The sequence below is a fragment of the Pyxicephalus adspersus genome, chromosome Z (assembly GCF_032062135.1).
Source record: "Pyxicephalus adspersus chromosome Z, UCB_Pads_2.0, whole genome shotgun sequence".
NCBI lineage: Eukaryota > Metazoa > Chordata > Amphibia > Anura > Pyxicephalidae > Pyxicephalus > Pyxicephalus adspersus.
In genome coordinates, this window is record NC_092871.1 from 22,672,857 (window position 1) to 22,744,945 (window position 72,089).

At 38.4% G+C, this 72,089-nt stretch overlaps 3 protein-coding genes across 7 annotated transcripts in view; 2 read left to right on the forward strand and 1 right to left on the reverse strand.

Annotated features, from left to right (window-relative positions):
• LOC140343990 (vomeronasal type-2 receptor 26-like) overlaps positions 1-16,837 on the forward strand; it is a 26,526-nt gene extending 9,689 nt beyond the window's left edge. Inside the window, exons 2-4 of the mRNA XM_072430897.1 lie at positions 11,742-11,966; positions 12,513-12,636; positions 15,918-16,837. Of these exons, the coding sequence (XP_072286998.1) occupies positions 11,742-11,966; positions 12,513-12,636; positions 15,918-16,837 (1,269 nt within the window). The remainder of the gene's footprint in view (positions 1-11,741; positions 11,967-12,512; positions 12,637-15,917) is intronic.
• Positions 16,838-20,159: 3,322 nt separating this feature from the next.
• On the reverse strand, positions 20,160-42,847 carry LOC140344039 (uncharacterized). 4 transcript variants are annotated; one of them, XR_011923463.1, is made up of 10 exons: positions 42,540-42,845; positions 32,671-33,055; positions 32,255-32,350; positions 31,728-31,850; positions 31,142-31,268; positions 28,873-28,983; positions 28,255-28,365; positions 26,747-27,427; positions 25,502-25,602; positions 20,160-21,828 (listed from the first exon to the last, which is right to left on the reverse strand). XR_011923463.1 is itself a non-coding variant. In XM_072430950.1 (10 exons), exons 2-9 carry the CDS (start codon positions 33,046-33,048, stop codon positions 25,511-25,513), a joined length of 1,164 nt encoding a protein of 387 aa, XP_072287051.1. In that variant the 5' UTR covers positions 33,049-33,055; positions 42,540-42,847; the 3' UTR covers positions 20,160-21,828; positions 25,502-25,510. The 4 variants fall into 4 exon arrangements, 2 of the variants coding, with proteins under 2 accessions (XP_072287051.1, XP_072287050.1); XM_072430950.1 differs by having other exon boundaries at positions 27,302-27,427; positions 42,540-42,847; XR_011923461.1 differs by having other exon boundaries at positions 24,519-27,427; positions 42,540-42,844.
• Positions 42,848-64,593: 21,746 nt separating this feature from the next.
• The window catches only part of LOC140344055 (probable G-protein coupled receptor 34), a 10,008-nt gene continuing 2,512 nt past the window's right edge, over positions 64,594-72,089 (forward strand). Inside the window, exons 1-3 of one of the 2 annotated variants that reach the window (XM_072430968.1) lie at positions 64,910-65,001; positions 66,984-67,056; positions 71,952-72,089. The exon at positions 71,952-72,089 is cut by the window's right edge and continues 2,512 nt beyond it. In XM_072430968.1, coding sequence (XP_072287069.1) covers positions 71,959-72,089 — 131 coding nt within the window. In that variant the 5' untranslated portion in view covers positions 64,910-65,001; positions 66,984-67,056; positions 71,952-71,958. Of the gene's footprint in view, positions 65,002-66,983; positions 67,057-71,951 lie in introns of both variants that reach the window. The other variant, XM_072430969.1, reaches the window with a different exon arrangement.

The following is a 72,089-nucleotide window of genomic DNA, read 5'->3' on the forward strand; positions in this document are numbered from 1 at the left end:
TTGGAAACTGTCTTGAATGTTTTCCACTTGTTATTAATTTTTTCTCAGTGTAGAATGAAGGACTTCAAATTGTTTGGAAATGGCTTTATAACCCTTCCTAGAATAATGGGCATCAATAATTGCTTTTGTCTTTATATGGCATTGTGTTACCACACACCTAAATGCTCTAGACCAGGGGTCTGCAACCTGCGGCTCTTCAGCCTCCTTGTTGTGGCTCCCTTCGGCTGCCGCGGGGAGATCTCTGATGGGGGATCCCCTTCCTCCCAAGACACTGCGGAGGAGGGGGATTCCCTATCCGGTGTTCTAATAAAAAAAATCTACCAGTGAAATAAATCTACCTCGGGGCGTGTACAAATGGGTGTGTACAATGACATCCCCCTCCTTGGAACCCCAATTCCTCTGGAATGGGGAGATGTACAAAACCAAAAATGTAGGTGCAAGTGGGGGACACCTGTGACTAACACCCCCTAAAATTTAATTGTTAGGCTATCATCAGAACATAAAGAACTCTGCTCATCAAAAAAATCTACCGTTACACATTGCTGGAGGCACCTGAACCTCAATTTCTCTGGAACAGGAAGGGGGTACAGGTGAACAAAATTGGAGGTGCAAGTGGGGGACACCTGTGGCTAACACCTCATAAAAATTTATAAAAACTCTGCCTATCAAAAAAATCTACCCTGTTACACATTGCTGGAAGCATCTAGCATCTGAACCCCAATTTCTCTGGAACGGGGGGGAGGCGGTACAGGTGACCAAAATAGAGTTGCAAGTGGGGGACACTTATGGCTAACACCACCTACAATTGAATCGCTAAGGCATCGTCAGAAAATAAAGAACTCTGCCCATCAAAATAATCTACCCTGTTACGTTAGATGCCTCCAGCTTCTAATGTAACAGGATGATACGTTAGAAGCTGGAGGCTTCTAGGGGCATAGTTCAGTGTTTAATTTATTTCAAAGTAGGCCTACACATGCACACTTGTTGTAACAGGTAAAATTAAAAAAATATTAAAACTTTTAAAAGTTTATAAACTGTGTTATGTTTTGCGGCTCCAGACTATTTTTCTTTAGTGGAAGAGGAGGCAAAATGGCTCTTTTGATAGTAAAGGTTGCTGACCCCTGCTCTAGACCAACAGACTGCTAAAATTTCTGTTTCTACAGAGGTGGTCACAGGTACTAATGGACAATTAATCAAGTGCATTTGATTAGTTTTGCCTGGCTGCTACTTACCCTTGTAATTACTACGGGAGTGGTAAAATGTCTATCTAGTATTAGTTACAGTACATTTAACTGAATCTTTCCTTCTAATGTTGAAGTTGTTTTACAGCTTTCCAAGCTGCTTCATCTGTTTTACCTGTGTAGAAAAATACCCCAGCATTTCTATCAACAGAGCATAAACCCCTTAAATCAATTACCAATCAAGACAGATGGTGTTGAAGGCCCCCACCCCTTTTCAGAGATGGTTGTTCTAATCTGACATAAATGGCCTGTTTTATGGCTCCTGCAAACCAATTGTCTTCCCAGTCAAAAATGTGCACCTCATGACCCTGAAAAGAATATTCATTTTTTAAAGAAGTAGGAAAACTGTTGAATCTTGTTCTGTAGCGATACCCCTCTTTTGTAGGCCATTCCTTTGTTGAGAGGTTGTCTCCCCAATGTACAGGTCTTTGCATTTCTAACTATACTGCACTGCATATACCAGGTTTCTTAATATTCGTTTGAGTGATTATTTTGGAGGTACAAGCTTTTGTCTTAGTGGACTTAAAAGAAGGAGGGTAAAGCTACGTACACACTTCCAACGGTTCTCGCCGGATAATCGCCTCAGGGCCTATTTCAGACGAGAATCCGAACTGTGTTCATCGTCAGAACGACCGTCCTGGAGGATACATGGACGATGAACGACGAACAATCGTAATGCAAATGAAAGGGGGGGAGCACGCAACTGGGTGCTGCTCCGTCGTTCTCCCCGTCCCCTCTCCACAGAGCAGAACGGTGCTGTATGCACAGCACTCGTTCATGTATCGTGCAATAATAGTAGTTGAAAAAGATTTTGAAAGATCCTTTCCAACTACTATAATTGCAAGCGTGTATGCGGCTTAAATGCTAGAGGACAAGATTCAACAGTAGGGGGTCTATTGGGCAAAGAGTCTATCAGCCAGACAGGGGGTGTTGTTAGGGATCGCTCGATCTGCAAAGGTAAATATTAAGAAAAAACAAGAATAAAGATTTTTTTTTCTCTGTTGTGTGGTGCCATTATTTCTAACAAAGTGTTACCTCTCTGTTGGGAATGGGTAAGGAGTACAGTATTCCCCTGTTAAAACCACCCACGATATACGAAAATCTGCGATACACGAATGCCACCCCCAATTGCTTTTTGTTTATTGTTCAAGCTGTAAATTTCCCCCACACTCTTCAAAAACACGCAGAAAACATTTGCAAGCATATAGCGAGATGTGCAGGCGTGGGTTCTTGCCTTGTTTCTTTGTTGGCAACCCGGACTTTAGAGCAGTGGTCGCCAACCTTTTCAGACCCAGGGACCACTAAGTTACCAGCTCCGGACCAAGCATGCGTGGGGAGCCGGGTGTCAATCAAAGAGGAAGAAACTTCTCCCATAGTGACTTCATGATACCAGAACCTGTCCACTCTGCCATTGCAAGTCCGAGCCTGTGATGGGAGAGTGGATAGGTTGTGTTCAGAGACACAACCTGCTCACTTCCCTGCGCCTCCGATCCATACAGTGGATATGGTAGGCGGTTCTGCCGCTGCTCCCTTCCAGCGTGGGGCTTTTTCCTGACTCCGCTAGGGGGGAGGTGCACCGGCCAGAGCCGCGGACCACCAAAATTGGTTGGTTGGCAACCCCTGCTTTAGAGGAATGGGGAGGGGCGCTCACTTGCTGTTTTTTTTCCTATCCATTAAGGTCTCAAGCCTAATAAAAAAGGATGTCATTTTGTATGTGTACGGTCCCCCTTTTTTTAAAAATGTAGCCCCCTTTTTCTTGACACAACCAATCCCCCACCTACCCCCATTGGTGGCCAGAGCCATCATTGGGGGGGGGGGGGCGCCTCATCCCCATGATGTGACCGCAGTGTTGTGGGGTCTGCAAGTTTGTAACTTATTGGAATCTGGTAGCTCCTATTAAACGGAAGCCACCAGGTATCCATCCTGTAACACTGGGGAATGAGTACAAGGGAGCAGTGTAAAAAATCCCTGGAAATAACAACACTACATACAGAAAAGAAACTTTTTTGATAATTTTTCTAATTTACTTTCAGGGTCTAGTGATGCCTAAATACGCAATCCTATAATAATCCTTTCCAGAGCTGACTGTTTTCACTGGGGGACAATAACTCTGCTCAGGTGGTAAGAGTTCAGAGCTGTTATTAGGCAGTAGCTGGCCTAGTAGTTTGGCTTGCCTCACACACCTCTTTTCACAGTTTTTTGGTCCACACCTTACCCCCCCTAGCTAGTATCTGTCTCCTTTACTGATATCGCCCTTTCCAGTATCAGTTGCACTCACATGCACCCCTCTCCCCAGTATCCAGCCCTACACATGCTCTTCCCTCCACAGTATCTGGTCTCTTCACACACACCTTCTTCAATAATATTTGAACCCCTTGGTCAGAAGCCCAATTCTATACCTGCCTCCTCTGTACTCCACCCCCACAATTTCTTTCCCTTTTATCCTGAACTAAACACCCCTCTCACCCAGCAAATTATTACCTAGCCACCACACACCTCCCTCTAACTTTACCAGGCTTCTGCTAATATTTGGATGAATATTTGGAAGGTCCAGGCATCGGGATCAACGTGTGGACAGTAATAGTATAATGTTAATAAGACAGTGCAGGAAAGTTTTTTACTCCAGGAACAGCAATACCAACAATGAAAAATTCAGCTGTCCTTGCACTCCATTCAAAATGAAAGGACGTGTTAACTAGAGTTGTCCTTAACACAGATTTAGAAATAAGACTAAATATACTTACTGTGCCTTAGGACAATATTTTCAATCCCTTGTATGTGCCATAAAAAAGTCTTATCCCTGTAGAGTTTACATCACCAAGCAGCTATCTAATAGGCTGGCACCACAGGTTTCTCTTATATTTAAAATCACCAGCCACAAAAGAATATTATTGACTTCTTAGACATTGAATAATCGAAGGCCACAGTAGAAATCAACGAACTGACGGTTTTTAAACTCGAAAACTAACACTGGCAGAGATTATTGTAGAGTTCACAATTTTTTTTTCATATAAGGAAAAAACAACAGCCAGAGAATCAATTAAACATAAACAGAAGAAAGGACTTCAGAAAACTGGTCTTTGCAGGCGTGTTTTCCTATCACAAGTGCAGATAACATGTCTACACTGTTTTTTTTTACTTGCATTGTTTAGAATCATTTTACAGTGTATGTTCAGACATCAGAAATTCAACCCATGGCCAAAAAAATTTTTTTCTTGGAAAATTTAGTAAGAGCCACTTTCATTTTGCTGATGGTTTGCGATGGAGTTTGCCATACTTCATCGGCTGCATGCAGACTTGGAAGTTCATTACTGCTAAGACCAATTGGTATGAAGGGAGACCTGATTTTGGGAGGAATCTTTGATATACATATACTTACGCAGCCTCATCCACCTAATTTTACTAAATCACTTAAGCAACAAAAGTGTCTTCTAAGGTGAGTAAAATGCAAAGTATTCAGATTTTCTAAATTTGCATATGCAAAATAATTGCTCATATTATTGTTCTCTTAATAATTTAATAGAAAAAATAACAAATAATATAAAATGAAAAATGTAAACGTTTCATAGACATCTGTAGAATAACATTTTGACAGACATTTTTTTTTATTTAATTGAAGTGCTTCACTCGTATAAAGGATATTGCATGGTTCAATAAAGAACAAGTGACAGTCTGATTTTTTCTAAGCATCATATCTAATATCTAATCTAAGATCTAATATTTTGTAAGCATTAATGGTACAGGTTCTCCATAAATCAACATGTATGACAACAGCTTATTTTTGCTTCCCTGTAATAAAAAAAAAATACCATCACCATTTTCAAATTCTTAATTGCTCACCGATTTCCAAAGTTTGCTAGGAAATTTTTCTTTTCAGATAAAACAATTCTTTAATCACAAAAGGATCTGTTTATAAAGCAGTGAATCTGACATTAGTTGAAACATTCCCGGGTGGTTACTTTTTCCCAGGTCCATGTTTTTCAATGCTTGTAAATGATTGTCTGTCAGATAATATTTTCATTAAGGTCAGTGTCACTGCTTTATAAATAGACCATAAAAATTTGAAAATTGCATTTGCATTTTTTGTGCATCCAATGTTTGGCAGAACAGGTAATCCGTACTTGATTTTAGACTTCTCCTAAAACTCTGGTAGCACTACAACATAGGATCCATATAACAGCCAGGCTGCTAGCATATTCAGAAGGTTACCAAAGAGAAGTCAGAAACACGTTCCCATATAATGATACTGAAATGTACAGACAAATAAACCATATATATCTCGTCTGAAGCCATTAACATATGAAATGTCATATAGCTTGTTAACCCCCAAAGATAAATACCAGATATCCATTTCTTTCGCACCAAAGAGCTTCGCCAACCCCCACCACTGCCTGGTAAATCCGATCAAAAACCCTTTAGTCAGCAGGGAGTATGAATTTTACCAACTGCACAGCTTTAAGTCCAGGTAGATATAGATAGCAAATATCTATATAGTAAGTTAAAAAAAAAAATATCTGTTTTCGCCAAGGCTCTATTATACACCCTGTACATGTTTCTTCCAATCTAAAATAAAATCAAAAGGTAATTTATTGTATTCAGCCAGCCATAATTCCTGTATTTCAAATAATGGACTGTATAAGAGCAGGATCTCAAGCTGTGAGATCTTGCCTTTAGGGCAGGTTCACTTTGGCTTCACTTTGGCTCCCTGCAGACCAGCCATTTTCAACCAGCGTATTGTAGGGACCTTGGGTTATTTCGGAGGTTAAAAGGGATTCCATCAACTGTGGCTAACCATCTCCCTTTCTGATATTGCCCGCATAATTTTTGGTATAAGGCCACTTTGTTTTAGCAGTCTATAAGGGTAGTATTATGACCACCACTATAGGTGACATTGCTCACAAGGACCATCAATATAAGGGGTATTTCTTAATAGGCCTTAGGGGCTTGGCAAGCCATGGAGACAAGCGCATGCATGCTGTAGGAGCTCCAGTCTGCAGGGGGAATTTCTAGAAGCACAGCTGTCATCCACTGATACCTGGATCAAATGCCTGCATCCCTTAAGCCCTTTAACCCCACTGAGACATCTTCAGCCATGGATCTTCACTCCTACTTTAGGAGCTTCCACTGACCATATGGCTTCAAGCAAGATAGGGAACATTCTGCATCTCAGGGTTCTGCTGCCCACTTTCATGTGCCTCCAGGAAGGATACTAGGTGCTAATTCAAGATCAGACACATCCATCTCTGCTGAAATCTTTAATTTTCTGGAAAGGCACAGAAGTCAAACCCTACTACTGCAGGCAGCTCTATATCCAGCTCTATTGTCCAATCTTCTCCAGAATCAGAGCTTAAAGAGCTTTTAGAGACTCCTTAAGGCCTAGTAAAATACCAATAGATCCGTACTTTCAAAAAAGAAGGAAATTAAGTAAACAGGTAGACAGTGGAGTAGCAGTTGATAAAGTGCACTTGGACATTGCTAAAGCAAATATGCAAGTTAGGGTGTATAGGTTTAGAAAATTCAATCTGTAAATGGATAGAGACCATGTCCAGAGAATAGTTATTATTGATATTCTAAATGGTCTAAGGTTATTAGTGGTGTACCCCAAGGTTCAGTGTTGGGAACTTTACTGTTTAACATCTTTGTATATGATATAGGGTTTGGGAATAAAAGTACCATTTCCGTTTTTGCAGATGACACCAAACTATGTAATGGAATTAAGTCCATACAGAATGTCTATAATCTCAAAGCAGACCTGGATGTACTGTTTGATTGGGCAGCCGAGTGGCAAATTACATTTATTATAGATAAATGTTAAGTTATGCACTTGGGGGCTAACAACATGCATGCTCCATACTGTCTAGGGGGAATACAATTGGAAAATTGAAAAAGATCTGGGGGTTCTGGAAGATTATGCAATTAATAATAATACAATGCCAAGTTGCAATATCTAAAGCTTTTAAAGTACTTTCTTGTATTAAAAGAGAAAAAGACAGCAGAGGTGGAGACATAATCCAAGTCCACCTCTTTGCAAATGGAGAAAAAGAAATTTAACTTCCAGACAAGGAAGGGATTCTTCACTGTAGGGTCGGTGATAATGTGGAATCGGCTCCCTCAGGAAGTAGTTTTAGTAACTACTATAGATTGCTTTAAGAAAAAGCTAGGTGCACAGAATATAACTGGGAATTGAAGCTTTAAAGTAAAGATAACAGAGACTGTTGATGCAGGGAACATCTGAATGCCTCATGGAATCCGGAAGGAATTTTTTCCCCTTTTGGTGCAAATAAAACCAGGGATGTTTTAACCTTCCTCAGGATCAATTATGTGTATAGGGTTTTAATCTTGGATATGTATATTTCCCTAGTGGTTGAACTTGATGGACTTTTTTTCAGCCTAACTCACTATGTAACTCCTTAAAGCTTTGCCCACCAAGGGAGATTTAGAACGCTGGGTGACCAAGATTGAGTCCACTCTACACAAAGAGGTAGATGCGATGAAACAACAGATCCTGACTACTAATAAAGAATACTTACCCTTAACCGTCGCTAATAAATTTATTTTAACATGAATTCCTTAAGACCTGAATTTATTTTAAGGGTTCCCCTGGAGTTAAAAGGTTAAGAAATGTTGTTAACAACCCTAAAATACAAGCAGTTATGAAAAACAAATACACCATTTAAAAGTAAAAATTTTATGTACCTAAAAAAATTTTTTTTCAATGATTTTAGTATGCTCAATGAAGATTTCTACAATGTTTTAGCCCTTGTGTTTGCAGTGGATGAGATAAACAAAAACCCCAAAATATTGCCAAACATTACACTGGGATATTATATGTTTGATTCATATGTAGAAGGTTTAAGGATTATTCAAAGTGCATTTAAACTTTTGTCAAGGAGTCCTGAACGTTTTCTCAACTACAACTGTGCTAAATATACCATTCTAGCTGGTGTCATTGAAGGTCTGACCCCTATGTTTTCTGTGCAGCTTGCAAATATTTTACAGATATACAGATATCCCCAGGTAGGTTTATGTTACTTTAATTACACCAAATACATATTTAGGTTCCATACTGGCCTTGTGGAATGTTTAACTTGGGAACCTTCAGAATGCATCCTGTTTATTTGTTGATTGATTCCACATCTCACAATAAAAAGGCATGGAATAGAAGTGTGTGTTGTCCATTTCAATGGTATGTGTATGCTCAAATCCATGCACAGAAAATTGATTTTCATAAGATTTTACTGTTGTAAGGCTATGCTACTGCCTGTTACATTTTATCTTTAGCTATTCATCTATCCATGCTGCCATATTTTAAAAAATTCTGGTAAGACGTCATGGTGATTTCTAATCATTTGGCATAATTTTGTTTCATCTTCCAGATCATTGATGAATAATTGAATACACCAATCTCTGGGAATACACCACTGCTAACATTATCATTTGCAGTTACCTTTTGCCTTCTTTTTAATAATTTATTTTCTATTACCAATATTAATTTCACTAATCTTTACAACCATAATGTCTTTATTGTACAACACAGTTATAAACAGCTTATAAATGCTTTTTCCGAACCTAAATTTAAATATATCTATAGAATCTCCTGCTTCCTGATTTAAACTCACTTCCTCAAATCTAATCATGGTATATACAGTCATGGGGAAAAAATTTGGCAATCTTGCATTTATGTCAGAAAATGCACTACTTCTACCAGAACCAATTTGCAATTACTTGGTGGCTCATCCTTTGGAAGAAATAACTGATGTTATTTGCTTTCTGTATCAATCGAGTCCTTTACATCTCTCTACTGGAAATCTGGAGCACTCTTCCTTTGCCAGCTGCTCCAGGTCTCTCAAATTTGAAGGTTTCCTTCTCCCAACTTCTGTTTTTACATTCCTCCACAGGTGCTCTATGGCAGCAGTCACCAATTCGCAAGAAAATTTTTTGTGGACCGCAGCTCTGGCCAGTGCACCCCCCAGTGGGGTCAGGAGAAGGACCCCGGCTGGGGGGATGCACTGGCCAGAGATGAGTACCATGTCCCCCGTATGGATCGCAGGCTGAAGCTGGTGGGTGGGTTGTGTCTCTGGACAGGCTTAGACCTGTGATGGGAGAGTGGGCTGGTTCTGACATCATGACGTCATTATGGGGGAAGTTTCTTAGCCTTTGAGCGACACATGGCTCCCTGCGAATGCGTGGTCCGGAGTCCATAAATTTAGGGGTTTGTGAGGTCCAAAAGGTTGGTGACCACTGCTCTTTGGGACTTAGATCTGGACTCACGGCTGACCCTTATTCATCAAGTTCAGCTAATAATCTGTTTGCCAATATATACTATGAGGGTAGCACGGTGGACTTTGCAGCGCTAGGTCCCAGGTTCAAATCTCGGTCAGGACATTATCTGCATGGAGTTTGCACGGTCTCCCCGTGTCTGTGTGGGTTGCCTCCGGGTACTCTGGTTTCCTCCCACATTCCAAAAACATGCAGGTTAATTGGCTTCCCCTCAAAATTGATCTTAGACTACATTAATGACATATGACTATGGTAAAGACATTAGATTGTGAGTTCCTTTGAAGGACAGTTAGTGACACGACTATGGACTTTGTATAGCACTGCGTAATATGATGGCGCTATATAAATACTGTGTAATAATAATACTATAAATTTGCATACAAAAAATATCGTGCTCACTGGTCTGTCTATCGTATCTGATGATAAATGTTTGCTCTAAACCTTGTTGCCATTACAAGTTCTGATTTCAGTATGTACCTATTTTAACAGATAAGCTTTACTTCCCAAGATCTCATCCAAATGGACACCAATTACTTCCCTTATTTTTACCGCACTATACCAAATGAATACATTCTATATAATGGAATAATGGAATTTCTTCTATATTTTAACTGGAGGTGGATTGGTATTATTTCACCATCAGATTCCAGCAGTATAAACTCTGTTCAGTATATTAAAAACAGATTTTCAATGTATGGCATTTGTACCGAGTTTATACTGAAGGTTCCATTTATCAATGACTACAATTCTTTAACAGTGAATAAAATTAAACATACGATAACAAAATCTACTGCTAATGTTATACTTGTATATGGGACTAAAAACAATGTTTTTTACTTTCATGTGAATACTAACATATTTAACACATCAGGAAAGGTGTGGATCAGTACTGCAGACACAAGTTTTTATATACTCTACAATAAATACAAGGCTGTCAGTAATGGATCGCTGCATTTTATTGCGAGAAAAAAAGAAATTCCAGACTTTTTAAGCTTCATAAAAAATGTAGACCCAAACCGATTTCCTACTGGAAAGACTTATGTCACATGGTGGGATGAGCTGTGTGCCAATCGCTGTCCTTTTACCATGAAAAACCGGAATTGTCATGGTGTTGAACAAGCGAGACACCTCCTAAACTCACATTGCAATTTAAAATTTCAGGCAATGAGTTATAATGTTTATAATTCTGTCTATGCTCTTGCCTATGCTTTACACAATTTGGTTTTAATGAACGAAAGTATCAGAAAAAACCTACAGGACAAATATGAAAAAAAATCTTTCCTAAATATTTCACCACATAAGGTAAGAAAAGGCAAAATATATTGCCAACCGAGTAAAGGAACACATACCCTGTTACCCAATCAAATTGTCAAGTAGCCAGATCAAAAAATTGGCCTTACACTGTTGATTCTGTTTGCAATCTGCTGAACATATTTAACTTTTCCAAATGCCCAATCACGCAGGTCATTATTGAAGAAAGTAGACAGGTGATGTCCCTTCTGCAATAATCTGTGTTACCTGCCGGATTGCTTAAGATTTCTGGCGAAAAAGCTAAGCTGCGCATGCGTAGTTTCCACTTTGGCTGCTAGGGAAACCCGGCAATCCTGGCTTCTCTCACGTATGTCGGTGATGTGCAGGAGTTATGTGATCCCAGTCTGGCCAATCAAGATGGCAAAAGATCGTCTCTGGGAGAACGAAGAAAAGAAATATTGTGGCGCCCCACGATGGAATGCGGACAGGTGGCTCCCCAGCTTTAAGTTCCACTTGAAAGAAGATTTTAATCATAAAACACTATTATTTATTCATAAAACCAACTATCGCTCTCCTGAGAAGATTTGATTTACTTTCTGACTTATGTGATGCCAAATACCTGGACAGAAAGTATACAGAAATTAATCCCAGCCAAGGCATAGGAGGCAATAAAAAGAGGATACTGAAAAGATTCAGATTCTTCATATTTCTGAAATATATGGTTTTATTGCTTTCCTATTTATATTTTCTCTAAATATGTGTTGTTTGATTCCACTGAAAAAGTTATATTTTTAATGAAATATAAAAGTGTTGGCTAAAAAATGGCTTTAAGCCATTGAACATCAGCCTCCCAATCTAATGGCCTTACTACCCTCGGATACTCACATACAACATACGTAGTAGGCAAAAGTTATTACTCAATCACTATTTAGATTATATATATATTTATGCGTTTTTATTCTTCCACAGCTACACTATTTTCTAAAAAAAGTTGACTTTATCAATAAGCTTGGGGACAGAATATACTTTAAAAACAATGAAATGTCCCCTGAATATGACATTTATAATCTTCTTTATTTGCCAAATGGAACTTTAAAGGCAAACCTTGTCGGGAATTTATCTCAGTCTGACCCTGAGAGAATAGGACTTACAATTGATGCAGATACAATCACCTGGGACCGCAGTTTCTCTGGGGTGAGTGGGTTTCAATAAATGATATCCTTAATTACATTTATGTAAAGCACGCATATGACTTTTATGAAACTTGAATTTTTTTTTATAGTGCTATGCATAATCATCTTTCATCAATATCTAAATGGCCTGGCTGAACTCAGCAGCCCCACTAACTTTCTTTTTTTTTTTTTTTAATTTGTATTACCATACTATAACTACAGTATTAAACAAACGAACAATGCTACCTTCAGTCTACAGAGGCATTTGTAGACCAATTTTTTCATTATATATTAAAATTAATATTATATTATTAGTTATTATACACGGTGTCCTATGCCTATCTGTTACATTAGGTGTCAAACGCAGTGTCTCTCGCTCCATACACTTTTACTGAAGAGTAAAAGTTTATTATACTTTTGATTGTTCCATGGTCAGTACAAAATTATTCCCATTATTTTTGTTAGTTTTTTTTTTTTTTTTTTATTTATTTTGTAATGCCTTGAGGAATCGCCATCATGCCAATTGCTAAATCAGTTTTCTAAATATATTTCACATTTTATTCAACAGATCCCAAAATCCACATGTGCAAATGACTGTCCACCCGGATTTTGGAAGTTTCGTAGGGAAGGCCAAGCTGTTTGTTGCTTTGATTGCATTCCTTGCCCAGAAGGAAAGGTCTCCCCATGGACCAGTAAGTTAAATAAAGCTTATCTAAACCCAAGAAGGGAAATATATATATAGCAGCTCATTGTTACTTACATGTTATGTCTGCATTAGTTTTCTTCTGTTCAGGCATTTCACCTGGTGATCCTACAAGTAACATACTTCATGTCCAAGGGTTACAATGCTTTCTCATTATACTGCATCCATGCAGAGGCATACCTAGCTTTCCCAAAACTTGGCTCTACCCCTTATACTTCTGTACATTTAAAATATCTTCAGCAATAATCAATAAATTAGGCAAACAAATAAAGGATCAATCAAACAGACAATGCATCACAACAATACATGGGCATAATACCAATAATACCTATGCTTAAAAAAACAAAAAAAAAAAAAACGGAAAAGGTTTATTTGGCTGCACATAAAGTATGATATAGTGAAACTTTTTGATAATGGTGTCATGCTTTAAATAAAATGTGAAGTTTAACCTCCTGAGCGGTTCATTTCTGCCTGGATTTATATGTCTAAAAATGGTACATTCTCTTTCATGAAAACTTATTTTACATTGTAGGCCTGTAACTCATCAAAATATGTCCAAACAAGAGTCTAGTAGACATCCTAAGTAAAATGAAGTTTGAAACACAAAAACATGCTAAAATAATAAATTAAATGTAATAATAAACTTTAAATAAAAAACACAAAAATCTGTTAAAACAAGGGTGCATAAATAAATCAAAAATACTGTAAATCAAAAATCTGTAATATAACAGTATATTTGCAGGCCAGACCCCACCATATTAATATATTATAAACATCTCGGGTGTGGTATATATTTAAACAAGGGACAGGACAGAGTCCAACGTCTCGTCCCAAACCAGGCAGTAGAACCGGGTTTCTTTTTTGATATTTTTTCCCGGCGTCATCCTGCTTGGAGCAACACCCCACGCACATTCTTGTTGGCGCTTGCTTTCTTGTGGTTGGTGGTACATGCTCCATAAAGTGACGACCAGTCAGGCCTTCCGGGTTCACCACTGTAGTAGCACACTGTCCAACTCGATCCTCATTCATTTGTGGTGTTTGGTATTTCAAACATATGGCTTCACAAACTTTCCAAATTAACTTAGGGTGAGGTACAGGCTGTCGTTCTGTTGTTTGAAGAGAATGTAGGCATTCCACATTGTTCATTTTGCCTTTCTGCCAGGCAACTATTTCCCCAGTCTTGAGCTTCTGTTTGGTGAACATGGATGGCATTTTGTGCCGGTTAGCCCTAACTGATGGATGAGAAACTCAAATAGTTCAGGGGAGCTGTAAAAATGGTCTGTAGTGACACAAAAGCCTTGGTTGAGCAATGGCTCAATAAGTGACAGGATAGATGATGTTGCCACTCCATAGCTGCTGAATCTGGAGCTAAATTTTGTGCTTTTCCCAGGGTATATCACAGAGTTCCAAATATAGCCCGTTGCTAAATCGCACAGCATAAACGATTTAACACAGAACCGTGCTCTTCTGGATGCTATGTATTGCAGCTGAGACTCCCCTCGTAGGCCATTAGACTTTCATCTATACTTATGTCTCTTTGTGGCACATAGCTGTTTCTGAAATTGTTTAGGATCTCCTGATAGACCTCCCAAATTTTTTTGAGCTTAGGTGCAGGATGAGTGGTCTCATCAAAAGTGTCATTATTTGAAAAATATAAATATTTCATTATGAAGCCAAATCTATATTCTGACTAATATCAATCGAGCACCAAGTGCAAACATCACTGATTGAATATTCGCTGTCACATTCGGTGTCTGATGAAAGGCCTTCAGGCGAATCACTGTCGCTTGACTCCACTAGCAATTCCAGGTCGCTGTCTTCAAGTTGTTCAAAAACAGTCTGAGTTAACAGATGCCTTTTCGAAGCCATTGCAGAGGCCAGGGCTGGCAGCAGGCAGAAACATTGTCAAAATCCAGGCAGAGGTCAGGGCAGGCAGAAAAGTGGTCAAAAGGCCAGGCAAAGATCAGTAAAGGTAATGGCAGACAGGCAGGCCACTGTAACAATCACTGTAGCAATCTAAAAATATAATGATTACTTTCTATTGGATTCAATACAATTATTTTGTATTGAATCCAATACAAAATAATTTAAAATTCCCACCACTCCCCTGCGGAACGGCCACACGCACCGACGTCATGTGGAAGGATTGAAAAGGCAGGATGATGGAGGAGGCTGGCAGGACCAGATAACACTTTATTTTTCTTTTATCTACCCCGAGTGTGGCTTGGGGTTACCGCTATCAGCTGTTTTTTTTCCCCTGAGCCCCACTCAGAAGGTTAATAAAAGGAAACTAATCCAGGTCTGAGCATGTGATGGGAAAGTGGACCAGTTGTGTCCAGAGAAAAAAACTTGCCCACTGCCCTGAGCCTGAGATCCATACAGGGGACTTGGTCTGAGGCTCTGACCGCTGTGCCCCTCAGGAGCGGATCACCAGTTGGCAACCACTGCTCTAAACTAGTTTCTCAAGCATTTTAACATGGGGGAACCTCTTGAGATAACTTTCAGGTCCTGAGGGAACTCCTGCTATATTTTCTATATACACTACCAGCTTATGTCAGTAATACCTACATTGATGGCCAGTGGGAAGAATGTCACCCTCACAGATAGCCAAAAAACTCACTGGTAGCAGTTAAACTGACTTGGGAGTCACAAATTGCTCTGGAGAAACTCTAGGGTTCCACGGAAATCCTGGTCTAAACAGTGATGACTTGACAAGATATAAGCAAAAAAAATACATGGAAATAGGCAATAAAATAGAAAAATGTTTTGAAAAGAGGGCAATAAATGGTTAAACCGTACAAGAAGGAAAAAGAAAGGGGAATCATTACAATGTGCGAATAACAAACTTTAAAGTAATATACAAATAGTAGCCTCTTAGTGCAAGGTCTAAATACATCCATGAGAACAAAATCAGCAAATAAATATGAATTCTTTGTGATGTTTGAAAACTGAAATGTAGCTAAGCATATAAAGTAATAACCTTTCCAGATTTAGATCCAGAGTCAATGGTATTATCCGTTTATCATAAATAATGTTTAAACAGGTAATCTGGAGTTATTTCAATATAACTGAAATGTTTGTTTAGAAAAAAAAAATCAGTACATTTCAGCAATATGTGCACAAATATTCATTCAAAATCATCTTTATAAAATACAATGCATGTTGACCATACAGAAATCGAAGAAAATGAGATCATGTGAAAGGGCTTAAATGCTTCCTCTGTTGCACTGAATTTCCAAAATGAATAAATTTGTATTTTTTTTCCTTTAGATTCAGAGTTATGCATGTTCTGCCCAAAAGAGGAATGGTCGAATGAAAATAAAACACAATGCATCCCAAAAACAATAAGCTTTCTTTCCTACCAAGATCCACTAGGCATCGCATTGACAGCAATCGCCAGCGGTTTTTCAGCAACATCCATCACTATTCTAGGAATATTTCTAAAATATCGAGAAACACCAATTGCCAAGGCCAATAATCGGACTCTGTCTTACATTCTCCTCACTTCTATCACATTTTCTTTCCTTGGAAGTTTGTTCTTCATTGGACAACCCCACAAATGGACGTGTTTCCTGAGACAGCCCATTTTTGGAATCAGTTTTGCCATTGCTGTCTCCTCTATTCTAGCAAAGTCTTTAACTACCGTAGTGGCATTTAATGTCCATCATCCAGGCAGATTCATTCGATCATATGTTCGAGTTAAGACTCCTATTTTGATTGTTCTTATTTGTCCTTGTGTCCAGGTTCTCATCTGTTTCTTCTGGCTAGTCTGCTCCGCTCCTTACCCAAACTACTTGAACTCGGGAACAAAAGAGATTATTTTCCATTGCAATGAAGGTTCTGTTCTCTTCTTTTATTTAGTTTTAGTGTATATGTGTGTTTTAGCTGGCTTAAGCTTTATCTTGGCTTTCTTATCCCGTTCCCTGCCTGATACATTTAACGAAGCCAAGTACATCACCTTCAGCATGCTTATGTTCTTTATTGTCTGGATATCATTCATCTTGTGCTATCTGAGCTCCAAAGGCAAAGAGGTGGAAACGCTAGAGATATTTGCAATTCTAACTTCAAATGCTGCACTACTGATTTGCATTTTTGCTCCAAAATTAAACATAATCATATTGCAGCCACACAAGAACAACAGGAAAATCTTACACCCTATAGCACTCAAAAAATATGGCCAACAGAAGTAGTTTATGAAATCACCAGCTCCTATTAAAGATGAGATAGAATATGTTGTTCAGACAGACAATTCAGAAAAAAAAATAAGGTCCAAGAAGAGTTTACATAAGTACTTGAAGATAAACTGATTCAAATATAAATTTAGGTACTTTTTATCTGAAAATATAGGAACATGCTTTGACTTGAGTACAAACTAGCTGTGGTTTAGAACAGTAATCAATAGAAATGCCAATAAAATTATTGTAAACAAATAGATCCATAATGGGGTATTTTAAAACATATATTCAAAAGGGAGGACATAAAATCATATGGCTTAATCTGTATGGCTTAATCCCCCCCCCCCCCCATTTTTACAGGTTAAAGTATTTTGTACTTTGAGATGGTTAGGATTGGTCACATAAGCTTAAATGATCTTTTGTATTATTTTTGGCACCCTCAGGCATCCCATTCAAAAATCATTACCATCAAGATGAAGTCCCCCTCATGTTGTGCCATACCAGCCTCCATTGTTCTGGAAGGACAATAGGATATTGTAACGTGTGCAAACATGAATGGAACTTACAACTTTTCAGCCAAAAATTATATTGGTGAGGTCAGGTACTGATGCTGGATGGAAAGGCATTTCCTGGAATGAAAATTTCTATTTATCCCAAATTCTTTTAAGAGTTTTAGTTGGTGGTTTTTAAAGGTTATTTATGTTCATCGAAACAAAACTTGTCAAACCGTGTCCTTATGGATATAGTTTTCTGTAAAGGGGTACAGATGTGCTGGAGTCGGAAAAGGCATTGCTCTAAACACAACTGCATTTAAAATACTATTCACTGAAAGCCCCCTGAGCTCAAAATCTAAAGGGGGCAACCACATACTTTTGACCACATAGTAGTTATGGTCTACAAGCATGCACCCCTACACTTGCACCTATTATACCCCAATGCAGATCTGAAAAGTGCAACAAACAGTGCATTCACATAAAAGCAGGTATGATTTTAGGCCATTTTAAGGGCATCTGGCTCGTTAAACACTTAAAGGGGCACCAGCTAGAAAGACGGGTTAGCACAACTCTTCAGTTCAGTTCCTATTGACTAAAAATGTATACAAGAAAGGGAATAGGGAGATCTACAGTGCAACAGAGATCATTGGCAAAGTGGGAACAAATATTTTTCTACATATCTTCGGTCTAAGAGAGGAGATTAAAAGATTTCTTTTTTGTAAAATAAAAGCAACTGAACCGGATTTCTATAGGCTATTCCTTTACACACAAAACAGTGTGGTCCGAGTTTGTGTGCTGCTCTACGCAGTGAATAAGCAAAATTTTTTTTTCTACTTACACTTGTATTTCCTTTCTTTCAGATCTTGTCTGGCTCTGCTGTTTCTCATCGTAAGGGCCTAAACAACCCTGATATATTTTGTTATATCTGTGGCAGTTTCACCATTCCCAGTCAAAGGGCGAACATCAGCACATTTGTACAGAAAGCCTATTTGGCATATTTCAAAGTTAAACTTGGTGATCAAGATAAGTCCTGGGCCCCTCATAAGGTGTGCAAACAGTATGTTGAGGGTGTGGACTAAGGGAACACATGATATGATGCCATTGGGTATGGCTATGGTTTGGCAAGAGCCAGATCATTTCAGTGACTGTTACTTTTGTATAGGATATAACAAGAAAAAAAACGTAACAGAGTATCTTAGTCTAACATCGGCTATAAGACCAGTGGCTCATTCAGATGAAATCCCAGTGCTATTTTTCCTTACACTACCCTCTCTTGAAGAACATAATTATGGTGATGAACTAGGTGACAACAATGATGAAGAGTTTGAAATCGAAGAGGACTCAGTTCATAGGGAATTTGATCAGCATGAGTTGAGTGATTTGGGACTATCGAAGAAGGCTTCAGAAATCCAAGCATTAAGACTGCGTGAGAAAAACTTACTTAAAAAAGGAACAAAGGTAATGTACTTTCGAACCAGAGAAATTGCATTTCTGCAGTATTTAAGAACGGACGGTGGCTTTGTGTATTTCCATAACATACCTGGTTTACTGGAGGAATTGGGAATTCTAATCTATAACTCAACTGAATGGCCACTATTCATCAATAGTTCAAAGCACAGCTTAAAGTGTGTCCTCCTTCACAATGGTAATATATTTGGGTCAGTCCCAATTGGCCATTCAATTTCTCTTTGGGAAGAATATGAGGACTTAAAGAGAGTCATTGAGTTGTTGCAATATCACCAACACAATTGGGTCATCTGTGTTGACCTTAAAATGGTATGCTTCCTTCTTGGTCAGCAACGCAGATACACCAAGTATCCCTGTTATCTGTGCATGTTGGATAGCTGAGCTTGTGAGAGGCATTGGGTGGAATGGAATTGGGCTCCAAGATCTGCCCTAAAACCAGGTGATCCAAACATTCTACATGAACCACTTGTTGATAAAAATATTATTATATTCCCGCCTCTGTATATGAAACTGGGTCTGATGAAGCAGTTCCTTAAAGCTTTGCCAACTGGAGGAGACTGTTTTAAGTACCTAATTTTGCATTTCCTAGCCTGCCATTTGAAAAAATAAAGGCCGGGGTGTTTAATGGTCCACAGATTCGGCAGCTCATCAAAGATTAACATTTCATCAGGAAAATGTAAGAGGTCAAAAAGAATGCTTGGTTATCATTCAAAGCCATTGTCAAGAACCTTCTTGAAACACACAAGCAAATAATTACACAGAAATTGTCCAGAAACTCTTGGAGAGCTACAAAATGCTTGGTTGCAATAGGAGCATCAAGGTGCATTTTCTGCATATCCATCTTTCTAACTTCCCGGAAAACCTTGGTGCAGTCAGTGATTAGTAAGGTGAACAAATACACCAAAATTTAAAAGGTCATAGAAGGACGGTATCAGAGTAGATGGGATGTACATATGATGGCTGACTATTGTTGGAGCATCCGGCGGGATTGTCCTAACACTGGACACTCCAGGAAAAGCTATAAGCGTAAATTTTTATCTTAACCGCTTACCCGAGTAACAATAAATCCTTTGTATGAACAAAAGAATTTTAAAATAACAGTACATTAAGGTTATTATTTTATTTTTTCATTGTATGTAAAACTTGTATGTTTTTTGTCAAAAATGGAGGGTACCCTGTATCGTAAAAACTGGATGCGATATCAAAAAACTAGGGACATTTCTGGATTCACCGCCTAAAAAATTGTAAAAAACAAATGTAAGTTCTAACTCAACAAAATATGCGTTCCCCAGTTGAAATATACATTCAATTTAACATGGTTTTTGGCACAAGCATAACTGAAAAGAACCAACATACACAGGAAAGCCAGACACTAGTTTATATATGTAACACTGTATTTAATTTGCATTGTTTATATGCAATACATAAAAATGTAACACAAATATGAAAAAATACATCATGTTTGTATGCCGTAGTTAACAATTTTGACCTTATCTGCATCACTCATTACAGAGATTTGCAGTGATATAAAGATAACAGCACCAAACAACCATTCAATGAATTGGTCAGCAGACTTAATGTGCCCAACTTGGGCAGACCAAGTGAAATACACTAACAGCCCAAAATAAATTACATACAAAATCATATGAAAGTACCTTGGCAAAGCCAAATGAGTCAAACGTTTAACATAAATACTGTTATTTTTTAGTAACATTATTTGCTTTCACACAGACTTGAATAATGTTTTGCGTCCACTTTGGAGGCCATTATTCTTTTCGGAGGCAAACTACAGACAAATCAATGTTTTACCTACGTGATTCGCAGACAATGTTACATAACTGAACAACTGGTTCAGTTTTTAAAAAAAAAAAGAATAAACAGCTAAAACACAATCATAATAAAACAAAATACCTAATTTTCATATCTTTTTGACCTTACTCCCCACTCCCCATTGCAACAGGCAATTATTTCATAGTGCACTGTACGGGTCATCCCAGAGCTAGGTTACTAATGGAATTGTATTTTCTTTTAACACAGGGCTTTTCATCTAAAATCAGGTTTCTGTGGTTCAAGCACTCAAGTTTCTTCTTCCTTTGTTCCAGTAGTCAGAAAATAAACTTTAACATTGAACATCCTAGATATGAAAGTACCTGTTTTCCTAAACTTTAACCAATTGGTTTCAATAGGTCAGCATGGACTAAACATATTCATGCAGTCTGGGGAAGGTCCTTTGACCTGGAAGAGGAATTCTGCTAGATTTGGGATTGGTTAGTCCACAGCACACATTATTTGTGGTCAGGGAGTTTATTATATTTTTATAGTTCATTAGAAAGTAGAGTTGGGTTTTAATGTTAGATGCCCACTAGCATCTAGTAGGTGTTCAAGTCATATGTCACTACTCTAAAGGTATGCATGGACTATTCATGTAAATTCTGTTACAACCAACAGCATTGTAGAAGTGATTTGGGTCACGTTTTGAAACTGGTGGTCCTCCTAGCTCAGTTTAGGAAAATTCCAATGAGTTTTTTTAAGATGAGGAAGCAAGCACCATGTGGACCAGGGCTTTGTAACTGGGATAAGTGAAAAATATTTTCAATTTTACATTATTATCGATATTTGAAAATGCAGACAAAGAATAAAATATAACAAAACATTTTGTGTGCGTTTAGGTAACAAACATACAGATTCATGGAGACAAAACAAATTGTTTCCTAGATCAGTGTTTTTCAACCTTTTTTTGAGCCACAGCACATTTTTTACCATGAAAAAATGGTTACAAAATGACACTCTGTAGTTATCTTGTCTCGAAGAATAAACAAAGTAATTAAGCTACCTACTGCCACCCACTGACATGGAAAAGAATTATATGACTCCGCCAGTCACTACAGCACAGGCACTCGACAATGGTAATTGGATAATTTCCCACGGTACACATGAAGATCTCTCACGGCACACTGGTGAGCCGTGGCACAGTGGTTGAAAATCACTGTCCTAGATGATGGGTTTGAGATGCACAATCATACGTTTCTAGAAAACTATTCTGATCTGAAAAAAAAAAAAAAAAAAAATAAAAAAAAAAAAAAAAAAAACCCTACAACAAAGCAAAATTATCATCTTAAGAAATTACAAATATACAAATAGTGTTACGCATTTTGATTCAGTCATCTTTATAGAAGGAATGATTTAAGTGGAACTTAGAGCATGTGGAAGGTTAGAAGTCAAATACTTTATGGCTTCCATCCCTGACCAAGGAGGAAACAAGAATACCTGGTCCTTCAGATCAGGGAAAAAGTGCTTACCGCACAATTTTTTAGTCAACTTGAATGAAAACCCCAAGAAACTGGCCAGATTACCTAATGTCAGGTTAATGTCAATATGGAAGGGGGGGGGGGGTGTTAGGTTTACTCTATTCAGTGTTCAAGCCATAAATTTTTTCAAGCCAGGTGGTAAGAAATTGTAGGTGGCAGCCCCTATACTGTGACCCAACTCTTCAGTACCCACCCAAAAACAGCCAGGTGGTTTGCCATTGCAACTAAACCGCATGGATTTTTATTCTCACTACCCCTGCACTTGCAAAACATGGCTATTTTGAACATTCTCTTCAGACCAGCCAATCTAATCTGATACAGGTCTTATTCCTGGTTTAAGCAATCTTGTCCAGAGCCGCACATTCTTAATGAAAGTCTGTAAGTAATCATGACACCCTCAAGCAGTTCTTTGAAATAAATGTCCCTCTATAGGAATGATTGGGGCCATGGCACACACATACATAGAATGTAAAGGAACTTTCAAGGATATTTTTTGAATACAAGTTGTGCAGCACCAGTCAGGGCCACAGGCAGGTATCAGACAAAGTAGGCCACAGTCAGAGTGATAGGGCCATGATCTACTGGAAAACTTGTACCAAAAAGGGAGGATGAGATTGGCCCAACAAATGGCATTATTAGTGTGGGGTGGTTTATAAACCACCTCTGAAGCACCTATGCCTGCACCTTACAAAAGCAGTCATTCTGACTTAATACAGAGTTAGGTTTGCAGATTTCAAAGGCCATTGAACACTTCATGTTCCAGTTAAAGAAGCCCAAGACAGCCCCAGAAACTCATAATGCCAGGTGAGCTGATTTGAACTAGGAGACTAGCCTTATTGTTCCTAAAAAGCTAGAAGTCCCCAAGCTGCAAAAACTTTGCCATGCACCTGGACTATGTGGAGTATATTTGGCCTGTAAACACTTAGAAACATGATATGGACACAATGAAGAATATATGAAAAAAACTCTAAAGTAATAATATACATTATTGTGAATACAAAAACACAAAAAATGACAATAAATATGATAAGTCAAAGAACAGTAAACTCATTTGCATTGATGGGCAAGCCTACCAAACATGTAACAACGTTTTTAGCAGAAACTGGCAATTTAATCACTTGATGGCCACAGCATTGGGAAAACATTGAGAGGTAAAGCTCGGCTCTACACTCCTTACTACCAATTTCCAGTTAAAAGGTTAACTGTAGCTTTAAAAAAAAGGTAAGTTGCCATTTAAATTGCAAAAGAAACCTCTGTGAATAAATGGAGTACAGATTTTCCAGGGCAAGGCTCAAGCACAATATTGGAAGCCCATCTGTTCCATTGTCTATGTACTAATGATGTAGCAAATCTGGCCACTTGTCTACATCCTAAGGATAGTAGAAGGGCCAGTCACAGAAGCAGTAAAACAAGCAGACACGCAATAACGTGCTTGTGCCAAACATGGAAAGAATGCTTTACCGGATTCACAAACATTGTTTTTGCATTTTGCAAAACAGACCGTGGCCATCTGATCAACCATAAGGATAGTTGGTTTGAATGCTACGATAAAATTTTTAAATGTTATGCAGAACAATCTGGGGACATGCCTCATATGCTATGATGAAGAATGCAGCCCAAGCTGCAAATATCATTATCAAAAGATTTTGGTAGATAAGGAATTCAGAGACTAATGAGATTTCCCCAAACATTATGCAGAGCCAAGAAGAGATTAAGCCCGTCAGCATCTACTTAAAACCAAATTATCACACTTGGAAAAACTTACTCTTCAACTAGTCCAAATATCACCTACTATCCACATAAAATGCTTTGTTACATATATCAGTAGCCTGTGGCAGGCAACAGCTTGCGGATAAATGGATTCCGCATTTGTCTAAGAAAATAAAATATCTTCCAAACAGGAATACACTTTTCTGCATATTTGTAAGAAAATGCATGGAGCACAGCGACATAAGAATTGATTTACTAAAAAACTTAGGGATGTTTACTCAGCAAAGTGTTTTATTTGAAATATGTTTAAGGTAGGGACTGTATTTAGAAGTAAAGCCACGTTCTTCTGTTTCACCGAGTTTTGTTTAGTATAAAGAATCGTCAGTTTAGTTATATAACCAATATACCTAATTGATAGGTCTTTGGTCACTGCTGTGACGATAAATGGTCCACAAGAAAAAGTTTCATAGTATTCTTTATCTATCATATTCTGTTATTCTAGTACAGGCTTGGATACGGATGGATAACTGCAGACAGGTAGTCTGCCAACCAGCAAAAAATGCCGATTATTTCACTCTGGGCACAAAGCAAATTTTAACATCATGTACAACGGCAACAAAATAGCTGAATGATACGCTCTACACAATTTATCTCACCTAAATGACTGTATGAAAAATGTGTGCGGCAATGTCATTACAAGCAAATGGTTTTACTTACAATAAACATGGCAGTTGCAGTGCTAAATCAACATCTAGTATTTAGAAGAATCCAGTTTCTCCCATTTAAAACAAAAAATAAAAATGAATGATACAAAAAGTTAGTGCCTATAGATCACTTTAAATAAAAGGTTTACAATGTGGGTATCTGTGTCATTTAATAATGCTAAGAGTTTCAAGTATTACTCCCTGGGTAAGGTAGATAAGGGGATTGTACCAAAAGTACACAAAAATAGTCACGACCTTACCTGACAGTATAACATTAAAGTGAATAGAGGACTCACAAAAACCATCCAATAATGTCAAACTTGGCATACCCACAGATATGACACCATCATGGCCCATGTTGGCTGATATTTGATGGGAAAAAATGGTGCGATTTCTCCAGACACACATCAACTCCTGTTTACCAGTCACAAATAGACATGATTTTTGTGCCCCATGAATAATATTGTTTCACTAAGAGAAGTATGGTTCCAGGTATCTGTGCATGAACACATACATTAGGTCAATCCTATTTATGGATCTTTCATGTAAGGTATTGGACCTAAAGTTAGTGCCCATGTATATGGTGAACTGCGACTTTCCCCCATCCTTACCATGATTAGTGAAATTGCTGCACCAACAACCTACTGGGGATGGACTTAGTGTTTTATCCATAAAAGATCTTTAAATGAACCAAAAGCTCTCCACTAAAATAAAGAAATGAGTAATAAAAGTATTTTTCCAATCCTGACTACCATACTCTTTTCATGTATTCCTGCTTCCTAAATATTATTCCACAAACATTATGGCTTTTTATACTTAGCACTGATATGAGATTTTGAGGGAAAAAATAAACTTTATGAAAGGTTAACGATAATATTTTCGACTGTCTCTTCATTGGCAGATCTGGGATCAATCTTAACAATTGCATTGGCTGAATTTATAGTTGTATTGTTTATAACATTTAGGGTCAAATCACATCCAAGTTTAAAAACATACATTTATGCATCAGCATTTTAGTGCAATTTGCCGCTTCTCAAATGTGTCCTGTCGAGTTGTGACAGCTTCCAGCAAACTTTGTGGTGAGAAATTCCCAGCTCCTACATATAAAAATACATAAACAAGTACAGTAAAGAATAGCCATCTAAAAGAACACCTAAAGAAAAGTAAACTCATTACATTGTATTTCACTTTACACAGTTGGTTAAATATTACATTTTCAATTGACCTAACTGATTTGAGAAGATTTATCTGAACCATGAAGTGTGCCAATGTTTCCCACTCTTTATTGTTTGCATTTCATTAGATATCAGACCATGGCTCTGTAATAAACCATTAAGAAACAAAGATAATCTAACTCTTGACATATTGTTACAGTTGGCTTTATAACACAAATAGTACTTTCCTTTAGGAAATGACACACTAAGCAAAAACCAAACAGGTCCTGTTTAAATGGCATGGCGAGTCAGGGGATGTGTGTGCTTTACTCTAGCTCATCTGGGGCTTGTGCATACAGGAAGGTTTGATTTTTAGAAAGTTTTGCAATGAAAGTGTTGATATTGCAAAGCCATAGTGAAGTAGATATTAGAATGGACAATACAGACTTTGAAGATAAACAGCTGGATATTTATAAGGATCTCTCATATGCTTTGCACCCCTGGCTCCCAGCTGCTCTCATATAGCTTTCTGCTGAAAGAACCAGAAAGAGCTCCATGAGCAGCAAAAAGCCTGAGCCCATGTGAGCAATCAAAATTACATATTGGGCTCTCCTCCAATCACAAAACTTACAGCTACATTCGGCACTCTTCATTAATAATGTGTCCTGCAAAGGAAGATTTCCACAAACCCTTTTTTTTCTTTAGATGTTCATAGATGGCTCCCCTTTAGGTTGTGTTTATGTGCATGGTGTTCTCATGCAAACAAGTTGCCATGTTCTTACACAGTCGAACTGTAACGTGCAATGCTTGCTAGTTGCCACTTATTTAGGCAGAATCACACATGTGAATAAAAACACAACTACCTGCAATACTGAGAAATACTTCATCTGAAGTTTGAACGCATTAGAAAAGCAAAGTGCACTGCTGAAAACTGAGTTACTATACAACTGGCTCCTTGGAGATCCTTTGGGGAAAAAAATACATATAGACCAATATTGCTGGTGTCCTATTAAACAGCTTCTGCCATGTTTCATGAAGCCAACACTTGTACATGTAAACATCCCTGTATGAAAATCATGCTTTGCACCTTTGCCCGTTTTTTGCAGCCTTTATCTCTTGTGAGTTCTTTGGTGACGGATGAGGCAGGATTTCTGGCTGAAGCGCTTATTGCATTCCTCACATTTAAAGGGACGCTCCCCAGTATGGATCCTTTGGTGTTGGATTAGCACAGAGTTCTGGATAAAGCTCTTGTCACACTCATTGCATTTATAAGGTCGCTCTCCTGTGTGAGTGCGCTGGTGGGTGATCAGGTGCGAGTTGCGGCTCAAGCTTTTGGAGCAGAGAGTGCACTTGTATGGGCGTTCCCCCGTATGAATACGGTGATGTTTAATAAGGTTAGACTTGACAGTAAAGCTTTTATCACACTCTGAACATTTGTATGGCCTTAGCTCTCCTTGCTTACTTTGCTTGGGTTCCATGTTGGGGTTCAAGAAGGATTTATTAAAGAAGAAAAAGCTATAAGGACTGTCTATCTGCTGCACAGCTGTGATAGGGCTTAATGCTTTTTCATCAGTGCAAGGTATAACAAAACCATTTTGCGAGGAATCTCTCGCTATCCACATAGATGCAGGATATAATTCACCATTTATACTTTCACTAAAACACTGGGAAAGGTTATAGGTCATAGAAACAGGCTCTTGAAGGTTCATTTGGTCATTCCATTTGTCAAGGTTTTCCTCTTCCATGTTAGTGCTGAGAGGAGTATCATCTGTAAAAAAAGAAGCACATGTGTATTCACAATGACCAAAATTATATGACAATGCATTATTTCATAATGAATTTTCCTGTCTGTGCTACCAAAGGCATAGGTTATGCTTGTATTTATCTTTTATTCACCTAAATGCAAGCTGTAATGTATGCGCGGCATAGCTCAGCATAGTAGTTCATCGATGTGCCGACTTGCTGACCTGTGGAGTGTCCACATTTCTACCTACATTATCAGCAACACAAATCTTGGCTGCAAGTCCCTGCTTAACCCGATGCTTTTCAACAACTTATGGTTTACACCATGGGAAACAATGTATCAAAACAACTTTTCAGTTTTAGCATCACATATTCCTTGTCATTTGGAAATGCGAGCTATAAAACCAACAAATTATTTGTACTCTGTGCCATGAGGTGTTCAGTTCCAAAGCTAATCTGGATTCTTGCCAGGAAATATCAGGACTGAGGATGGTGAATGATCAGTGAATGGATGTGATGTAACTGTGAAGTGTTCAGGGTTCAGAAGGGGGGATATTATATACCAGTTGTTGGTTGTTGGAAACAGGTGATGATCAGAGATAACCCGGCCCTATTTTCCACTGACTGACAGCATGCAAGGAAGGCATTAGAAGTCTAGATTTATATATTTGTCTGTGGGACCCAAGCAGAACTAAACAAATGTAAACATCTGTGGAAAATTTACAGAATTTACCAGTGTAGCCTGCTCTTCACTGACTAACTCTAAATCTTTAAGTGTCCTCAATTAACACACAAAAGAATATAAATGCATCTATAGTACCATCAACAATGTAATATTTCATAACTACTCACATGAACTATGATAGCCATTTATTTCTCCTTCTGAATCTGGGCTTCCCGATAAATACTGATCCTCGTCCGGTTTTATTCTTGATAGAAGATCAGTATCCATTCTGACATAATCTAATAAAATGTAAGAACACAGGTTTTCATACAGTCAAAAGTGAAGATTTTACAAATTAATTAGTTTTCAATTTCCGCAAACGTATGCAGAAATTTTGAGCACACCAAGTTTAAAATGTTTAGTAACTGGTTTATAACTGATATTTACCTAACAAACCTTTACAAATACCATAGTAAATATTAGCTGGTTGTTATGGCACACAACAACCAGTGTTTCCATTGGATGGTGGTACCTAACAAGTTCCTTCTAGCCAATATTTACTTTGCTAACCTGTATGGCAAGGTACTTGTACTACTGTTCAGTGCCACATCTTTATTGAGCTAAGTGTTTATTTGTCTGTAGGGTAGACCTGAAGAAAAATAACAGGATCTGCAAAAAACACTGCTAAAAAGAAAACAAATCATAATGACCAAATTAGACTACTAGCATATACAACTTTATAACCTAAGATACACATGAAACATCTTTTTATCATCATTGACATGTTTTATCTTTACAACAATTACCTGTGCTAGGACTGTCAGGCTGCTCAAGATCATCTGATGAGCATGCTGTGTAACGCAAAACTTCCTCTTGTTTGATCTTCCGTAAAATGTTTGGATTAACTGTAGGGTAACCTAAAAATATGAAGGATTCACATATAGAATATTACTTTTTTAGAGGATGTTTATTTTTTATGCTAGAGGGATTGTTTTTTTTTTTTTTTAATTTAGTATAGTTTTATCACACTAAAACAATACTTACTGTATAATTGAATTCCACAAAAACATTTACCCTTAAAGGTTTTAGTACTTAGACCCAAGCAGATAGATTGGATTTCTGACTTAACTATAAATCTGCTGTCTCCCTCCTATGGTTATAGGTGGTTTCTATATTCTCTGGAATGACCTTAAACCGTACGGACTCTTTAAAAAAATGCTTTATTGATCCTTGTTTTTGCAAGATTTGAATGAAAAAGTGCATATTTCTACACTGTAACTAAATGTATAATATCCAAAATAAAATCATTTTTAGGACTATTATGTATTTATTACTTGCTGGTACCTAGTGGCTTCTTTGCAGAAACATCTAAATTAGTTTCCCTAGTGTATGACAATCAGTTCTCATTTCCTCCCATTTGCTAAATAATTAATTCAGGATGCTTTATTATAGAATCCAGACTAGACATCTTTAGCAGGAACCTCTTTACACTGCTCTGGCTCTGGCCAGGACATCACTATAATTAGCAAGACTGTCTTAATGTCAATTTGGTTCAGGCTTGTAATATCAATCCCCGACTCCTTACTTAACCATACAGGTGGATTCCACCTTATGCGGATAATCCCAGTAGTACCTGGATTCAGAGTCAGATAGATAATAACAAACATAGCTTGATATAGGAATAGTTTCTTGCTGAAAATATGGCAAATAAAGACCAAACATACTTACCACAACTTGTGAATAGGTGAATTCCATCCTTTATAATTTTGGCCTCATAAGAGCTTCTGGTTTGAATCACAATATTAACACCATACTTCATCAATCTCCAATAAGTCTATGTTTGTCTCAAGCTCCCCTTAGGAAGCCAATATGGGGAAACGAGTTAGGTATAGGGAATTTAGAGACCTCACCCAATAGGGTATACTTTAAAAGATCAGGTTTTGCCATAGGACCGACCAGGATCCACTCTCTTCTGTGATTACATTACCTGTCTAAATTCTATAGGAATCCCACCTCTTTGCATGCAATCAATGCATGAGGAAAGGGACACAGTAACTACTTGAAATAGTTACAGTGTTTAACTCTATTGCACATTATCTTGGTATTGTTAGGAATGTTATTTTTGAATACAAGCAGCAAAAAGACTCCTCTTTCTCAGTTCTCATTATTTAATACAATATATAGTTAGGGGTTTGCTGCATTATCACATCCTTGAACTATCTCTACCATACACAACACCCTTTATAATACTACAATGCTTTAATATAACTACATTTATACTGGTATAATTTGAGAAAAAAACCTTTTAGCATAGTCATAAATCTAGACTATTCCTCTGCCTTAAGAATAATTCCTGTATTATCTTAAATGAGTGAGTCCTCATCAATCTTATATTAGAACTATCAAATGATTAGCTGTTATGTAATGGAGTGGGAGAGTAGGAGGATTTAAGCAATTAAAAAACTCACTCAGTCCAAAACACATCATTAAAGAGTAATCAAAAAATGTTAAAAGAATGTTTCAATAAAAGCCTAGTCTGCTGAAAATGGGAAAAAAAGTGCCAATGTACGCATGCAGTTCTTTCCCCCATTGCAGGAAAAAGCCCCTTCTGTGCACGTCAGAGATCAAGCATGCGCAGTAGGAGCAGCCCAAATCTTTCTGGGATACATGATGTATGCATCCCAAGAGGCTCTCTGGCCTGATTCAGTGTTTACCTCTGCAGTGGTAAAGACAAGACGGGAGGGGTTCTCCCTTTTTAAAAAAGAAATAATTTAGAGGGGGTAAAAAAAGGATTACTTTTATATAAAGTAGAAGTTCCTGTAATCGGTCCCACTTTATTTATAAAGCTGGTGGATATGACAGGCATCTCTCCAGCTACCAGTTTTTAGTTTTAATATTGTACATACATATTAAATGTTTTTTTTTTTTTAAGAAGAGGATTGATATTTAATATTGTGAATTATTGCTCTTTTTCGCTTGGCCATCCACCTTTCCCAAACATTAGTGGTGCGGGAAGCTGCTGCTTTATTTTATACCTGTGGAATACAATGCTAGAGACTTGAATTTGATTCTCACCGAGTGCTATTAAGGCTTCATAGTTTTCTTTCATGATTTTCTTATAGAGCTCTTTCTGCCATTCTTCCAGCATTTCCCACTCTTCATCTGAGAAGTATACAGCTATTCTGTTAAAGCTGGCTGGAGTCTGAAAGACAGGCCAACACAATACATGTAATTAGTCCTTGCAAAGAAATAACCACCAGCAACACACTGCCACCACAAAATGACAAAGCCATACAATATAGATGATAGAAAAAGCACAGCAACAACTATGTGTTCAAAGATCAGTGGCAATCAACTTTCAGTTTTTCATGCAGTCGCTTGGTGCTTTTGTACAATGACGGTTTAAAAAGCTTGCAAGTCGATTGTTTTTTATACCTATTTAGGCAGATGACGTGGGACTGGTGGCTCTATTGTGTAGCATTCAACTTGCCTCTGGTTGGTTGTTACTGTAATTCATCATTGCTCTTTGTACATTCTACAGGCACCTATTTATCTATTCCATGTTGATGAAGGAAATGTCAAGGGGAAAATGGACACCTGCCAAAGTACACAAGCATCTGGACACTGTATAATAGAAGAAAACACATAGCTCAATTCAAACCTTTCTTTGTAGAGCTCGGGGCACCCGGCTGCAGCTTTCCTTTAAAAACTGGGACTTGTTAGGAAGAAGTTTTCTTCTCCACAATTGTGGTTTTCTTGAACGATCGTTTAGACTGTCATTATCCTGAAATTTATTTGTTGTAAGAGACAGTATTAATATATACACAAGTTATACAGATTCACAAATTTTCTAGTAAAAAAAATGCTTTTCTCAAGTTTTTATGCTGTTAATGCATCTGAAAAATCTGATCAGCGATGCACATTTATTTTACAAGAACTTGTCCATTGTGAAAACTTGGCTAACTAATATTTCAATCTTTCATACACAAGAATGCCGCAAGCTGGGGTACACGGTCACATCCCCACCTTCCACGTATTGTCATTAAAACAACTGACATTGTCCATCCTTTAGCATACCAGTGACTACCCATAATGTAGGTGCATTTTTCCTGACTTTGCAAAAGATCCATCTGCCTCCCATATTCCTGGAAGTAATCAATAAAGCTGTCAAAGGAAAGCCACTCGTACCGTTTGTTCTGTGGTATCCTGTGCTGTGGACTGGCTGGTTGCCTGGTCTGCATCTAACTTGGGACGCTTCTGCTGCTCAAGAAGGTTGTCCAATAACTAAGTCAAAGAAAGAACAAAATATTAGATCATAAAAAAATAATGTGTTTTTTTCTTACAAAAGCTACACTAAATAGCTGCATGTTACAGCTTAGGCCAGTCAGCAAGGCCCACCAAATCATTGAATATGTATATTTTACACATTAGGGCTCAATATGAAAAGTAAAAATGTGACTGGCAGTGGCAGAGATATCCTGTCATTTCCACAAGCTTTTTAAATATTTAAATCATTTCATTTTGCGGTAGCTACATAGACATTACACAAGATGGTCAGATTGTCTTTTGTGATCATTGTTTGTGATCCCCCTTAATCCAATTACCTGCTTTCTTTCATGGATTTTCAAGTGATAAGCTGCCTGTCTTCGCAGCCTAGGAGCACCAGTAGAAAAAACTGTAGGAACGGCATTGACCTTCAGTTTTCGTCTCATTCGCTTATAGTTTGGTTCAGATGAATTCAAAGGGTAATCAGCACTTGATTCAAACATGTTCTCTTCAAAGTGCTCTGAACACAGTACATAATGCCCCGGGTTCTTCAATAAGGTGTCCTGAACAAATTCCTTCACATTGCCCACATCGGTACGGCTGAGATGTACCCAGGTCTCAGCCAGTGGCAACTCCTTGGGGAAAGAGTGCATAGAGACCGCTGAGGGAAGCTTACCACTGTGGTTGGTGCAGCCATAGGCAAAGCAGTGAGGCATTTCAAACCTGCAATTGGAATAAGAAAAAACATTTTCAGTGCAATGCATAGAATAAGTCCACTTTCTAAAAAGTATGTCTGCATTGCTTCATTCGAAAGCATAAAAAATGAACTCTGGGCATAACACCAATCAGGTAGCCTGAAAGCCCAAAGGCACCACATGGCTACAAATGAGTATTACTGTATAAAGAAAGGTCTGCTCCTTTTGCAAATAACTTGCTTTGAAAATTTTTCAACAGTAACTAGAACACCAATTAGACCAAGGATCACCCCATTGTTAGCAAGTAAGACGTTCAACATATAGAAATATGTAACCTGGCTGTGCATACATAACAACAATTTACCTGCCAATTGAAGTTTGAAATTTAAGCTTTAGGGATGCCAACATTCCAGCTTTTGATCAACCAAGTCATGCTGTAAACATGTGATAACTGTGTCTTATGGAGTAGAAATCTCACTGTGAAATGTGGATACCAAAAAGTGAGCAATGAATGCTGGAGTGCAGAATTTACTGGGGAGGAGATGACACTGGGGGTCGAACAGTATAAGCCAAAATGAATTTATCAAAGGTGCTACAGACAGTCCTTGTTGGGTAAATGGTCTCTTATCTGGTCTTCACCTTCTGTGTATGCAAGTATTTCACTTCCAGTGTGCAGGAAATCACTGATCACAGGTAATGTAAGTACAATGGATCTAAAGGCACAGTGATGAAAAAACTTAGATACAAAGGTTTTGCATTTTACTCTGAAATGCAGATTCAATGTCCAAAGTAACTTACAGCCAACATTAAGTACTAGCTGAAAAGATCACTCTAATTATTTACTTTTTTAAATTGACATGTACAAGTTTGCTGGTAAAAAAAGGACTTATATGTAAAATTTGTTCGGAGATTGATGCAAAAATAAAGGAGCCAGCTGACATTCCTATCTTGCATGCGAATGCAATTGTAAAAAAAAAAAATATTGTACCATACTGGCCTGAGAATTACAGACATACATTGGAAGCCAAATCATATATCATGTCACCATGAGCATAAGTAAAAATCTGTCGTGCTGTAGGGATGACTGAAAAATGCACTCAGTTCTCAGTTGACTAGTATTTGCAGCGTAGGATATAAAGCAGGATTTTCATTTAAACAGTCATTTTCCGATCTACACCTTACTAAATGCAATGCTTTCCCTTACAGATATACTAAAAACATGGCTGGGGTATTAGCCATGGAGAACTTGAGTTGAACACCTCCTTTACTAAAGTACTCCACAGCCGGTCCCACAAGATTTGCTGATGTCAGAATCTGCTCATGGTTTGTGCTGGAGGCTCCAATATTAGGAAGCAAAACCGGGTGACCACAGGAAATACTGGCAAGTAGTTCCTAGCATTTTTGGGAAGAACTTTGATTGTTCTATAAAAGCCAAGGGAGGAGAGCACAGCAGGTTGGCCAGTCCTCCACAGCATAGAATGGACACCGTGTGTACAGCCCCCTCTCATTAATCTGTCACTAGAAACGATCGTGAAAGATTATTTCCAGTGACAAAAAGTCTACGTGTCACTGCCTTAAGACCTTAACTAGAAAAAAAGATCTGGGAAGGTTTTCCCTTCTGGGAATATGCATGCAGCTCTAACTCCTGGCTACAATGTGGTAAATAGGAATTCTTCACATTTAATATTTTATAGTTACCTGAAAAAACGAATACCTCATTTTAAATATTTTGTGTGTAGCGAGCACCATAAATAAAAACACGGACACACTATAGAGTTCATTTAAGGGACTTTTGGAATCCCCTTTGAGATGCTGACATTCTTCCCCAGTCCCATCCATTTCATCGCTCTTTCAGCTGACAAGTATTAGTGGTTTCCTTTATTCCCCTTTCCCCTTGTGTATGGAAAACAGGCAGACATAAGAATAAAAAATGTTGTACGAGTTAGTCTGTAGACATTGTTTACTTTGCAGCAGATTATCACCCTCTGTAGACTTAACTTTCTTCACATGATCAGTTCCTGGAATGCCTGGGGCTTTTGGGTTTGGATTATCTATTACAGTTGCTGCTTTCTTGCCAAGAATAAAATATAAAAAAAAAATTCTTGCCAAAGTATGAAGAATCTTTTTGTAACGCTGGAGAAAAAAGAAGCTGCGGTGAATGTTAAGCGAGGGAATTTTTAGACTTGTTACTGGTATACCCACCAGAAGGTAATCTTTGATGTTCACATGGAGGTTATACATATTACTTGTAGCTCAGTATGTACTGGGAGTGGGATTAACATCTCTGCTGAAGGACAGCTAGATAGACCAGGCACTAAATCCAAGCTCAAAATGTAAGTGTAAAGTTGTCTTTGAACTTCTACAACTTTTCACTGAGTCAATCAAGCAATCACCTTCCTCCACATCATGCACATGGCTTTATGGTTGCAATATACCAAGCCCAAATAAAGGCAACTGTAGGGACATCCATTAACACTGGCTGATATTTTTGATAATTTTTGGTGGACTCCAAGTGGGAGGAACTGACCTTCTGAACATTATCTAGTTCAGCAGTCCACCAACCGGTGGTCTGCAGGAAAATTTTGGTGGTCAGTGGCCAGAGCCACGCGCCAGGAATTGTAGGCTTGGGGGGGCAGGTTGTGTCTTTGGAGTGGGCAGGTTCTAGCATCATGACATCACTCTTGGTGGAAGTTTCTTCCCCTTTGAGTGACAGACACCTCCCTGTGCATGCACGGTCAGGAGTTTGTGCATTTAGTGGTCCGTAGGTCGAAAATGGTTGGCGACTACTGCTCTAGTTGGAGGCTGTTTGCAAATTTGAGTAGATTATCAGGTTAAAGAATGTTTCCATCTGCTAAAAACATGTGTTGGGCATATCATTTGGGTCATCAATTGTAGCTACGAATACAAATCTGAGAAAGAACAATAACTGGAAGTGTGTGAAGACGTTTGTGAACAGTTGTATGGGCATCCATAGGGACTACAGACAGAGGGGTTCTGGAGCAGGATGGAGGAGACGTGGCTCAACTCCCTACAGACACCTCCAATGCTGGCTTATCTAGGGGATAACAATAGGAATTAAGGTTTTTTACAGCCTTTATACAGCTCTAAGGCTACATACACACGTGCAATGGTTCTTGTCCGATAATCGGACGAGAATCTGATGTGTGTACAGTGCTCTTCATCCATCATCCAAACAACCATTCTGGTGGATCCATGAACGATAAACAATCGTAATGCAATTGAAGGGGGGAGAGCACAGTGGGGTGCCGCTCCGTCGGTCTCCCCCTCCCCTCTCCATGGAGCAGAACAGTGCTGTATGTACAGCACTCGTTTATGCATCATGCAGTCATCTGTTGTTGGAAAGGATCGTGAAAGATCCTTTCCACCAACAACTATTGTATGTGTGTACATAGCCTAACCGGTATAAATGACTGGCATGTAACCTACCAATATTGGCAAGGGCTATTCTTTCTTGTCATCTTTCATTGTGTAATATGAAATTATATGTATTCCAATACATCAAAATCCAATGCAGTCAGATCACAGCATGGTAGATGTTTTGCACATGGGGAAGTCATTATAATCTCTGACTTGACATATGATGTATTTACAAACAGCAGCAGTCCCCAAATCTGTAGTGTTGTTCTTGCACCAGCCTCGGGCTTACGTTTATTATCCAGTTTTTATATAGAGCTGACATATTACGCAGCACATAGTTATTTTACTAACTGTCCATCAAAGGTGCTCACAATCTAAAGTCCCTACCTCAGTCATATGTCATTATTTTTCACAAGGACAATTTTAGAGGGAAGTCAATTAAGCTTTCTTCTTCCATGTTTTTGAGATGTGGAAGGAAAGCCACACAAAAATGGAGAGAAAACTCCTTGTAGATTTGAAACGGATACCCTGCACTGAAAAGGCGAGAGTGCTATCCATGGAATCAAGCATGCTGCCCACCTTACTAGATGCATATGGCAAACACAACTGCTCATGGTGGCTGTACACCAACAAGTCCAAACTTTTACAGAATTCCATGAAAATGGACTGCCCACATGAACCTGAAAATGCCGTCAGAGTATAGTAAGGGCTCACAAAAATGAGGGGTAACAAATAAGAAACATAAAATGTGTGAGAGATAACACAAATTAAAAATGTAGACCTAGAACAGGCACAACACTCACTTTATTGTCTGATCCTAACATCACAAATCCCAGAAACAAACAGCTCATGCTGGAAGTGATATGTTTTTCTTGTAATGCTTCTATCGGCACAAAATGCCAGCTCTGACATTCCAGACACATTAAGCATCCAAATTTCTGGCACTTATGCGCCTGTAGGTCGCGGTTTTGAGAGTCTGATGTGTTAACAGAAGAAACAGTCGATAAGTAAAAGATCTGTATGCATTTTCTGCTAAAATGCATCACATGTCTGAACTCCTGACACTGGATCCCGTGCTGCAGCCATATTTCCCCCAGGCTTCTGATGAAGTCATCGTAGACTAATTAGCCCATCAGTAAAGACATGTGACCAGTAAGAGAACATTGTAACAACCAAATGTGGAGAATCACAGGGATACATTAGTCTATTACTAAACTTTGGTAGAACAAAGGAAGCATTGATCTATAAATTTAGTAGAAATGTGGACCTAAACTCAAAAAAGTCACCAGGAGGTAGTAGTATTAGTATATTAGCATGTAATGATTCTTTTGTCAAAGTTTGCATTTTGCTTAAAGCGGACTGAAACGCAAACATTTTTACTTTACATAAAAGGGTAGACAACCGTTGTAAATAAAAGAATAATAATATTAGGACTTAATAGGAGTGCAGATCCCTCCTGGGATATCACACATTTCTTGAGGCTCTGACTGCTCCTTCTGCGCATGCCCAATCTCTGGCATGTGCAGAAGAGACAGTTTTTCCACCAAAGGAAAAGAGATGCTGATATCACACATGCGCAGTGAGATGGGCTCACTTTTTTTTTCTCCCCTTAACAGCGGCTAGGTCTCCAGATCTAACACCCGCACACTACGAGATCGGGTGACATAGCAAGAAGATAATAAGAGGACAACGGAAGAGAGGACAGAAGATGGTGGCACCCGGCACTTCCTCCACGCAGGGATGAAGAGGAATTACAGGACAACACGGGACCAGATTGTGGTCTCATTTCTACCCCTGAGATCGCAGACTGGAAGGTCAGCTTTATGCTGACCACTGGTATCAGCTATCATGTTCACCTCACCCTGACTATCATGACAAAGATTTAATTATTACAAAGACAGAAGGGTTTCACACACAAATGAGCTCATGCAGTGTCCTCAGAGTTATACTAAATGGTGAATCTTGAGAATCTTCCCTATATACCATCCCTCTATATTCACCCTACAGGGGCTGATCGCAGGTTCTACAACACACATATGACACATTACCATTTCATGGTACAAATCGTCTTTATTTCTACCATCAAGTATGCAGTGCTAGAGGCTGCCTGATTGGATATTGAAGATTTTTGGATAAGTTAGGCAGATCCTAATATTATTGGCACAGTAAAAGTACAGACTGATCAGATAGGAATGGATATGGTGAGCCTTCTTCACCCAATCTGACCAACATCAAAGGAAACATGGAACCACCATGAATATTAAATATTAACACAAGAAACACCATGAATGTGATACATTCAGCACAAAGTTATCATTTGTGGGATGCAAATACAATGCTCAGTCTCCCAAGATCCATGTAAGGGAGTATTTATTGACTTTTTAAATATGGAGGAGGAATTCTTGAAGTAACTTAAGTCTTCAGGGAAGCCCTGCTATAATTACTTTATCCACAGCTCACAGTATATTGGTGTATTGGTCAATGGGATAAATTATTTCACATTGATGGCCAGATGAATGGATATCACTCTTACAGACAGTCAAAAATATTATTGGAGTCAGTTAAATTGATCTGAGAGGTGCAAATTGTTCAAGGAACCCCTAGCAACCTCTGCAGGAACACGGCCGTAAGGAATCAGTATGCATCTTTTTACAGAAAAGGAGCAAAATCCTTGGAAAAAAGAAAAAATATATTCATATCACACAAACTCTATGGTAAAAATAAGGGATTAGCTTTCCTTTGAAATGCTTAACCATCCAATCTCTGCCGCCCATGGCAGCTGCTGACCTCTTTCCTCGGTGTCTGCCACCAACTGTGATAAGCTTTCACAGCCCGCAGACTATTCCCATTACCGTGCCCATCTGTCACTGCTTCAAGCTTCTTTGGGCAAGAAAGACATTTTTACAAGAGATTCCCACACTGAAATATACAATTATACCTCATCCTAAATAAGATAAACAGCAATAATGTGAACTTGTATGAAGTGCAGGAAGCCTTTTAACAAAGACCAGAATCAAAGCAGATACTCCAGAGGATAGAGGAGTCCTTCCTGAAACCTGTTAATCTGGGATGGAGATTAGTCAGTATGTCTTCCCTTCTAATCAGAATGCCTTGCAACAGTTTATTAACCTGCCTGCTGCAAAGGTTCAAATGTACAAAAATATCAATGCAAAAGATGCAATCAAAGACAAGAACAATTTGGTAATACCCCTCTGATTTTTCTACCTGAAATAAAAGTTTGCCTATATGGTCATTTACTCATCCATCCTTCCCACCGGTCCTCTTCTTACATTTCACCTTAGAATCAAATTCAAGCTCCGGTGCTTTGTCTTCAAATCTCTCCACAGTTCTTGTCTCACTTACCTTTCTGACCTGATAGGAAAATACTCTACTAGCCGCTCTCTTCGCTCCTCCAATGACCTACTAATGACTCTGGAATGGTCTTCCTCCTCCTATTCGACTTGATTCTACTTTCTGCTCATTTAAAAGAGCCCATAAATCCATATTTTGAAACTTGCCTACCCATCTTCTTCTATCTCTTAAATCCTCACTATTCACTCTCCACTACATATCACCCCTCCTATTGTGTGAGACTTCCCCCTCCCCTTAGATTGTAAGCTCTTATGGGCAGCGTCCTCTCCTCCTCCACATTTGGAAACAATTATTTTGCATGGTTTTGGTTTGTCCAATTTCTTGTTTATGTGTTGCCTGGAAAATTTAAAATCCATCTGAAATACTGAATATCTCTAGTTATATTTACAGCAAGATGTTGAGCATAAAGACACCTCAGGAAAATCACTTTTTCCTTTCAAAATTCATATTGAATACAGCAGTGAAATAAATACATAGCTTGCCACTGCCACCTCTCCTTCCAAAAAGCAAAAAAAAAGAAGACTAAAAGATGAATTTATTGAAAACGAGGGATGCTGTGAAGGTTTCAGATAATCTGGGTGACATTTCTAGTGTATTGCTGTACCCCATACCCCCCAGTGTATTGTCATTGGCTTCACAGGGTGTATGGGTACTCAGGCATGATCTGATCATACTCCCTGCGGGTCCAGAACTCTTCACAAAGGCTACGTACACATGTCAAATGATTCTTGTCTGTTTATCACCCCAGGGCTGGTATCAGACCAGAATCTGACGTTTATACAGCAACCATCTGGCATCGTTCATGGATCCTCCCTGGCAGATTCAAGAACCAGGAACGATAGAAATGGAATGGAAGAGGGAGAGAGCACAGTGGGGTGCCCCTCCATCGCTCTTCCCTCTCTATAGAGCAGACTAGTGCTATATGTACAGCACTCGTTCATGGATCTTTCAGTCTTTTGTCCTTGGAATGGTTTGTGAAAGGTTCTTTCCAACAACAAAAATCTAACGTGTGCACACAGACTTAGTCTATTTTAGCAGAGAATAGAGCAAAATGCTAACAAAGTTTCAAAAAAGATTTCCTGACTTGTTTGATCCCACGAATAGTCAACATGCAGGAGCATTTTGGTTGCAAAACTTTAGATTATTGTTTATATTTTTTAATTTTACATTTGCATAACAGTCCATTAGTAAACCCAGGTTTGCCTTTTATGTACTAGTTCGGTAGGTCAGGAAGTTGTAAATTAATCACTCCCTGTAAATCTATACTCAGAGACAAATATAATAAGTCTATGTCAAGTCTACCCCTCCTTGGCCAAGTGCCAGCCAACTCACAGCAAAAAGATAGCAGAACAACATGGCACCAAACAAGCCCATAATGGTAGATTGGATTTGGCTTTTTTTTTTTTTTTTTAGAAGTGGAGACCCATTGAGTCTGATTTATGAAAGCTCTCCAAGGCTGGAGAGGATTACCTTTATTCAGTGAAGCTGGGTGATCCAGCAAACCTGGAATGCATTTTTTAAAGCCATTTGGTAGAAAATGTGAATCCTGGACCAGGTTTGAATGGATCACCCAGTTGAATTCCATGTTTGCTGGATCACCCAGCTTCACTGATAAAAGTGTATCCTCTCCAGCCTTGGAAAGCTTTAAAAAATCCAGCCCATTGACTCCAAAGTGATTGGCACACGTTGGGATTTGTGTCTGAAACACTGGAGAGCCAGATATAGCTGGAAGCATGATTTTAACACAAGACAGCTGCCAGATTGTGTGTTTGTCAGATCAAGCGTGCACAATTTTTTATCAGATCCAGACCTCGGTACGTCAGGCAGCCAAAGCACAGAAGACTCTGGCATTGGCTTTCTCCAAAGTGGGATAGGAATAGCAACCGAACATAAAAATGTATTCTCCCTTCTACAAAGTCTCAAAACAAGAGGCCAGCTGAAATGGGGGGGGTACTCAATTACAATTAATTACTGGGTGATGATTATGGAATCGGCATGGAGATGAAGACAATAAACACATAAAATTTACATCACAATCACCGATTTATTGGATCAAAATCAGCCGGGTCATGTGATGAGCAAAATAAAATATGGCAGTGGTAACAGAAATATAAATGACAGCCATGCTGGTTGCCTGGCAGAGCTTGGGGCCCATGCCTCCCACCCGGCAGAGCTTGGCGCCCATGCCTGTCGGCTGGCACCCATGCCTTTCACCTGGCACCCATGCATCCCACCTGGCAGAACCTGGCACCCATGCATCCCACCTGGCAGAGCCTGGCACCCATGCATCCCGCCCAGAACCTCTGCTTCTCACCTAGCAGAGCTTGGCAGCCCTGCCTCTCGCTCATGCCTCCCGCCTGGCAGAACCTGGTGCCCATCCCTCCCACCTAGCACCCATGCCTCTCACCCATGCCTGCCACCTGGCAGAGCCTGGCACCCATGCATCCCACCTGGCACCCATGACTCCCACCTGGCAGAGCTTGGCACCCATGGTTATCTCTGGCTCTCAAGCTTCTGACTTGCTTCCCCTGGCATGCATGTTTTTGACTTTCAGTCCCAGATCAGCAAATCAAAAATCACTGAAGCCAAATGATCAACAGGGCAAATAAAAAAGCTGAGCATGTTCCTATGAGTCCAGTGACTGCACCCAGAGCACATCTGGGGCTGTGAACCAGGAAAAGAGAATATTGGTCTCTGGTTGTATGAGAGGTGTAGGGCATGCTGGGGCTTGTAGTTCCCCACACAGACCCTGGCTGTCTCACCTGCTGGCTGCAGACTCTCCTTTAGATCACACAGCGGGCAGCTCTGCGGGTCCTGGGCTTAGTCAGCAGCGGCTGTTACTGTGAGGCGATGCAGGTGGTCATCCCTCCTCGGATATGTCACTCAGACCGGGGTGTGCAGGCTGTGTATCCCCTCACACGGGCACATAGCACCTCCTACAAACGGCACACACCGGGGCCGGGCATTCCTCACCGCACCATGACACCGGGACAGTGCCGCTGCCTCCTGCCACCCCTGTATTGTTGTTCCAAAAAGAGTCCTAACAGGAAACGGAAAAGAGGATTATACCGCTATCCAATAACAGCGAAGAATTCCCTGACTAACAGGCCGAGCAGCCAATCACCAAAAGCGCTACCGTAGCATCCCGCTGAGTCTGGCATAGAAAGCAGCGCGTATAGAGCTCTCAAATCTGATAGCCTCAAGGAGGAATGCGATGCCAACGCAATGAGCCAATGGGAAGGAAGGGGGGAGAAACGTCACAATAGGTGGGCACGGCTTGGGGCGGGCCTTCAGAATACTAAACCGAAGAATGAATTAGTAGAATACAATCAGGGCGGAGCTTTTGGTGTTTTGATGAGCCTGGAGTGGGAGGAGTGGCTGTGACACATGTCACAAAGATAAGCACGCCCACTGTGTGTTCAGGACTCACCTGGGGATATAACTCCTGCAAGAACACGTGATTAGAGCATTTTATGTATTCATTCGTTTACCATTGCACAGATTTTTAATTCCGCTCCAAAGTTTTTCTGGCTTTGTGTAAAAACTGATGAGGGGAACAAAGTCAACCACAGTCAAAGATTCAGATTCCATCATGCAAAGCTGATTTCTTGACTGCTATGCAAGAAAGCTGGGAACTAATTATTAAAGAATATTGGTTTTCATTGGTGAAGTCCATACTTCAAAGAATTCAAACTGACATAAAAGCCAGAAGGATATTCAACAATGTACAAAGTAGTTACGATTAAAAAAAACATTATGGGACAAATAAGTATATAGATGTGAAAAAGGTTGGTGGTGTGGTACAAGGCGATGGGTGGAGAGACTGAAATACTTTGCCTCCCAAAAATATGCTGTTATTCTGCATTGGTTCTGCCCATATTGATTGTGCCAGAAACAAACCCTTACGGTACCATATTTGAACCTTGTGGTTTTTCTTTACTTACTTATATACCCTTACAGGTAGTCCCCAAGTTAGGGACATCTGACATACGGACGACCCCTAGATACGAACAGAGCTTCCCTGCTTGTTTGTGTGCAGGATAGAGGCTTGATGGGGGGGTTTGAATGACTTGCAGAAGAAATATGTTGCTGTTCTGCAAGCTCTTGTAACTCTTTAATGACAAGACAAACTCCGCAGCTGTTTCTTTTTGCATATAAAGGCATATATTGCTCCAGAAGTTACACCTACCTCCACCTACTGCTATATCCCTTCCATGGTAGCTAACCTATCTGGTGGGCTCAAACTGTGCAGCCAAAACAGAAGAATGATCACTTAAAAGGAAGAAGTTTAGGCGGGATTCACATGACATTTATTGTTGAAAGATGAATATGTTGGAAGGTTAGATTCTTTAGTAAAAGTTACAGAAAACACAGGTTGGCAGAACCTTCCAATTATGTTAGGAAATAAATTCAGTTTAGATTCGATGTTTATGTGGTTCCAGTGCTTTAACTACTATGCCAGGGCATAATACCTTTACTAGCATGCAATGATAAGATTAACTTGTCACCTTAGCAATGATGTGATTCTAAAAGATCACCGTGGATAACACAATGGCTCGCCAAGGTTGGAGAGGATACACTTTCATCAGTGAAGCTGGGTGATCCAGCAAACCTGGAATTGATTCCCTCAAAGTAGTTTGCTAGCAAATGTTTTGAATCCTGGACCAGATCCATTTCAGGTTTGCTGGATCACCCAGCTTCACTGATGAAAGTGTATCCTCTCCAGCCCTAGAGAGCTTTAATAAGTCGCCTGACTTGTGTGATTTACATGGTAAAGGTGTGAGTAAATAGAAAATATTTCCATAAGTAACTTTTCCCTAGAAAAGTCTGGGCTATTATCCTTGTTCAAGGATAATTGCAACCAAGAAACCACCTTCTCATGACATACTAGGATACCTAGGATCATAATTTATGTGCTTGAACTATTCTCCTCACCCCCTTAGACTGAGCAAACCTAACCCATAGGAGAATATTCACTGAGATTTAAGAACCATGTCTAGTGATTGTTTAGATTTTATTCATTTGTTTGGATCCCAGGAAATACTAAATTGTGGAGGGAGTGGGAGCAACAGCAAGGGAATGGCAGACGGGATAGCAAAAGGTATATTGGTTATATTGGTTTTATTACTCTGCTCTGTTCTAAGAATTGGATGACGGATTTAAGTGGTTCTATAAAATGGGAGAGGCAAAGTAAAAATAGGATGGGAATGTGAAGAGGTGATAAGAATGAAGGCAAGGAGGAGGTCATCGTAGCACAGAATGCATTTATTAAGTTTGTTAGTACAATTATAAAGAAGTTTAACAAGAGAGAGCTCTGTAGTAGTTAGAATTCCCCACTGTATTACCCGTGTAATAATCTGAGAGTGAAGGGACTGGCAGAATGGTGATGTAGTTCAGGAAAGAGAATAAGCAGCATAAGCCCATAAATAACACAGGTAGTCCCCGGGTTACATACGAGATAGGGACTGTAGGTTTGTTCTTAAGTTGAAATTGTATGTAAGTTGGAACAGGTACATTATTTTAACAAATGCAATTAGTACAGATGTTTGTCTCAACATATGACTAGGCAGCGTGGTGTCAGTTACTGTATAAAATCCTCACTGTGAGCTAATCACAAATAAAGCAAAAACAAAAAAAATCTTTATGGAGCCTAGACATTAACTTCTGGAGCAAGCTGTGCTGTGATATTCAAAAAGAAACACCTGCAGAGTTTATCTTGGTCATTAAAGAGTTACAAGATGTTGTTTAGCTGTTTAGCAAAAGATTTATTATGCAAGTCATGCAAACCACCCCCCTCCAAGCCTTTGTCCTGCACACTAGAGATGGAGCAGGGAAGCCCAGTTCATATCTGGAGTCGTCTGTATGTGGGATGTCCTTAACTTGGGTATTACCTGTAAAATATTTCTAGTCTGTTCATTGGTAAACCATATAAGGCTGTGATTCAGTAAGGAAGCTGTTTTATGTAAGACAAGTATGTAAATATAAATAAGAGGAATAAGAAAGCTGGATCTTTTTTGGCAAAGTAAGATTATATTGTGATAATTTGTCACAGACAATTATAAAAATATACAAAAAAGTAGAAATGGTCTTGGCCCATTCGTATGGTGGGTATAGTCAGACCAATCAGCTAGACAGTTTAGATCCCTGACTGTGTAATAATGGAGGGTTCAATGCATGAAAGTATACCGTCTCTTGACCCGACACGTTTCGCCCTTGTCGGCTTCCTCAGGGGATGTATAGAGATCGTTAGGAGATAAGTATTAGTTGTTTGACCCCAGATATATCAGGGACGGTAGATGAGCAGTGTTAATGGTTGAAAACACTCTTTCTTCAGAGTGAGAACTCACAGTTTTGCAGAGTCCTGCAGCATGGAGGTGCTGGTGTTCAGAAGATGAAAACAAAGCTTACTTTGCCAAAAAGCCCAGCTTTGTTGTTCCTCTTATTTATATTTACATATTCAAACCACGGGGTGGCATTAATAATACTCTACGAGGTGCTAATGCTTTACTATTTCCACTTGTATGTAAGACAAGTAAATAAATGCAGAAACTTTATTCCTGCAAACTGCAGCCAGTAAAAGTTACAAAAAAGAATTTTAATGTTGAATGGTGACACTATGACAGTGAAATTAATCAACAACAGCAGAAGCCAAAAAGAAGAAAATAGAAACTAATTAGCCAATAAAACCTGCTGAACTAGTTGCTGTGATTGAGGCTGGAAGTAATGTCATCTGTAATGAATGTGATTAAAAAAATGATTCCTTTCTCTTATGTATGTATGGCAGAGCCTGCGCCTATTATTATTATTAATAAACAGGATGTATATAGCGCCAACATATTACGCAGCGCTGTACCTTAAATAGGGACTATTGTTTCATATAGTTATGTTGGGCTAAAGAAGGTAAAACAGAAGAAGGTTTCTAATTTGCTAAGCAGTATTTTAGCTGTTTTCAGTATTATCTGCCTTTTTTGCATATTGACTAAGTGACAAGGCAAACCAAATCCAATCCAGTTTTGGGTATGTGCTGGTGGTATTGATCACCCACTTTTGGTTACTCCAGCATGGAGCATGGAACATCAGCATTTCTATATAACTATAGGCAATGGTAGACCCGAGAGAGTGGGGACCTACCAGCTTTTAGGAAAGCAAACCCGGTCATATTTATTGGTTTTATGTTTTGAGTGTATTGATTTATGATTTGGGTCTTATTGGCCCTTTATTTTCATTATGAAGTAACTGACCATATATTTAGTTCTTACTAATTGTAATCGAACATTTTTGTAAATTTTAGGACCCCTAAAAGCAATCATTTTGCTTTTTTCTTTGGTGGGGTGACCAGTATTTTATTTCAGGGACACCTTACATAGTTACATAGTCAGTTACATTGAAAAAAGACATATATATATTAAGTTCACCAACCCCAAAGACATAGTTGATCCAGAGGAAGGCAAAAAAATTGAATGGTGAATCCCTGTTTTAAAGCTTCACTACTTTTGTTATTAGTGCAACAATTTTATTAAAAACTATTTCTAAAATGGACTGCTAAAGGTTGCATTCAGTGTGCTGGGCTGCCAGTCAGTGTGTGATGTAGGACAGGGAATGGACATATGGGACTATGAGACACATGATGGACATAGACTGGATGTAATCTGTAGACATATAAATTATCATTAGTGGATTACAGTCAAATTGTCCCAATGTCACGGGCAGCACGGTGGCTCAGGGGTTAGCACTCCAGCCTTTGCAGCGCTAGGTCCCAGGTTCGATCCCCAGCCAGGACATTATATGCATGGAGTTTGCAGGTTCTCCCAGTGTCTGCATGGGTTTCCTCCCACATCCCAAAAACATGCAGTGAGGTTAATTGACTAACTCCCTTAGACTTAATGACATATGACTATGATAGGGACAATAGATTGTGAGCTCCTTTGAGGGACAGTTAGTGACATGACGATGGACTATGTACAGCACTGAGTAATATGATTGCTCTATATAAATACTGTATAATAATAATATTGTGTGTGTGCCTGTAGTAGGATAGGACAAAAACCACCATCCATCATTTTGTGCTATGTATCAGTGTGTTGGCAGCCATCTAGGTCAGTGGTCGCCAACCTTTTGGAGCTCACAGACCACTAAAATTACGGACTCTGGACCGGGGAGCCGTGTGTCATCCAAAGGGGAAGAAATTTCCCCCAGGGTGACATAATGATGCCAGAACTTGCCCACTCAGACTCAGACCTGCAGAGACACAACCCCCCCACCGCCCTGAGCCTGCGATCCATACAGGAGACATGGTCCGAGGCTTTGGCTGGTGTGCCCCTCAAGCGGGGTCCTTCTCTTGACCGGCCAGAGCCGCGGACCATCCAAAATTTTTTTGCAGACCACCAGTGGTCTGCGGACCCGTGGTTGGCAACCGCTGATCTAGGTAGAAGAGAATGGCTTAACTTCGCCTTTATATAGTGAACTCATGACAGGAATGATCAGTAAGCTGCAGAACAAGTGAAAGAACCACATTTCCAGAAATAGCAAGTAGAAACTAGGCTCTTGCATTACAGGTACAGAAGTACAATTTACCTTTCTAGCAGACCCTCCAAAGAACAATGAGCAGCACAGAAAGGATGTCACCATTAGTTGTAGTTGAATAGTTTTAATTGAATTTTAGCTTTGATTAAAACCATTCCAGCCTTGGATCAGAACTTGAAGTATCAGAGTTCTGATCCCACATTACTTGTAATTGACAGGTGTAGTGGGCTGCTAGACGATAGCTGTCATTGTCCACTGGTCAGATTGTCTGAGCTTTACTATACCTGTCACGACATAGTATACTCATTACAAAACATCCAAGTCTGACTCTGGACAGATTTCCTAAATGATGGGACCATATTGAATCTGATTGATGGAAATTCAAGTCAGATTTTTTGTGTTCCAGGCTCCTCCAATCACCATAATTCAATACTGAATTGGGTATGATATGCTTTAGGCTACGTACACATGTGCAATAATTGTCGTTGGAAAGAATCTTTCACAATCCTTTCCAACGACAAATGACTGCACGATGCATGAACGAGTGCTGTACATACAGTGCCATTCTGCTCTATGGATAGGGGAAGGCAGAACGATGGAGCGGCACCACTCTGTACATAGGTAAGATTCTCGTCTGATATCAGCCCTGAGCCAATTATCGGACAAGAACCATTGCACGTGTGTACCTAGCCTTAGAACAATCTCACACAGATAAACAACTCTGAGGCTACAGGGGCACAGGCAATGTCATGAAATAATCTTTAACTCTAAGGCAGTGTTTCAGGGTAATGCCTAACCACAAATAACCATTTTCTTTAGAAATAAGTAAGATTCCACAACTATAGGTCTACTTGAAGAAAAGAAGAAAAAAAAGGCCATAAATTAGAAGCCCCTTTCATAGTAGAGATATTAAACTAAAACAATGTTCTAAAGACAAATGTTATTATAAAGTTTTAAAGCACTTTCATGTTTTGTATAAACAATGAGGGACTGAGATTAGCTGAGAACATTGTTACACATTGTTGAATACTTAGGACTTGTTACCAATGATTTATGTGCATACAATTGTTAAAGCTAGATATATTAGAGATAAGGCAACAATAAGGCATCAACACATAATAAATGCAATAAAGGCTTATATCTATAAAAAGAAAAACTCTGAGGAAATATAAACATAATTTAGTTTAGTTAGATATTCATTGAAAAACTATTATTTTGTTTTAATACTACTGGTATAACAGGTTGAAATCTTTATTTAATTTTTTTTCCAAATTCTTTGCACAGCAGATATCAGATTAGGGAAATATTTATAAAGAAATGAACATGGCATTCAATGCAATTGATTCTTGATAATATATATGTTTTAAATATTAGTGAATGATTCACAACAAGTAATGTTTAATGTTACATTCAGTATTTTATAGATGTGCCTATTCAAGAAGGGCAAAGTGTTGCACTATGAGCTAAAAGTAGTTTTGTCTTTCCAGTTTTGTGGATACTGGACCTGGAGGGCTAGCTGATGGCTGGAAGGGTAAAACTCAGGACTGTGACACTGCAGAAAGAAACAATGGTTTCACTATTCTGGCTTGGAAAAGTATTTGGAGCTCTTTTAGTGGCTGAATAGATTTACATATACATATGCTTAAAAGGTTTTAATTTATCTTTATATTATTTTTATTAATAATAAACAGTATTTATATAATACCAACATATTACACAGCACTGTATTGATACTTTCCCATAAAGCTTTCATTTAATTTTTAGTGAAAGGCAAAAACAAATTTTGTACTTACTAATTAATTATGTAGAAATAGCATAATGTGATGTGGAAACGATGGGGGTGATTTATTAAAGCTCTCCAAGACTGGAGAGGATACACTTTACTCAGTGAAGCTGGGTGATCCAGCACACATGCAATGGATCTGGTTCTGGATTGAAAACATTTGCTAACAAATATCAAATGATTTTTAAGAAATCTATTCCAGGTTTGCTGGATCACCCAGCTTTACTGATGAAAGTGTATCCTCTCCAGCCTTGGAGAGCTTTAATAAATCAGGGCCAATATATATACTACCCTTGGATCTACGGCTGCCAATTCCTATAAGATTTTTTTATTACTTTCATGGATATTAATGGAGAACCTCAGGGCATCTGGATTAGATAACAAAGCAGACAAACAGAACAATATCATGGATATAAATCGGGATTGTGATGCTACATCTTCACACCATGGGTGTACTTCTTACCATTGACCATAAATTAAAGTACATGTATCACGTTTGTCATTAATAATAATAATCATCAACATCTTCATTACTAAAGGCTTGTTTAGCTTTAGAAAATGGAAAACATCCTGCTGTTCGCTTTGGACTTTTGTGCATTTGGGTTTCAAGTGTTCCTGTTAAACTTTTTATAGTGCCATCTTCACTTTCAATGGTGCTGTGACTTGTAATTGGCTTTGGTCTTGTTTTTTCAACTTTTTTAGAGCTAATTCTCCAAATCTGTAGACATTGGTTCCCAGAATCCTTGGCTTCCAGCATTGCTTGATCAGTTAGGTCAGGAAACCATCTTTTGATCACTGATACATCCTTTGGCCATATTGGGCGCCCAATTTCTTTTATTCTAACATCCTCTCTAAAAGCAGGGCTTCCAAAACTGCCTTCAGTCAGGAAGTGTGCAGAATGAACTGGATATGTTCGGAATGTTATAAGGTAGCACAATCTTTCTTCAAACAACTCATGGCAAGGAAATATATCAGCCTGTGTAAGGAGTCTCCAAAGTTTTACAGTGGTAGCATGGCATCTCTGTCTATCCCTAGCGTTTAAAAGTTCGAGAACATAACTGACGCATACTTCTCTGTTATTGATAATAATACTTGAATCTTGTTGATGGCGGAAGTATTGACTGGTATGTTGAGATCCATTAGCACCTGAATGATAGAACACAGTAGAATGACCAAAGTTGGGTTGTTTTAGTTCAAAGTCCATAGCTGTTACGCCTTGCTGTCTTGGAGATCTGCCATTGGCATTATATTGGGTTTTGCTGCCAGTATTTGATATCCTCTTTAGTTTGTAATGATTCTTGGGTACTTTTTCATTGAAATTTGTGCTTCTATAACCCCCAGTCTCTAAGCGTGCTCCACACTTTATCTGAAACACCATGGCATTTAGTAGAGGCCTCAGCTGAGTATAAAATTCAGCATGTACCTGACGCTCATCAATAAACAAATTGCTCCATACTTCTTCACATAAAAAAAGAGCTTTAATATCATTGAGCAGCCATTGGCAGGCTGTCAGTAGAACAGTTTTTAGCCCTTCATCATGTCGGGTACAGACACATTCCACAAGCTCCCTGGTGTTTATGACATCTGCCAGTTTGACAGCCAACAAACTTTCAGACAAGGCATAATCCATATTGCCATATAATTGTACAATCTCACCTGCACCACGAGGACATTGAGTTTTAATCAGCATGGCAAGACTTCTACAGGCATGCGACAGGACATCCTTTTGGGTGACCCCACCGTTCTCCCAAAGCTTAATCTGTACATTGTTTAAAATATCCTCAGCCAATGCTTTACAGGCTCCTGTTAAAACATCTTTTGTGCCATCCAAAGGTACGAACTTCTGCTGCAGACTCTGCTGAATCACATCCTTCCCAAGGTTTGTACAAGCTAGCAGCAAAGATTCCTCTACAAGACGGTGCATTGTCTCTACAGGGACAAGTTATAAGATATAAAGTTAAACAAGGCACAGGTATATCAGGCTATGGTTTCGAAATAACCCACAATGCTCTGAATTTTGGAAGCATTCCATCTTCCTCCTTAATGATAAACAATCTAGGTTCTTGTTCCTGACTTTCCTTTTAAACGTAAAAGTAAATACTGTGCGTTCCATTGCCAATCAAAAGTAGTCACTGGGCTGTGTATGAAAAATTGTACAAGTATTTGGGTGTTGGCTCAGTCTATGCTGATGTTTGTAACAACACACAATCACTCTCCACTAAAATTATCAAATTATTGTTTTGAGTTTATATAAAGAGTTATATAAGTTTTTTTTACAATAGACATTTCAGATTCATTACTTTCTTCTTCTCACCTTATACCATTGGGCATGATTTATTAAAGCTCTTCAAGATGATACATTGGAAAGGATAAACATCCATCAGTGAAGCTGGGTAAACCAGCAAACCTGGAATGAACATGGCCAAGGATTCAAAACATTTTCAAGCAAATAACTAATGACTTTGAAGTAATTTATTCCAGGTTTGCTGGATCACACAGTTTCCCTGATGAAAGTGTATCCTCTATAGCCTTGGAGAGCTTTAATAAATCAGGCCCATTGTACCTATAGATGGGCATTTCCTTGGTTCAAGCAATTGTAGACACCACTATTTTTTATCAATGTGAACAATTTAAACTAAAACAATATAATACTCTTGACCAGCCTTTTCAGACTGCAGATCTAATTTGCAGATCTTAGGAAAGTCCTAACAATATCACCAATGGCCAAGCTCCCAGTGCATTAGTATGGTGGTCTGTGAAATAAACATGGGGGAACCCTTGAAATAATTTTCAGGCTTTAGAGAACCCCTGACAATGGTAACAATGGAAAAAGTTCACTTTACATTAGCTTGGTGGTCAGTGCAAAGAGTTCTTCTTGCTTTACTGGCCAATGAGAAGAATGCCAACCATACAGATAGCCATAGAGATCATTGGTGTCGGTGGTAACTGACCAGAGAGGTGCAAATCGCTCATTTCTCAAGGAACCCCTAACAACCTCTGCTGTCCTTGCCTGCCCTTACCTGTTCCAGGTGGGGCTTTATGTGCTGCAGGAATCAGATATTTTTGTCCTCCCTCTTTTCCCGAAGAAGCGGATTTAACCGTGAAACGCGTGGAAAAACAGCATGGTATGCCCCTAGGATTGGGTAACCCAGGCAGGAATATCTTGTTCATGTTTATTGCACATTTTTAATATATTTTAATGTTAATGTTTTTAATGTAAGCCAAATAAAGTTATGTTTTTTAATATAATTGGATAACTTGGTATTGTTGGCCTTAAATGTTCTTTCTACTTAGCTAATTCCTCAGATCGTTCTTGTGTTATATAAATCCTGTTTAATAATAATAATAATAATAATAATAATTTTTAAAACTTTTAATATAGCCAGAACAATAGCAAATTATGCTTGGTTATTTATATTGTATACATTACTCCTGTCCTATTACATGAAGGTCAACATGGAGCCTTCTGGTGTCCTCCTGGCAATTTACACCTTGTTCAGTACATTCATAGAAACATGTTAGAAGAATGTAATCCAGCAACTAAAAGTGTTACACAAGCCTGCAAAGAATTCACTTGTTATAAAAAATATATGAATGCAATTTCACAATAGCAAGACTAAAACCTCAAAAAATACAAACTGGAAGAAAGCAAGACAATCAGATCAAATAGATTTTTGATACTTTGAAAACATTGTAGTTTATTCACATTTTTTCTTCCAATTTGTATTCTTTGATCGTTAAAGGAGTCTAGCAGCACTTATTATTGCTTTTTTTTAGTTTTAACTTAAACCTGTTTAAAGCTGAGCTCTATTTAGATTAAGAAGATCCTAAGAAGATGCAGCTGTCCATTATTTAGTAATTGTGTTTTTTATTGACAGCAAATTACATACATTTGATAAAACAGCAGTATCATGCAAGCCCTGTACAGCAGAGCTCAAAGTAGAGGAGAGAGAAGTGGCACAAGAAGCCAATTAATTGTGCTTCAGTGCTCAACTGTCTGCAATAACCATTTAACATTCTGCAAGATAAATCCCAGCCACTATCCTTAATATATAATATTATAAAATATGGGGCAATCTAGGCAAGAGTTGCTTGTTTAGAGTTCTGTGACTCAGCCAGCAACCATGGATTATAATGAAATAAACACGAAACCTTTAAATACTGGATATCCTTCCCATTGTATTGTCATACCACCAACAGATGGCAGCGATGCAGCTAAAATGTCCATGGGGCAGATAACTCCGGAGAACAAATTTGAAATGTTTTGTTGATTTAAATTTTAGGCTTATTTACACTAAAATAGGTATGCTTATTCTGAAAGTGCAGTTATTTTTCTTCTATCACGTCAGGTTTTTTCTCTACCGCTTATATTAATGTGATTACTGTAGCATGGATTTGTATAGGGTATTCATTTACACGCAAGACAGTGTGGTCAGAGGTTGTGCGGTGCTCTACGTGAATAGGCAAAATTTTTTTTTCTACTTACACATGTATTTCCTTTCTTTCAGAAAGGAAATACATGTCTGGCTCTGCTGTTTCTTGTGGTGCTTAAACAACCCTGATTCATTTTGTTATATCTGTGGCAGTTTTTCCATTCTCAATCAAAGGGCGAACATCAGCACATTTGTAGAGCAAGCCTATTTGGCATATTTCAAAGTTAAACTTGGTGATCAAGATAAGTCTTGGTCCCCTCAAAAGGTGTGCAAACAGTGTGTCGAGGGTTTACGGATGTGGACAAAGGGAACACGTGATTAGATGCCATTTGGTATACCTATGATTTGGCAAGAGCCAGGAGATCATTTCAGTGACTGTTACTTTTGTATAGTGAAAACTTCAGGATATACCAAGAAAAATAAATGTAACAGAGTATCCTAGTTTACCATCTGCTTTACATTTTGCATCTGCAGATGGAATCCCAGTGCTGGTTTTCGTTACACTACCCTCTGTTTAAGAACATGATTATGGTGATGAACTAGGTGACAACAATGGTGAGGAGTTTAAAATTGAAGAGGACTCTGTTCGTAGGGGATTTGATCAGCATGAGTTGAGTGATTTCGGACTATTGTAGAAGGTTTTAGAACTCCTAGCATTAAGACTGCATGAGAAAAACTTACTTGAAAAAGGAACAAAGGTAATGTACCTTTGAACCAGAGAAATTGCATTTCTGGAGTACTTTAGAACTGACAGTGGGTTTGTGTATTGCCATAACATACCTGGTGTAATGGAGGAATTGGGAATTACAATCTAAAACTCAACGAAACGGCGACTATTCATCAATAGCTCAAAGTGGAGATTAAAGTGTGTCCTCCTTCACAATGGTAATATATTTGGGTAAGTCCCAATTGGCCATTCAGTTTCTCTTTGTGAAGAATATGCACCAACACAATTGGGTCATCTGTGCTGACCTTAATGGTATGCTTCCTTCTTTGTCAGCAACGTGGATACACCAAGTAACCCTGTTATCTGTGTATGTGGGACAGCAGAGCTCATGAGAGGCATTGGGTGGAAAGGAATTGGCCTCCAAGATCTGCTCTAAAACCAGGTGATCCAAACAACCTGCATGAGCCGCTTGTTGAAAGAAAGAATATTATATTCCCGCCTTTGCAAACCGGGTCTGATTTTGTTAAAGCTTTGCCAACTGAAGGAGATTGTTTCAAGTGCCTCATTTTGGCATTTCCTAGCCTGTCATTTGAAAAAAATAAAGGCCGGGGTGTTTGATGGCCCACAGATTCGGCAGCTCATCAAAGATGAGCATTTAACTAGGACAATTTCATAAGTCAAAAATAATGCTTGGCTATCATTCAAAGCCATTGTCATTGACTTTCTAGTAAACACACCAGAAAATAATTACACAGAAATTGTCCAGAAACTCTTAGGGAACTACAAAATGCTTGGTTGCAATATGAGCATCAAGGTGCATTTTCTGCATAGCCATCTTTCTAATTTCCTGGAAAACCTTGGTGCAGTCAGTGATGAGCAAGATGAACAATTCCACCAAGATTTGAAGGTCATGGAAGTAAAAAAGAAGTGTAAGATCTAACTAAAAAAAAAATGCGTTCCCCAGTGTAATATTACTCATTGTTACCAATCATGTAAATTTGATTGAATTAAGGTTTATCTCTAATTGTTACAGCATACTTTTGTGTACACTAATAATTGTCCCACAGACTGGACCTCTAACCATGGCTGCCAACAGTGGGTGAATGGCTAAATGGTGGCGCCACATAATCACTCAAGACAATCAAAAAAAGCCTCATAGTGGGGTCTTATCAAACAATCAAATGTTTTACTAGTATTTCCATCAAAACACAACATGATGTTTTAGATGTTTCTTTCTAAAAGCACACACACAAAATGTTTTGTCTGATAAAACAAACAATTACCGCTGCTGCTAGGGGACTAGCGGTAATCATGTTGCTGCAATTCTTCTAAGCCTTGCCCAATGTAATTTCAAATTGTACAAGAAAAGAAACAGCAGATTGCATACGTGATGAAAACACCGGGAGGCTTTTATTCAGGTTTATACGGTGCCAAATGGCTAGATGCTTTGCGTGCTACAATGTCTAATCACAGGTCTGACCCATTACAAACACACAGACTGGATTTATTGGTGCAGCTAATCGCCCACCATTGCCCAATTATTGAGAGCTGGCCCTATCATCTGTATGTATGTGCTTGCATCACATCTAAACAGACATAAAAACCTCTTTAAAAACAATATACAAAGCATCTTCATAACAATCATATAAATATTATTATTCCATATGTTTGTAGCAGTAAATCATCAGCTTTTTATTATAATATTTACTTATTTTCCAGGTGAAATTTAAAAAACTCTTCTCAACAGTTTAAATGTTTATTATTATTAATATTATTCATATTAATATTATGAATAATAATAAAGAGTATTTAATTTGCGCCAACATATCACGTAGCGCTGTACAATAACTAGGGGTTGTAAATGACTGACAGATACAGACAGTGACGCAGGAGGAGAGGACCCTGCCCCAAAGAGCTTACAATCTAGGAGGAGGGGAAAGTATCCCACTATACAGATATGGAATGGTGGGAAGTAATAAGGGGTTTTAGGAGACAGAAGAAGACAGGTAGGCAAATTTGAAAAGATGGGATTAAAGCGCTCTTATAAAATAGCAGAAAGTAAGAACAAGCCGAATAGGACGAGGAAGACCATTCCAGAGGTGGCAACTCTAGAAAAGTCTTGGAGCCGTGCGTGTGACAAAGTTACCAGATTTAAAGTGCTTAATCTTTACATAAAGAACCCACAACATTGTGAGCCCTCTGTAATGGAACCTCCCCAGGTATATATATATATATATATATATATATATATATATATATAGTAATATTAAATAAATTAAAAAGCCTAATGAGAGTAAAAACTTTTTTTTAGCCAATTTTAGCTTGTTGATATGTGTTAGAGATATGTGTTACGTATTAGAGAATAAAGCTACTTCTTGCCAGTGTAGCAACTGTATAGGAGACTATAAGCTAATCAAACCTTTACCGTTTTTAACTGAAGGCATAGGAGGAATCTATATATAATATATACAGATAATTGAAATTAGAAATTCTCCAGGAAAAACACTTTTTATTGTCCTTATCACAAGCAAAATAATTATTGTGTATAGTTTCCTTGCTGGGTATCTGTTTATTATGGCAGCACGTAGATGGTCACAGACAGCGCTTTGTGTCAGTTGTGTAGGAAATCATTTTGTAAACACAAGAGTAGCTCTTTGTGAATGCACAAATATACAGAGGCAACACAAATGTCCTTTGTTCTTCTCCTAAATTATAAACCTGTTATGTGTTTAAAAGTGTAACATGTGCCAACCAATAGTTTTGGTAGTACATTTTATTAATGTTTTTGGACCTATTTTATATGTGAAAATGCTAAACTTTTACACCTCAGTGAAAGAATTACTTGAACAAATGCTAAGGCACATACCTGTATGGTATTAGATGGTGGGAACGTCTTCAGAAATATTATCATTAGGCATAAACCCACACTAATGCCACAGCATGGTATTGTATGGTCATCCATGTGTCCTAACCCTGCCTGCATGCACTTGCCTGCATGCACTTACCTTATGCACAAGCTATTTACTCCTTCTCACTTATTTGATTCCTTTTAACTCTAAGCGTCCACCTTAAATCCCTACCTGTCCCAGGATAATTATTTACTTTTATCCATTTTTCGGAGGTTACTACCAGCTATGGCTGAAAGTGCTTGCCCTCTCCTAGGTGAGCTTTTTACTTCTGCCCATTTTATCCAGGTACCTGCAAAATCTAACCCTGCCTGGAGAGGTCTACCTATCCCTACTAGGGGAGCTAATAACTTTTGCCCAATTTATCCAACTATTTGCCAGGTCTTGACTCCAACCCAAATTTTCTTTTTGTGCATGTGTCCTTTTAGTACACTACCCAAAACATACTTGGTGCTATGCAACAAGCAAAAGCTCAGGTTCACATACTGGAATTGTTATTCTGTTTCTAACTTCAGCCAACCAACACCTTGTGCAGCTAAAACTACAACGCCCTGTCAAAGTTCCCAGAGAAAGTTCAATGATATTTGGACCGCATGATGTGGAGGAGCCTAGTCAGGTGCCAGAAAGTGAACATATATCCTTTTGATAAAGGATTGATGATGACCATTTGTACCCTAAAGTCAAGGCAAAATATATATATATATATAAACACAATACATGTACATTTTACCTAAGTACAGAAAATCTTATATGTCCAAAATGCACTAAGCACAATTTCCTATTACGTGCTCACAACATACAGCATTTTTTAAATGTTGTCAGCCTTGAACAATTTCCTTTTCCCAAACCTTCCAGACCCACCTAGCCTGCTATCTACATAACATGAAGGGTACTCATTCTGGAGTCCTAATATAAGAACTGGAAGACCTCAATGAGATAACACAATTGAGGACACAGGACTGCTCGGTATTTCTGACACGATCAACGTTTTTTTATGAACTTATAGCAAAATGCATGCAATTGTATATGTAACAATATACAGATGAGAGAAGTTTAATGTTAAAGTTTACATATTTTTTAGGACTTAGCAGACACCCGCAAAGAACTGATCCTGAAGGGGAGATCCTTGAAATGATAGACATTGCTCCTAATTATTAGAGGATTTTGCCTTTGTGTTATAAGTGTGCTTTGTCTGCACTGCATTGCGTTAAGACAAAGGACAGTCAGCTGTTGGATTGCACATGTCTATGCAGGAGGACAATTCATCCTAAAATCCTAAATATTTCACATCAGTGAAGTGGTATTGGATCCCATAGACAACACATGATCTGTTGTGTCTATAGCACCCCTTACATGCATTTTATTATTTCATCCTATATATATATATATATATATATATATATATATATATATATATATATATATATACACCTACTAGATTGTAAGCTCTCCTTGGCAGGGTCCTCTCCTCCTGTGTCACTGTCTGTATTCATCTGTCATTTGCAACCCCTATTTAATGTACAGCGCTGCATCATATGTTGGCTCTATATAAATCCTGTTTATTAATAATAATAATAACAATAATAATATATATAAAATGTGAAAAATCACATTACAATGTGTATGTCTTTGCCTCTATGATAAGTTGCATGTGGCACACAGATGACACAGCTAACAACACTTGCACAGGACTGATGTGTCCTTCACTGATGATACATGATTCACAAGTAAAAAAAAAGACAACTGAAACAATACATTCAGTGAGAGGACAGGAAGAACAGTAAAAGTAATGAGAGATGGCTCTCCATACCAGGTGCAGGGAACAGCTGATCTTTATTTACATAGACTGTACTGAATGACACTTCCATGGAACAAACCAGCCTGCATTCAGTGCAAGATTACTATGTGCATTTAGAAAATATGTATTAGTAATAAGGATGTCAATAGGGTCTGCACTTAGATTTAAACAAATAGTCTTTCTATTTTAATTGTATCCATACAAATAAAACTTTCCACTGAATATTAGGCATGGTCAAATCAGATTGATCCAACTTGACAAACCTGCTCAAAACTCAACTCTACTTTTATGCCAGTTATATTAAAGAGGTCATTAATAGGTTTATTACCCATTTAGGTTTAAAGCGGAAGTAAACCCAAAACTAACTAACAAAAAAATCACACTTACCTTCAATCCCGCAGATCAGTCTGTCAGAGGTTTCTCCCATAGGGTCCCACGCCATCCCGGTATCCTCAGATGGAGTGCAAGGCCCCAACAACATCTCCTTTCTTTTTCCGTGTTATTCTTCCTACGTCACCCTAGAACTAAGGGGGTGGTGCTGCACCCCTTTTTTTTTGTAAAAAGGTTGTGTTCCCTTTTACATATTGAAAAAAAAGTTTGTATTTCTTAAAAACTTTTTTTAAAGACTTCCCTTTCTGTCTTTGCCCTTGAAAGAAGATTGAAGCAAAGATAGCACAGAATTCGTAGTATAAAAATTTTCTACTATGCAAAACGTCTACTTAACTCTATTTAAATTCCAGAGCATTTACACAATAGAGTGAATCCTTTTTAAGTAGAATTTCTCCATGCCTGTTTCACTTTTATCTACAGGTCTACGTACCTCGATCCATCTGCTATTAAACTGTAAAATGAGAAGTAGCACTCATGGACTAATCTGTCTTTTACTCTGATGTCAATGCTAATATAAAGTGTGCATTGCAGCATACACAGTTGGCTCCTTGTGCTGCTTCCTTCTTCCACTCTGACTGTAAAGAGGGTTCAAGAGGCAAATACCATGCATATTCAGGTGTTTACACTGCCTGCATTATAAAAGTATAATAAAAAGTATTTATGGTGGTCACAGAGCTACAATGCATGCCTTATATATTAAAGCTTTACCGTGCAATATTTTACTGCTAATGTGTTTCAGGAATTAAACTCCACAAACAAGTATTAAATAATTCCATGTATGAAGGAGGGAGATGTCATTTGATGAAACTCAAATTTTTGCTGTGTCCTGGAAGACTCAGGGACTACACGTGTATTGAGAGGTAGCTCAGGGGCAGATGGCAGCAAATCTGCTGTAGTTGTTGGGCTATAAAGCAGCAAGTGACACATCAGTCAGATGTGGATCTATAAAATGACAGATGCTGTGACACCAAAAACAGGAACAGCTCCAATCTGAGGACACATTGCCCCTGATTTAATAAAGCTGTCCAACGCTGGAGAAGAGAGAGTATTATGCAGAAACCTGGGTGATCCAGCAAACCTGGAAGGGATTGCTTTTAGTTGGCAAACGTTTTAATCCTGGACCAGATCCATTTCAGGTTTGCTGGATCACCTAGGTTCTCCCATGATAGTTTATCTTCTCCAGTCTTGGGGAGCATAATTACTCAGACCCATTCTGAATACATCTGGAATTGAGTGACAATGAGCATCTACAAATACTGCAGTGTGTGACAGTGCTAAGTACTTAATGATACATCATACAAAAATTAAATGTAACAATTTTTGTTTCAAGACTTCTGAACAAATGTAGTATCTTTTTTTGCAGACTCTAATTATTAAATAATGATGATTCTCTTCTGTTTAGCTATCCGTAGAAGCACAGAACTTAAAGTGACCCTGTCATACAAGGTGGGTGGAGAGCAGGGGAGCTGAATCTTATTGACTACATTTTAAACAGCTGTTTCCAGTTCTCCATCTTCTGCACTGAATAATTTCCTCTAATCTCCCTAGCGTTGTAATTCTGTCTGTATTTTCATGCAAAAAGCATTACATTTTTTGCAGGGAAATTTATTTTACATTGTAGGCTTATAATTCTTGGGCATAACTCACCGAAATATGTCCAATATTTAAAAATAATAATAATAAACTTCTAATAAAATCTGGTAAAAAAATAAATAAAAAAATACAGAAACCTGTAATATAACTGTACAGTAGCATGTATAATATATATGTATAATAATATTTGAAGATTTCTTTGTGTTGGACTCAATACAGCTATTTTGTATTGAATCCAATACATTATTTTAATTTCCCACCGCTCCTCCAGCCCTCACCGACGCATGCACCGTCATCACCGGGAAACCCCAGGGAAGGTCTCTGCAGTCGCTGGCTGAAGATCGAAGAAAAAAGACATGTCCCGAGCAGCTGCGGGGACCATCAGGACGCCAGGGGACATCAACAGAACAAGGTAGGTGGGTTTTTCAATGTTTTTAGTGACCCCCAGTGTGACTCGAGATTACCGCTTTTAGCATGTAAAATCCACATGAGATTACCGCTAGGGGGGTTAAACACAGAGATACCAAGATTTCTTCACTTGCAGACCACCAGCTTTGTGACACCCTGCATTACACAGCAAACTTCTCTCCAGGCTGGCCATTATGAGCTCACCTCTTGCGGTCCTCAGGAGTTAGAAATGTAGCCCAGAGAGGCAGCACCCCTAAATTAATAATATAATTATTATTAATAAACAGTATTTATATAGCGACAACATATTATTCGGCGCTGTACATTAAATCAGGATTAAAAATGACGATGAGATGATCCAAAAGACTTACCAAATGGCACAGGGACTTGGCCTAGATGGCGGTTCAAGGAGGACTACCCTTTAGGTCTTTCATGCACGCCAGGAACTTATGTAGGTACAGGCACTGCCCTTATTTCATCATTAAAGAGGAGACTGCCCTGCCTTTTCTTCTGGCAGCGCCTCTATGCCTAAGCCTTGCTGGGGGCCCTAGGACAGGAACTGAGTTGATATGTGTCGAGAATGTCCATCACACACTGCGCTGTGCTCCATGGCGTATACACAGAACAAGTGATCAAAGGAGGTTGGAGAATTTAAGGATGCTATCTGGTGCACCACGAAGTGCCTTATCAATTGGCTTGAGAGGAAGTCCATCAAGGACTGCCGTAGACTGATCCTCAGTATGCTCAGTGACTACATCTTGATGGATTTTCGGGAAGAGGACATCTGAAAGGACGCCCCCTTCTCTCCTCCCCAGGCACCTTTTGTAAATATTAAAGGAGCTCTAATAAAGCTTTGGGCCTGTGCGTTCTTCCCCATTACCCTACACCCCTACCCCATTGCACACCCAAACCTAATTGGATGTCTGTTATTAAGTTGAAGTTTCTGTATGAGCTCAAATAAAGCTTAGGGTCCTGGAGCTCCTGGTATATATAATGTTGCATGCAATCTGTTGGGGTATGGAGGAGTCATTAAGGACAAGAGGGACAGGCCTTGGTTTCCCACCACACAGCAATGTTCAGGAATAGATGTATTTATTTGAGTGTGTGTTTGGGGGGACTGTAATGCGTTTTTTTGCTCTGGGTCACAATTCCTTGGATGAATGTACCCTGACTGTAATATTATTGTTGTGATGAATAAAGCCTATTATTCATTAAAAAAGGGGATGCAAATGACAGACAGATACAGACAGTGACACAAGAGTAGGAGAGGACCCTGACCACAACAGCTTACAATCTAAGAATGATATCAGACTGGCACATGCTGCGTCACCTCACCCCCAGCTTAATAGATGCAAGCTTGAGGGTTTAAAATAATCACATAACAGCCTTGAAATAAAGAATAGGGAAGAATAAGAACCCCCGTCTGGTTTTGCATGGGGCTCTGTTAGAAAGATGTCCTGTCTCTTACTGTATAGTGACTACAATTTGACCAGACAGGAAATAAGGTAAAACTGCAACATGGCCACAGACAGCAATAGCAAGGTGTCAAGGGTTCCAGACTTCCCCTATTCTACTAAAATGAAAACTTAATTCCTCTTTGTCCTACTGCTGCATATTTACCCTTATGTGTCTGGTGGAACCATTTCTACTGGGACAGTGTAGCTACATTTTGCTAACATTCTGGACCACAGTAAAATCCCATGTAGGGGTCTTCATTCTTACTTACCCTGTCCAAAACTAAAAAAAAAAAAGTTTTGGTTGGACACAAACTTTAACCACTGCCAGGTTGTCTTTGCTGTCCCTACCAAGGGAAAATGTTGGGGGTTTCCTATTCTCATTGGACTTGGTGACCATTGTCATTAGTCCAGAAAATGTTGGGATGTCCCTGTAATAGGTGGTGGGGGAAATGTTCCTAGTTATGGTGAGAACTGTTTATGGTGAGACAAAGAATTAATATTGCACATTTGAACTTTGTTTGCTGGATGCAAGACTTGAGAATGTAATGCACAGGACCCCCTCCACAGCAAATATAAATATAAAAAAATGGAGTTCTGCTTTAACTATTCCCTATTGATTATCCACCTATGGCTGATGTCACACCAGCGATTTTCTAGTAGAAATTACTTGCTGCTATAAACCGTGAATGCTAGAGATTATTAGCGATTTTGTTTATTCTCTCCCCATCAGTAATTAATTGCTAAACCTGCAATGGAGACCATGATGGTGAAATAATATAGTAACTGGAGATTTAATCCTTTTTGTTCATCAAGGATTTTTAGTAAATTAGGGGCGATTGTTGTGGGTCATCACAGACATGAACGACTTCTAAAAATTAAACAACGAGGTGTAAATTGTAAAAAAAATAAAAAAAATAGGAACTACAAATAAAAATAGGAATTTCCTAGAAAGAAGTCACTTAAAAATTAGAATCATTATGAATTATTCACACATGTGACATGACCATGGAACAGCGGGTAATTCCAGCAGAAGCACACATAGACATTGTGTTTATGTCATTGTTACACAGGGCAGGGTTTTGTGGTTGTGACAATACAAAGATTCTGTAAACCCTCCCATCAGCTCCCAATAAGGAGCACAGTAAAATCAGAGAGAGTTCAGATGGGGGAGAGCAGGTGACCAAGAGGGGGATTCCAGTTCACATCATTTATCACAAAGACACAATGACACTAAGGGAGAGAAGAAGTCTGTGATGAGCTGGACTGGTGAGTGAATTTACTTTAACTTTCCATGTCAATGAAATGCTTAAATCATCTTCAATTTCCAGAATTTCAAATTATAATACATTCTTGGTGGACCTGTCATGGGTATCTTAAAATGGCCATAATCAGGAAGGTATCTACAGATTACAATCATATGGGTCACTTTGCACCTGAACCCATGCAAATTGTCACGTCTGATACATTTTATGTGACAGATTGCACTAAAAGGATAGTTCAGTTTCCTGTAGGGGAAAAGGAAATTAATGGTCGAGTAAAAAATGAATGATCCTAATCTTTTTCTTCCTACCGAAACTAAAGATTTGCTAGCAACTGCTTGACTTTTTTCGCTCATAGTACTATGCTTCTGGATTTTATTTCTGTTTTATCATTTTGTTGCAGTCCTGGTAAATACTAAGTGGTGTAAGATAATAGGTGTGAATGTATTTTTTTTATAACATTGTTTTTCTAAACATGTATGCTTGGATTGTTTAAGAGTTTATGTTATTACTTATGGACGATAAACAAGCAAGGTGACAACTTCAGTTGTGGTTTATCGAAGTCAAATAGTGACTAACTAGGGAATTTCATTTAAGTCTTCTCTAAAGGATACACATGCCGAATTATGCACTCAATCCACCATAACTAAGCAGATGAGCAAAATAGAAATTTAGAGTATTAGTAGCTCAAAAGTTGTCCCTTTTTTTTTGCTTTGTGTATAGATATATCTGTGTTTTCCAAGAATGCTTAAGCTCACCTTACTGGTGACTTACTACCTACTGGAAATCTGTTTCAAGCATCAACATTTCTTTAGAATATTTAAAATATATAAAAATATAAAATAATATTATTAATATTTATAAAATAATATTTGAAAATTAAATCTGTAAGCATCTTGCACCTATACTCTTGAAAAGTATATTAACCCAAAACAACCAATCAACATTTTCTATTGTTTTAATTGCTGTAAACTGATGAAAGATTAAATATGATTTTCTATGGGTTACTGCAGTATACATATCATTAGTGTTCTTTTTTCTGCATTTCAGCCTTTTAAGGAAGAAAATATTCGGCAACATTTGTTTTTTTTTACCAGTGTTTATTTAATTGGTGTAGCCTTTATATACATTTCTGATTTGGTTTATTTTGCATAAGATGTATTACTAAAATTAAAACAACACTTTAAGGGTGTATTTGTATAGGCATTAAAAAAACATTAGATCTGCAGCCCCTATATAACATTGAGTAGTTTTGATTGTGGGTGGCCATACATGTCTCACCAAAGACAATGGGACCTTCTTCAAACAAGAGGACCTTTTCCTTATTTATGTGATAGGTGTAGAAAGTCACACATCCTTTTCCTTTACAGAGAATGAAGAGTCTTATTTTATGAATTTAAAAGGACATTTTACAGTACATGGTGGTTAGTTGATCATACATAATGCTTAGAAGGATTCCGTTGTTTGCTTTGGATGGACCTGTACATCTGGTCTACTGTGTCTTTGGTCTTTTTAAGAAAAAAAAGTTCAATACTTTAGTTTACTGTACAATGTTAGTGGTTACCCAGGAATGAGCAGTTGCTGATTAGGGTGAGATCTCTCACCAGGAGGTCATTTACATTTGTGAGATGCTGCATAGAAAAGGAACTGAAGAGACTATAGTCAGGGTGAACTGTCGGAACACAGCTGTTGTGGCATGTAGGATAGAAAGCTTATTAGAAGACCAAAATGCTCACCATATCTTAAATCATGGTATCAATGGTATCCCTCTAAATTCCAGTATGGTAAATCATGTAACCGGTTATACAGATAACCATAATAGGGTTTTTGGTATATCCCAAATTAGGTGACTTGATGATTATCATCCCACATATTGGAGACATCAAAACATGAATGAGGTTTTAATGTATGAGTGTAAGGTAAGGAGTCATTGTGCATAATAGATTGTTCATGAAACATGTTTAAATATGGTTCTTTTCTTGGTTTTAGGTATCAGCCAATCACAATATTGGTAACAATGCAAGTTTGAAAACTTTATTTGGTGGGAACATTATAAATAGAGGTGAGCTTTCTATGTTTTCTAAAAAGTGACCCCCAACATGCATGGTTTTTGCTTTACTAACAAAAATCATTTTGTTTATGTTTCCATTGGTTTTCAGCAGATCTCCAGAGTTTGCTGGATTTAGGTATAACTTAATATAATATCTTTATATATAACTTTTTCAGGAAAAATTACACAATTTTGGACACATAATGAATACTACACAATGGGCCGGATTTATTAAAGTTCTCCAAGATTGGAAAAGATTCTGGGTTATCCAGCAAACCTGGAATAGATATTAGAAATCTATTTTAGATTTGCTAAATTACCCAGGTTCACCCATGATATAGTTTATCTTCTCCAGTCTTGGAGAGCTTTATTAAACCAGATCCAATGTGCCTGATTTATTAAAGCTCGCCAAGGCTGGAGAGGATACACTTTCTTTAGTGAAGCTGGGTGATCCAGCAAACCTGGAATAGATCTGGTCCAAGATTTAAAACATTTGCTAGTAAAAAGCAAATTACTTCCATTCCAAAAGCAAAAAAAATCCATTCCAGGTTTGCTGGATCACCCAGCTTCATTGAAGTGTATCCTCTCCAGCGTTGGAGAGCTTTAATAAATCAGACCCAAATGAGTCAAAGAATCAATCTGAAAGAATGCATTTTACAGTCTCATCCCCTTTTCTTATAAACAGATGGATTCTCAGAAGCCATATTAGCAGAATGTTGTTGGTGGAATGAGTTAAAAATTCTGTTTAGGGAGAAATAATATGCCATAGTATTGTTTTAGGGTAGGGTTTAAAGCAGTGGTTTTTGGACCCATGGACCATTCAATTTACTGGCTGGGAGTGCACAAAGGCAAAGAAACTTCCCCACATAGTGATGTCAGAAAATGTCAGAACCAGTGTCCAGGGACACAACCAGTCCACAGCCCTGAGCCTGCGATCCGTACAGGAGACATGGTCCGTGGCTCTGGCCGGTGTGTTTTCCCAGTAGGGTCCTTCCCCTGACCCCAGAGCCGCAGACCACCAAACCTTTCTTGCGGACCACCAACGGTTGACAACCGCTGGTTTAAAGGATATAACTATTGTACAGGGGGCCACAGGCATCTAACACTTTTGGAAAAGTAAAATGCTTAAAAGTCTGATGGAGGCTGCAGTGCTGAAACAGGGGTAAGATAGGAAGCATAGAACACTGAAGATTATAATAGCTCCTCAGATAACATCCAAAAGGGCCAAACTGATGGGGTAACTTTAAAATAAAACCTGGTGACCCTGACATTGTTTAAATTTTGGCAAGGTATGTTGGATTGACCAGGTTGGCCAACAATGTGCTTTGGGGTGCCAATCACAATGAATGACAGTTGAATGCACCAATGGTTGATCCAAGAATAACCATGTGGTGTAACACATGTGTTCTGGTACCATGCACAGTAAAGCACCACCCAAATATAAACTTGGCCCTAATATGTTTTATGAGATATTTTATTAATAGAAAACTACCACAACCTAATATCAGCACCCTGTGGATCACCATTGCACTATGCAGGTCTGATCCATTATGCCTTCTACTGTTACCTAATTATTTTATTAGTTCAAAACAGGAATTTGCTTTCCTTAGTCATTTAACTTTTTAAAATAGGACCCTCATAAAGTTAAAAACCAAACAGACCAAGAATTTGTTTTGTGGGCAGATTGCTTCCAGCCTGTCAGTGAACCTCTGCACCGTGTTTGCTCAGTGCTGGTTGTTAAATCATGGGACCAAACTCTCTGCGACTTCTGCCTTTACATGTTCTTGTAAATGATGCAGCTGTTAAAGCTGTGAAACTCTTGAAAAAGACTTTTCCCATAGCAGGTCATGTGTTTGTGGGTGGACATTGGTCCTTTTGTTTACCCTGAGCAACTTTTCTTTTATGTAAGACAAACTAAAAGCTGTGACGCTGTGCTTTTGTTGCGGAAGTGGACAGCTATTTACCTAGCACCATGTAAGCCAAATTATGTTTGCACTAACATTTCCATTGGACTGGGGCTGGTGGGATGAGCAAACTTCACTGAATTGATGATCACCAGTATTTGGCAGACTTCCATACTATTTAACATTTGGGTGAACTTTGTCTTCTGGCATCCTTCTTTTTATCTGCAGCTACAATTTTTTAAATAGAATGTAAAAAGTATTTTTTTTAAAGCTTAACATGGATTATTATATAATAGGTTGGCACAATGAAGGTTAATATAATGTATTATTATACTGGGCATGAAGTACTATACATTTTACTTACAAAAAAGTTCATATTAAAAATGATATTAATTAAACATAATATACATAGTAGCTTTAAAAACAGGTTCTGAGCACTCCAGAGAACAGTATAGGGAAGTCAACATTATGATACAAATCCAAAAACCTCATTGCTTAATGACCCCGGAGTGGATTTGAAATAGGTAGGTCGGCACTGTAGAGGAGTTTTTCACATAATACAAGTAATGACCTCTTGCTGACACTACATAAGGGAATATTTGCTATCTCTTATGTTGGCAAATCTGTATACTGCTGATTCAACTATTTGTACTTGAATAGCGCCCCTGTAATATGGACATATTAGGGACAGTTCACAAAGTTACATATCTGTTCTTTTTTTGCATCAGAATGTTGAATTTCTTCACCCCCCTTCCAAAAAAAGAACATATATTCATAGTTCTATTTATAAAGGAGGGAATCTGACTTTCACCAAGCAATCTCTGGTGAAGAATCATCTATTCCCATTGAAAACCTGGAAGTTTCTCCACCAGAGAATATTTAGGGAATTTTAGATTTAATGCTTTTTAAACTGACCCAATTGTACAGATGTAGAATTATAATTTTTCTGCAAAAAATGAACATCAACTAATAAAAGCTTTTATTTCTTAGCTTTGGTATGTTATTACTACCTAAGTTTTTGTTGTTAGCACCAGGCAGGAGGTAGCAACAAATATTGTGACTTGATTGCTACATACAAAATCCTACAAATGTTAACATGCATGTGTTGAATGCAGTAAATTTGAGCGATAAAACATTTAAATAGATTTTACACAAATTTTCCAAACAACGTTGTGAATGTATTTTTGGAGAAATTACACTGAGAATATATTTTCCTTTACTACCTCTTGTGAATATGGTACAGAAAGTAAGAATAAATTTTATAAATAAATTTTTTATTTATAAAGTGGAAAATACATTTTAGACAAATTACCCCGGAAACACAAAAAATAAAGTGAATGTAAATCGCACAAGCTTGAGGAATTTTCCTTCTTAGTTAATTGTACCCCTTATTGGGGATTCTAATCATCTCCCACTCTGCTCAAAACTAAAATAATTGGATTACACTTCTATGAAATCAAATTAGCAAGGAGATGATAGTATGGTTGTTGGTCTTGACTGGTTAACCTGTTTCAGGGGTTGTCTTTTGGCTGCAAGCTTTGGGTATTGTCTAGAAAATGTAATGTTTTGTTGGCTATTCTGGGGGAAGGGGGTTAGAGTAGTGGGGTATTAAGGAAATGCAAAAGAAGGGGAAGGAAGGAGAAGGGAAACAAGGATGTAGGGTTTACTATTGAACTTTAGAAGTGTATCTAGACTAGGGTTGACCTTCGTTGGTGTATATTAACAAGATGGTTGGATGGATTAAGGTTTATATAGGCTCACCAGAATATATACCTGATCACGGAACTGTTTTTTCCATCTATCATTAAGGGAAAGCTTAATTAGCACAGACAATGTCTCCTGATAGTGATCAATAGATTGGTATTTCAGGTCTTTCAGTCACTGCAGGGTAATGTACCATGGCTGAATGTGCAGCTGTGCTCTCCCATTGGAAAGAAGTACCCTTTTGTCATGTACATCTGTGACATTCCTAGATAATCAATAGATCACATTCCCCCTATTACTCATTATACTCATACAGTTTACTGTTATCAATACATAGGCACAAATGTACACATGTGCAATAATTGTTGTAGAAAAGAATCTTTCACAATCCTTTCGATTGACTAACTACTGCACAATGCATGAACGACTGTTGTACTTACAGCACCATTCTGCTCTATGGAGAGGGGAGGGGGAGAATGGACGAAGCAGCACCCTGCTGCGCTCTCTACCCTTCACTTGCATTACGAATGTTCGTCATTTATCGTCCGTGAATCTGCAAGGATGGATGTACGAAGGATGGATGATGAGCACTGTACACACGCAAAATTCTCATTCAATATCAGCCCTGAGTCAATTATCGAATGGGAATCATTGCACGTGTATACCTAGCCATAGTTTGGTCAGGTTGTATGCAATTCTTTACCACTTCTCTATTTCTAAAATATGTTTTGTCATAGGATGTCACCCATTCCTAGTATTTGTCTGCAGTATTATTCTGCTTCCCAAGCTAAAACTATTTTATGGTTTGGTGTTGCTATACTGCTTGTTTGTATGGTATTTTATATAACTATTTTATTTGATACAGATAATACAATTATTTTTTAAACCATTTTGGTATTGTAGCCCTTACACTATAAAAGATTAACCTTTTTTTATTTTACATTGAATTTTGGGGTAACAAGTGACCTTTTTTGTGTGAAAGTGCTTTGAACTCATCAGCCTGAATAATGATGGGTTGGATGGGATGGTGGACAGCAATGGTTAGATGTCACCTACTTAGGTAGACTCTATTTTTTGATACTGGAGCTTACCCAGGGTGCACCCTTGTAGAAGAGCAGTTTGGATCAGAAGTTTGGATCAGTGAGTTTTAGTAGGTTCTTGGAAAGGTGGCTATAAGGAGAAATATTCAGTTTGTCTGAAATAGGTAAAAGGGTTTGAAAGTTATCCAGGGTAAGACATTTAGCATTTTTTTTGTATTGCCGTACCCTTTTCTTTAACTCTTAAAATGTTTGTTTCCAGATACATAATGGATGTTCTAATGGATTTATCAACTCATTTGGCTTCAACAACATGGACTATGCAGACTGAAGAAACAACTCCTATGGAGACAAATATATCCACCACACCACCTTTCAATGGCTGCCATATCCAGGACGG

Coding starts and splice junctions, on each gene's coding strand:
- LOC140344039 (XM_072430949.1), bottom strand. CDS start 33,048: ATGCCTCACTGCTTTGCCTATGGCTGCACCAACCACAGTGGTAAGCTT. Junction 31,269..31,727: donor CCCGAGCTCTACAAAGAAAG/GTTTGAATTGAG, acceptor CCTGTCTTTCAG/ACTCCAGCCAGCTTTAACAG. Junction 28,366..28,872: donor GCCTGACAGTCCTAGCACAG/GTAATTGTTGTA, acceptor ACATTTTATTAG/ATTATGTCAGAATGGATACT.